This window comes from Saccoglossus kowalevskii, chromosome 15, assembly GCF_978046115.1.
Source record: "Saccoglossus kowalevskii chromosome 15, keSacKowa6.1, whole genome shotgun sequence".
In the NCBI taxonomy this organism is placed as follows: Eukaryota; Metazoa; Hemichordata; class Enteropneusta; family Harrimaniidae; genus Saccoglossus; species Saccoglossus kowalevskii.
In genome coordinates, this window is record NC_140655.1 from 32,968,501 (window position 1) to 33,040,589 (window position 72,089).

The 72,089-nt window shown below is 35.0% G+C and overlaps 1 long non-coding RNA gene across 1 annotated transcript; it reads right to left on the reverse strand.

Annotated features, from left to right (window-relative positions):
- Window positions 1-8,225: 8,225 nt before the first annotated feature.
- On the reverse strand, window positions 8,226-59,279 carry LOC144364076 (uncharacterized). The gene is made up of 3 exons (XR_013422824.2): window positions 59,088-59,279; window positions 49,955-50,063; window positions 8,226-8,571 (listed from the first exon to the last, which is right to left on the reverse strand). It is a non-coding gene; the product is annotated as an uncharacterized LOC144364076 (long non-coding RNA).
- Window positions 59,280-72,089: the final 12,810 nt, after the last annotated feature.

Sequence of the window (72,089 nt, forward strand, 5' to 3'; positions counted from 1 at the left end):
TTTGTAATTTCCGTTTAAGATATGACGTATATTGTTATGTGCAATACTATCTGTAGAATGGTCTGGTGTTTGTCATTTCCGTTTAAGATATGACGTATATTGTTATGTGCAATACTATCTGTAGAATAGTCTGGTGTTTGTCATTTCCGTTTAAGATATGACGTATATTGTTATGTGCAATACTATCTGTAGAATAGTCTGGTGTTTGTCATTTCCGTGTACGATATGACGTATATTGTTATGTGCAATACTATCTGTAGAATAGTCTGGTATTTGTCATTTCCGTGTACGATATGACGTATATTGTTATGTGCAATACTATCTGTAGAATAGTCTGGTGTTTGTCATTTCCGTTTAAGATATGACGTATATTGTTATGTGCAATACTATCTGTAGAATAGTCTGGTGTTTGTCATTTCCGTTTAAGATATGACGTATATTGTTATGTGCAATACTATCTGTAGAATAGTCTGGTGTTTGTCATTTCCGTGTACGATATGACGTATATTGTTATGTGCAATACTATCTGTAGAATAGTCTGGTGTTTGTAATTTCCGTTTAAGATATGACGTATATTGTTATGTGTAATACTATATGTAGAATAGTCTGGTGTTTGTCATTTCCGTGTACAATATGACGTATATTGTTATGTGCAATAATATCTGTAGAATAGTCTGGTGTTTGTCATTTCCGTTTAAGATATGACGTATATTGTTATGTGTAATACTATATGTAGAATAGTCTGGTGTTTGTCATTTCCGTGTACGATATGACGTATATTGTTATGAGCAATAATATCTGTAGAATAGTCTGGTGTTTGTCATTTCCGTATACGATATGACGTATATTGTTATGTGCAATACTATCTGTAGAATAGTCTGGTGTTTGTCATTTCCGTGTAAGATATGACGTATATTGTCATGTGCAATACTATCTGTAGAATAGTCTGGTGTTTGTAATTTCCGTTTAAGATATAACGTATATTGTTATGTGCAATACTATATGTAGAATAGTCTGGTGTTTGTCATTTCCGTGTACGATATGACGTATAATGTTATGTGCAATACTATCTGTAGAATGGTCTGGTGTTTGTCATTTCCGTGTAAGATATGACGTATATTGTCATGTGCAATACTATCTGTAGAATAGTCTGGTGTTTGTAATTTCCGTTTAAGATATAACGTATATTGTTATGTGCAATACTATATGTAGAATAGTCTGGTGTTTGTCATTTCCGTGTACGATATGACGTATAATGTTATGTGCAATACTATCTGTAGAATGGTCTGGTGTTTGTAATTTCCGTGTACGATATGACGTATATTGTTATGTGCAATACTATCTGTAGAATAGTCTGGTGTTTGTCATTTCCGTGTACGATATGACGTATATTGTTATGTGCAATACTATATGTAGAATAGTCTGGTGTTTGTCATTTCCGTGTAAGATATGACGTATATTGTTATGTGCAATACTATCTGTAGAATAGTCTGGTGTTTGTCATTTTCGTGTAAGATATGACGTATATTGTTATGTGCAATACTATCTGTAGAATGGTCTGGTGTTTGTCATTTCCGTGTAAGATATGACGTATATTGTCATGTGCAATACTATCTGTAGAATAGTCTGGTGTTTGTAATTTCCGTGTACGATATGACGTATATTGTTATGTGCAATACTATCTGTAGAATGGTCTGGTGTTTGTCATTTCCGTGTAAGATATGACGTATATTGTCATGTGCAATACTATCTGTAGAATAGTCTGGTGTTTGTAATTTCCGTTTAAGATATAACGTATATTGTTATGTGCAATACTATCTGTAGAATAGTCTGGTGTTTGTAATTTCCGTGTACGATATGACGTATATTGTTATGTGCAATACTATCTGTAGAATAGTCTGGTGTTTGTCATTTCCGTGTACGATATGACGTATATTGTCATGTGCAATACTATATGTAGAATAGTCTGGTGTTTGTCATTTCCGTTTAAGATATGACGTATATTGTTATGTGCAATACTATCTGTAGAATAGTCTAGTGTTTGTCATTTCCGTTTAAGATATGACGTATATTGTTATGTGCAATACTATCTGTAGAATAGTCTGGTGTTTGTCATTTCCGTGTAAGATCTTACGTATATTGTTATGTGCAATACTATCTGTAGAATAGTCTGGTGTTTGTCATTTCCGTGTAGGATATGACGTATATTGTTATGTGTAATACTATCTGTAGAATAGTCTGGTGTTTGTCATTTCAGTGTACGATATGACGTATATTGTTATGTTCAATACTATCTGTAGAATAGTCTGGTGTTTGTCATTTCCGTGTAAGATATGACGTATATTGTTGTGGGCAATACTATCTGTAGAATAGTCTGGTGTTTGTCATTTCCGTTTAAGATATGACGTATATTGTTATGTGCAATACTATCTGTAGAATGGTCTGGTGTTTGTCATTTCCGTTTAAGATATGACGTATATTGTTATGTGCAATACTATCTGTAGAATAGTCTGGTGTTTGTCATTTCCGTTTAAGATATGACGTATATTGTTATGTGCAATACGATCTGTAGAATAGTCTGGTGTTTGTCATTTCCGTTTAATATATAACGTATATTTGTTGGATTTCTTCCTAACAGGAAGTTCTCGTTCGATGGTTTTGAAACTTAGCATTTTCACCCGTATACCAAACTACTTAAAACAGATCAAAAAGAATTAGAATCAATTACCTGCTTGACACAATATGGCAAAATATTGTTCTTTTTTTTCTTCTCAAGACTGTTTTAACGGATCAACATGATAGCATCTTGTATGTGTGGATCTAAACTTTCGTGAACAATGAAATAATAACGATATAAACAATTGTGGTAATTTTTACCTAAAATCCATGATGTAGACCAAACTCCCTTACTGATCACAATTATTTTACTTTTCTTGTAAGAAGCTATGATAATATATGCTATATGTAAAATATCAAGTTGATCATACTCATACATAGATGCTAAACACAAAATATAGATTAATGTGTTCAGTGGATTTGAGGAAGAAGATTTTTAAATGATTTCAGACACTTTTCGGCATGATTCGTAACCCTTGTATCGTTTTCAGCATTATTTACCCAGTCAGTCGAATGCGTTGTAATATATCACGGAAGTTCAGTAAGACTGAACTAATAAAGTATGTGTACTGTGATATCGTGGCAGTTCTCTTGAAGCGGAAGTATTTGATACACACCTGTCCTGAACCAGTGATATGGACAATGATTAATGTTTCGGAAATACTAGATGCATAATACATATTCATTCATTCGAGTGTATAAGGAAATTATTCAGCAATACGCTAAGACTATTGGACGCTTAGATATCACGTGTCACCCCAGCTGTTGTCACATCAAATATTTATTTTATATTACATCTGACATTCATATTGCTTCTCGTAAATATTGGTTTTTACAATATAGTGATCTTTCTTGTCTGTCTGGTATTTATTTCTATAGATGTTTCTGCATTTTATAATACTAGACTCATATAGCTATGTAAATACGTCATTGCTTGACCCCGTTTACCTGTTTTTATTATCTCTCTGTTGAGTATTGAGAAACTTGAGATGGCTGAACATACACACTTGCAGATACAATTGAACACAAGTCTATTGTATAAAGAAATCCATTTAGTGGCACGTTTGCCTTACAGCATCACACACCAAGCCATTAAGAGTCATCATGATGCACCTGCCCAAGTGTTCAATTTGAGCGCTTTGTGTTCATTTCTATGACCGTACTCTCAAAATTGACAAATTTTCATTATATTATTTTCTCGTAATTGAATTTAACTTACTCGACAGTTAATTGTATAATTATATTATCGAATGAAGAGGACAGTTATTAAATAGTAAAAAAAAACCTGTTGGTGATAGAAACACCGTTTTAGGTACCTAGTACACGTAATGCCACGGCATACTGGAGGTGTAATAAAATGCAGGCCTCACTAGTGGTGACAGGTGATGGGATTACAGGTAACTAGTTAACGTAATGCCACGGCATACTACATGTAGTATCAAGCCAAATACAGGCATCAATGGTAGTGAGTGGCGATGGTACAGGTAACTAATATACGTAATATCATGTACGGCAAAGTCTCGCAACATTCACGATTCATATTGTCGGCCCCCCATTGTGACTACCATGTTTAACAAGAATTTAATATTTGTTTCAATCAAGATAGCTTTTGTTGTGAATTACTGGATCAATTATTTATTCACATAAAAGACTTGTCATTACAGCTTTATTATTTTAATAATCAATACAATATATGACTAGAAGACACTCCGAGAGTGCAAACCTACGGCATAGATCCAAATTATATATCCCAACTAATATATTTACCATATTGTATTAATGTGCACTGTAATAACAACAGCTTTTAAATTAGGTCTTATACATACATCAGGCAATCCCCTAGATATGGACCTTTTCCAATATCGTGTCGCTTAGTTTAAGTTTGAAGGACATCCCATAATCAATTAGTCTTCATGCTTTTTGGCTTTTAGTAATAATGAAAAAAAAATTCCCGACGTTGTTGTAAGGCAACCGAGTTAACATCTCTGCCAACATTCAATGGATTGGTTCCTGCACCAGAAGTAACTCCCCCTATAAATTTTAGGAATCTAAAATCTAAAACAACCAAACCACTAAACATATAAAAGGCGAAACCATAATCTCCAATGAACCTCTATTTTTATGCCATCAAGATTCAGGTAGCAACCAATCTCACACAATTGAAAATGTGAATCCATCTTTACTATTATTAATGACAATTCACTATCAAAGTTCCTGCTTCCATGGCAACCATTACCACACTTCTACCGTAATGTTATGATTGGTCATCGCATCAAGGAAACCTATTCTGAGTTGAATAATTTCTGAAATTGTTATTTCCATGGCAATCATATTCGAATCTTTATCGAAATATAATCAATTTGTCCAAATCAGGTGCAACCCCTCCTGAAATTTCATGAAAACCAGAAAATAATTGTTTGAGTTATAAATGAAAAATAATTCTCCAAATTACTGTTTCCATGGCAACCGGGACCATATCTCTACAACCTTTAATGGGTTCGTCTTTGTGTCACGGACAAATATCCTAAAAATGTTATGACCAACGATTTGTGACTTTTTTTTAGTTATCCCAAACAAACATAGAAACAGCAATCGTACTACATACACCAAATTTAAATGATGCTTGGAAACATGGTCATTGGTTAGAATGCTGCAAAACATGGTCTTTGGTTATGTTGCATTGAAAAATGGTCTTTGGTTATTTGCATGAAAACATGGTTATTGGTTAGAATGCTTGGAAACATGGTCATTGGTTAGAATGCATGAAAACATGGTCATTGGTTAGAATGCTTGGAAACATGGTCATTGGTTAGAATGCTTTGAAACATGGTCATTGTTAGAATGCTTGGAAACATGGTCATTGGTTATGTTGCATAGATACATGGTCATTGGTTATGCGACATTCAAACATGGTCATTGGTTAGAATGCTTGGAAACATGGTCTTTGGTTATGTTGCATGGAAACGTGGTCATTGGTTATGTTGCATAGAAACATGGTCATTGGTTATGTGACATTGAAAAATTGTCAATGATTATTTGCATGAAAACATGGTCATTGATTAGAATGCTTGGAAACATGGTCATTGGTTATATTGCATGAAAACATGGTCATTGGTTAGAATGCTTGGAAACATGGTCTTTGGTTATGTTGCATGGAAACGTGGTATTTGGTTATGTTGCATAAAAACATGGTCATTGCTTATGTTGCATGAAAACATGGTCATTGGTTAGAATGCTTCGAAACATGGTCATTGGTTAGAATGCTTGGAAACATGGTCATTGGTTAGAATGCTTGGAAACATGGTCTTTGGCTATGTTTCATGGAAACGTGGTCTTTGATTATATTGCATGAAAACATGGTCATTGGTTACGTAGCATGAAAACATGGTCATTGGGTAGAATGCTTGGAAACATGGTCATTGGTTAGAATGCTTGGAAACATGGTCATTAGTTAGAATGCTTGGAAACATGGTCATTGGTTAGAATGCTTTGAAACATGGTCATTGATTAGAATGCTTGGAAGCATGGTCATTGGTTAGAATGCTTGGAACATGGTCATTGGTTAGAATGCTTGGAATCATGGTCTTTATTTATGTTTCATGGAAACATGGTCATTGGTTAGAATGCTTTGAAACATGGTCATTGGTTAGAATGCTTGGAAACATGGTCATTGGTTAGAATGTTTGGAAACATGGTCATTGGTTAGAATGCTTGGAAACATGGGCATTGGTTAGAATGCTTGGAAACATGGTCATTGGTTGGAATGCTTTGAAACATGGTCATTGGTTAGAATGCTTCGAAACATGGTGTTTCATGGAAACATGGTCTTTGGTTAGAATGCTTCGAAACATGGTCATTGGTTAGAATGCTTGGAAACATGGTCTTTGGTTAGAATGCTTGGAAACATGGTCTTTGGTTAGAATGCTTGGAAACATGGTCTTTGGTTATGTTTCATAGAAACATGGTCTTTGGTTATGTTGCATGGAAACATGGTCATTGGTCATGTGGCATGGAAACATGGTCATTGTTTACACTGCGTTGAAATATGGTCTACGGTTATGTTGCACTCTCACCCATTGATTTCTGAAATAAGGTCCAGGATTATAGTGCATAGAAACCTGGTCCAGAGTTATGTAGGATAGAAACATTTTTCGGGGTTATGTTGCATTATTTTACATTGAGAATGTAGGACCGTGTTATGTTCCATTGCAACATGGTCCTTGGTTATACTGCATTATTTTTCATTTACACTTTCATATTACAAACAGACATTCTTCTCCAGAACCACTGAATACATTTATGTAACATTTGTTGTTTAGAATGTATGTATAATTAAAGTTTGTGAAGCTCATTGTGATTGATCGAATGGGTTTTCTGCCATTTTTAATTTCTTCCAAATAGGATTTTTTTTATTACAGTACCACATTGGTTTGATTATTTTGAGATTTGCTAAGCTGTGTCTTTATACTGAACTCTTATACTGATTGTGTCTCCAAACATGATATTTCAGTTCGCACATTGGTTTCAACCGATAACTGGATATTTGGCATGTAGCATGTCATACTATAGCTTATTAAGAGAAGAATGGAATTATTTTCATCAGTCCCATGGTTTGGCAAAAATGTCGAACAAATGGGGCATTTGTGTCTCATGAATGCTTAAACAGATCAACGTGCTATTTTGCATGTATCCTGTATGACCAAAACATCTTCGGGGAAAATAGCATATACATCATTGGCTACACAAGAAGACACATGCAGCCATCAAACTGACTACCTGACTAAGCTGCTCTGCATCTTAATTTTTATATGAAATATGGGTTTAGCGTAATTTCCTGCGAAAATTATTCAATAATGCAATGTTTTTTTTTATTTTGATAATACTTACCGTGAACAATCTAAATCAAAGTTTGTAAAACTGATTAAACAAAGAAAATTGTGATAAACTCTTTTGTCTTATTTATTAGGTTGATTGTTCACGACAATGTGGGGTATTTAAATAGCATAAAATAGTCTATTGAAAACACAATCATTTTGTATGCTTTTCATATTCATATCTTTTTCCATATACTCTAATAGAATGTACAGTTTAGGAGATGATCAACCTTCTAGAAAATGTTTTTTATTTCACTGGAAGGATAGTATTGAAACGTGTCAGTAATAAATCCACTTATCCCATAAAACATATATGTTCAGTGTGAATATTTTCTATCTATGCATCATAAATATTCTGATAATTTTTAATTTACTATATCATAGTAATATATTAGGAATTATATGCATTATATATATGTTATTTTCGGTAGTTTCAAATGTCAGTTCAAACGCGTATATAAAACCTCCAATTCTCTCAATCTCAACTTCTCCGGAAACAGATTTGTTCAATGATTATAAATGAACGGTTTGACTGAAAATAGTACCCAAAATAGCAGCATTAGCTTAAGAAATTCAAAACATTTTAGTTTTTACGTGTGCACGACAGTACACGTCACAAGACCGTGCACACATATCTTGATAAATTTAATACACAAGACGACGCACACATGTCTGGATACTTTTGAATAATCATAATGAATATTGTTGGTAAAAACGAAGTTACAACACTGCACATTTTCGTGATATGCTTCTTATTTTAATCTCAACATCAAAGTAAGCAATACACATGTCCTACAAACTCCTACAAAGTGGAATTTGTATTGAAAGAATTCGAGTGAGATTTCAATAAAAATATTTGCAGAAAGATCTTCGAATATGAAGTATTATCAGAAGCATAAATGATTGGATATAAAGTATACATGTTTAAACCAATGTTAATGAAAACAGACTACGTCTTATGTGATTGATATCATATAAAATGTAATTCTGTAACCGCGTATGTGTTCTTTTAAGGGGTACAGATGACGTCATTACCAGCATATGTTCTTCCAGAATAGACGACATGCGTCAGGCGAAGGACCTGGAATGAAAATATACATTGTAGTGAGTTGGGTAGATAGAATAGTGAGCACTTATTGACTGATATGGGGACAGTAGCATACCTATATAGTCATTATTTGTAGTGACCATAGTGCAAATACTTTGGGTTATATTATGGTAAGATATAGTCAACTGCATACATTATACAGGTATGTATTATCTCGTGGTATGAATCTTTTATTAGTCCAATATGTCCTGTATGACCCGACTTAAGCGAACTCGGATAATTATATTGCAAGTTCTATTGTTACATTGAAATACAGGCACTTAAACAAAATCATTATTACTAGCTTGGCTATTGATAAATAAATAAAAATAGTGCAGCAAAACATGCGCGCAGACACAAAGTCAATATTCAATAATTATGTGTATATATTCACAGACGAAAGACGTATAATCGTCCTATTTGGAGACAAGTGAGCCTCGAACTCCAATCAAATACATTGACTGTACAGTTTTATCTAATTGTAAGAACTAGGCATTGATGCCTATAATGCATTAATTAACTCTTTTAGTTTTAGTAAGCAGTTTAAATTTATACTAATCTTTTTACGAAATTAAAAGTAAATATGTTATTGTTCGTTGCATTTGTAGATCTGTGCAATATTATACCAACTGTTTTATAACTAACTAAGTGAAATAAAAAAAAATGTCGCAGTGCATGATGTAATATTTTAACCTAATATATCAGCTGCGTAATATGTTGCAAATTTTAAGTGAAAATAGAAAAAAATAATACCGCGCATATTTTGATGTTTGATATCATAATACACGCACAGTATAGTTTTAACCGTAATGACAATGTGCTCAGAATTTACACATGTTGTAACACCGCATTAGGGTCAACACTTCTATTTAAATGCGAAAAACAAATTATTAAATATACATTATACGTAATTTGAACAAATTATTATTATGTTTGATTTTATTTTATTTTGTTAACACCATACAACTTGAAAGTTGTTATATGACATAGTGTTACACCGTTTTACACCGCCCCCCCCTCCACGTGAGAGACCTTCGTGATACATACAAAGCATTATATTGTACGCTGTCAATTGTAGTCCGCGCCAGATGTTCTTTGTATGCTGTTTAGTCTCAAAAAGATGTGCCCAACAATATAAAACCATCTTCTCAATGTTGTACGCTGCAGATATGGTCGTTGGCATCCAATCATCTCTTAGTGTTAATCTACCAGCTGTCACACTCGTCGCCAATTCGAACGATGAAATACAATTTAGAGATCTTAGTCAAGCTTCCTCTGCTTTCACTAAATTTTACTTTTTTTAATCTAGTGTCATTAGTTTATGTTTGCGTACATATCTGAGATGATCTAATGGTTAGACACTCAATTTACATTTCAGACATGTGATATTTAAGGTTATACGTAACATAATACAACGACGTCACCGTCATCGTGGATATTTTATTTACTAATCTAAATACCACGCTCATGTAACGAAATGGTGATTTGAAACAACAATTATGACATATTGGATTTCGACTAATATCATAATACACGCATATCTTTTGAATAATTATTTAAACACGGAATTCGAAATAACTACAGTCTTTATAAATTACACAACCGGTTTTTCCGTTCAATGATTTACTTCAATTTTGATTTTCAAATTAATATAACTCTTGAATCAATCGCATGATTCCTTTGACATTTTAAAAGGTCGACGGAACGTTTGCGGTAATAACAGTTGATGACGTTGAAATATTTATATTACATGATAAATGCTTTGCCATTTCGTAGTCTAAGTGACGATTTGGTTGAATGATCCGTGATATCAACATTTTATACACTGGCTTTGTTCTCGTCAACATGAGTGCATTTACGTGAAACATATTCTTCCGCATATATATCTACATACAGCACACCTAGTGCGATTGAAACCGCAATTTTCTGTTTTCATTTCGAAAGATCATTCATCTTTACTAATGTTGTCGCTAGCCTAAATGGCGATATCTGGTTCGGAATAACCTTAATAAAGTTTCTCGATAATAACAGTTGAAAGTAACGCGCTATACCAGAGGATTCACGGGCGAATTTGAATACTAGTAAGACTCAATATGAGCATCGACATTGGTGTCGTGCACAGCACGGTGTGCTCAATATTCGATTCGTTTCAATCAAATACGAGAAGTAATATTACATTAATATTTGTGTAACGTTCATGTTTAGATTGTTATATTTTGCAGATGTTATAAGCACTCAATAACCGGATGCGTATGATAATATTGGAAAGGAGGATAATAAGTTACATGCTTTCAGGAAGTAATGTTTTCTGTGAAAAATGTCCACCTGACTACTTCCTGTCACCTGCAGCGTCCTCCCACGCGATGCACAATACATTGCATTGTGGGATACATTATTCCAAACAACGTTTCAATCTCGACTATCAGCATATAGTTTAAAACCATGTTGATAGATCATGTTGATAGCAACGCATTTGTTACTATCTTTTTACTTTTACATTTATTCTCATTCGTCAATCATAGTTATCAAAACAAATTTCAAACAGTTCAACGTAAAACTCGTTGATGAATACTCGCTGTTGCGTTCCGGACTCATGGTGTGAAGATTACTCTTACAACAGTTATTACTACGTCGTCTCAGTGTCAGCTCTCATCATCTCATTTAATATATGGTTGTGATTTTGGGAGTATCAAATGTATAAAACTGTCTTATAACTTGCATGCTTTGAACAATTTCATTTGTATGAAATAAACAAATAGTAAATCTATAAATATGTTCTGTTTAATTAAAGTAATTAATAATGTCACACCCTGTAGTTGGTTATACAACAGGGTGTAATATTATATTTTTCGCTTGTTATTAATACAGGTGAATTTCATAAATACATGAATTTCAAGTTATTTATATCTGTTATTGGGTCACTTAGTCATTACCATGGTGATGTATATATCGGATTGTTCTGGTATTGAGTACACTGAATTCTACTCAAGAGTGTGTGTATTTTCAGTTATATCACCAGACTAGCGTTATAATCAAGTCGACCACGACGTTATTCAATACATAGGTTGTAGTGGTTAGCTCATCAAGCCGCCGTTATCGATTTGTATTACATTCTTAGATATGAATGCATGACATGTATCATGACCATTATTCACAATTTGGCGAAAAACATCGTATTAGAACAAAAAATACATTTTGTATTTAAGAGGTCAACTTGCACGTATCCGCCGCCTGCAATTATATTTATTTACGTTCTGTTTCGTTGTGAGCATGTCATGATGACGTTAGTCTTGTTTTGCAGTGGTTCTATGCTGAATGACGTACGGTAGGCAGTCCCTGTATATTGTCTTCCTTTTTCCTCAGCGTCAATATTAAGGAGGGCGTGTGTTTCAAAATGTGATTAAGTTATCACATACGAACAGCCTTCTCGAAAAATGTCTCGACCCAAATCAATGCAAAATTAATTAAAGATTGCTTTTGAAACTGAACACCGTTTTTTAGTATCTCGCTGAGGATCTGTCGAAATGAAGTAATTAATTGAATTTGAATTTGTTTTGACTTCAATTCGTATATATATATATGTCCTGGCAGTTGGATATGTCAGTATTTTGTGTAACAGTAGTAAGTGACTTGTTTCTATTTGGTTTCCAAATAATGGAGGTGATTGTTATGTAGCCTTTACGGTGTGTCAAACTACTCATGCCCGCAGTGCGGCGCGCGTTCAAATTTCGTGCAAACAAACTGTGTATTTTACGAACTATTCATGAATATGCCGTGATTTTCAATTATATTCGATTTCGTGTTATCTACAGATTGATGGAACTGAAGACCCACGTAACAGTCGACAACTTGAAATGATAGCGTGAACGTTGAAGGGATCCTGCCGACATCAGGATCTGCCTACATACCATCGAGTTTCTCAGTATTCGTCATCTCGCTTATAATTATGCTTGGCAGTAGTCTTATTAATTTTCAGTTCGTACGATTAGCGGTACACTTGACCGTGAATTGTCGGCCCATGGCTGTAGTGTGGTCCATTATAAACATTAATAGGTGCAAATGATCAAACTCCCATTCATTAAATTGCAGAGATGGATTTTTGAATTGGTGGAGTGAAAACTGAATGACGATCCGCTCAATTGCTTATAAGCCAGCTTATTGCCTAGTAATAGAAAAAGATTAATTGCACATGTGCCTCGTCTGTGCCTGCTGAAGATTGTGTACTACTAAAATGTATCATCAAATTCATGGCCCGACCACATCAACTGTTGATATCAGTAATACTGTAGATAGATAATTAAGAGCAAAACGGAGCAAAATGCGGCAATTTGGATGATAGAAAGGCAATTTGTTCATTTGACCATAACAATTACCGCTAATAAACCTTGATTCTCCCCACGGTTGTTATTTCGTAATTTCTTACATTGTATGGAAGTATGTAGACGGCTGCCGCCGATTGAACTTAAATTTGGCTGTGTAATCAAAAAATGTTCATGTTCCGTACTGAGTTCGATTGTAGAGTTCACGTGTGTCGGCGCTACATTACATATTCATAAAGCTGATGTACCTCATGAACTCCAAGTCAAATTGTAGGCAGCGAGTGGTCAACAAATATGACGCGTGATCGGTAAATCCCGAGTTTTAATTCTACTTAGAGTTGAATACAAGATATAATACCTGTTACTGGGTGATTGGGGAGAGGAAATGATATACCCCTAGTTGAGTGACTGGGGAGAGACAACGAGAAACCCCCAGTTGGGTGATTGGGGGAAGGCAATGAAATATCTCTAGTTGGGTGACCGGAGAGACAGTGAGAGATCCCTTGTTGGGTGATTGTGGAGATGCAATGTGAGACCGTTCTCTGGTTGGGTGATTGGGGGAGAGGCAATGAGAGGATCCTAGTTGGGTTATTCGGGGGAGGCAATGAGATACCTCTAATCCAATGATTGGGGAGGCAATGAGAGACCCCAAGTTGGGTGATTGGAGAAGAAGCAATGAGAAAATCCTAGTTGGGTTATTCGGGCGAAGCAATGAGAGGCCCCTAATCGCATGATTATGGGAGGCATGACATAACTCTAATTAGATGATTGGAGAGCGCGGCATTCACTGAGGTACTTTAACAACCAAATGTAATTTTTAAGGAACGTTGGTTTAGTGTGGTAGACCTGGTATGGAGGAAAGGAAGACGGCCAAGTCACACTGCCAAGTAGACACACATATAAGTTTCTCCCCAGAACAGCCACGAGGCCTGAATTACAAATGTGTTCTGAGTTATAATGAGATTTACTTGTTCGATGTACAACAACGCCAAATTAGCTAAATGTGGTAAGTTGAGATCTGACAGTTCATGGGCGCCGCCATTGTCAACGTTGGTAAAATGTGAGATTGAAATTATAGAGGGCGCTATCCGACAATGTTGAAACGTTGAAACAGATGTCTTCACACGATTTCCCTAAAGCCTTATGTAGAACAGCTACATCAAGAACGCGAGATATATAAAATAACTTAAATAGGAAATTTAAGTACGCGATTCGACGTAATTATACATTTCCATTGTTCTGCCACAGTCCCTATAGTTCTACCACAGTCCCTGCATTTCAACCACAGTCTCTATATTTCTAGCACAGTCTCTATATTTCTATCACGTGCATAGTCTCTATATTTCAAGCACAGTCTCTATATTTCTAGCACAGTCTATATATTTCAAGCACAGTCCCTATATTTCTAGCAGTCTCTCTATTTCTAGCAGTCTCTATATTTCAAGCACAGTCGCTATATTTCTAGCACTGTCTCTATATTTCAACTTAAGCACAGTCCCTATATATATTTCTAGCACAGTCCCTATATTTCAAGCACAGTCCCTATATTTCTAACACATTCTCTATATTTCAAACACAGTCTCTATATTTCAAGCACAGTCTCTATATTTCAAACAAAGTCTCTATATTTCAAGCACAGTCCCTATATATATTTCTAGCACAGTCTCTATATTTCAAACACAGTCTCTATATTTCAAGCACAGTCCCTATAATTCAAACAAAGTCTCTATATTTCAAGCACAGTCCCTATATATATTTCTAGAACAGTCTCTATATTTCAAGCACAGTCTGTATTTCAAGCACAGTCCCTATATTTCTTACACAGTCTCTATATTTCAAGCACAGTCCCTATATTTCTAGCACAGTCTCTATATTTCAAGCACAGTCACTATATTTCTAGCACAGTCTCTATATTTCAAACACAGTCCCTATATTTCAAACACAGTCCCTATATTTCTAGCACAGTCTCAACATGTCAAGCACAGTCACTATATTTATAGCACAGTCTCTATATTTCAAACACAGTCCCTATATTTCAAACACAGTCCCTATATTTCTAGCACAGTCTCTATATTTCTAGCACAGTCCCTATATTTCAAGCACAGTCCCTATATTTCAAACACAGTCCCTATATTTCTAGCACAGTCCCTATATTTCAAGCACAGTCACTATATTTCAAGCACAGACTCTATATTTCAAGCACAGTCACTATATTTCAAGCACAGTCCCTATATTTCAAGCACAGTCCCTATATTTCTAGCACATTCTCTATATTTCAAGCACAGTCACTATATTTCAAGCACAGTCCCTATATTTCTAGCACATTCTCTATATTTCAAGCACAGTCACTATATTTATAGCACAGTCTCTATATTTCAAACACAGTCCCTATATTTCAAACACAGTCCCTATATTTCTAGCACAGTCTCTATATTTCAAGCAGTCCCTATATTTCAAGCACAGTCCCTATATTTCTAGCACAGTCTCTATATTTCAAGCACAGTCCCTATATTTCAAACACAGTCCCTATATTTCTAGCACAGTACCTATATTTCAAACACAGTCCCCATATTTCAAACACAGTCTCTATATTTCAAGCACAGTCTCTATATTTCAAGCACAGTCCCTATATTTCAAGCACAGTCCCTATATTTCTAGCAGTCTCTATATTTCAAGCACAGTCCATATATTTCAAGCACAGTCCCTATATTTCTTACACAGTCTCTATATTTCAAGCACAGTCACTATATTTCAAGCACAGTCCCTATATTTCTAGCACAGTCTCTATATTTCAAGCACAGTCACTATATTTCAAACACAGTCTCTATATTTCAAACACAGTCACTATATTTCAAGCACAGTCCCTATATTTCTAGCACAGTCTCTTTATTTCAAGCACAGTCACTATATTTCAAGCACAGTCCCTATATTTCTAGCACAGTCACTATATTTCAAGCACAGTCCCTATATTTCTAGCACAGTCTCTATATTTCAAGCACAGTCCCTATATTTCAAGCACAGTCCCTATATTTCTAGCACAGTCTCTATATTTCAAGCACAGTCACTATATTTCAAGCACAGACTCTATATTTCTAGCACAGTCTCTATATTTCAAGCACAGTCCATATATTTCTAGCACAGTCTCTATATTTCAAGCACAGTCACTATATTTCAAGCACAGTCCCTATTTTTCTTGCACAGTCTCTATATTTCAAGCAGTCCCTATATTTCAAGCACAGTCCCTATATTTCTAGCACAGTCTCTATATTTCAAGCACAGTCCCTATATTTCAAACACAGTCCCTATATTTCTAGCACAGTACCTATATTTCAAACACAGTCCCCATATTTCAAACACAGTCTCTATATTTCTAGCACAGTCTCTATATTTCAAGCACAGTCCCTATATTTCAAGCACAGTCCCTATATTTCTAGCAGTCTCTATATTTCAAGCACAGTCCATATATTTCAAGCACAGTCCCTATATTTCTTACACAGTCTCTATATTTCAAGCCCAGTCACTATATTTCAAGCACAGTCCCTATATTTCTAGCACAGTCTCTATATTTCAAGCACAGTCACTATATTTCAAACACAGTCTCTATATTTCAAACACAGTCACTATATTTCAAGCACAGTTCCTATATTTCTAGCACAGTCTCTTTATTTCAAGCACAGTCACTATATTTCAAGCACAGTCCCTATATTTCTAGCACAATCTCTATATTTCAAGCACAGTCTCTATATTTCAAGCACAGTCCCTATATTTCTAGCACAGTCCCTATATTTCTAGCACAGTCTCTATATTTCAAGCACAGTCCCTATATTTCTAGCACAGTCCCTATATTTCTAGCACAGTCTCTATATTTCAAGCACAGTCCCTATATTTCAAGCACAGTCCCTATATTTCTAGCACAGTCACTATATTTCAAGCACAGTCCCTATATTTCTAGCACAATCTCTATATTTCAAGCACAGTCTCTATATTTCAAGCACAGTCCCTATATTTCTAGCACAGTCCCTATATTTCTAGCACAGTCTCTATATTTCAAGCACAGTCCCTATATTTCAAGCACAGTCCCTATATTTCTAGCACAGTCTCTATATTTCAAGCACAGTCACTATATTTCAAGCACAGACTCTATATTTCTAGCACAGTCTCTATATTTCAAGCACAGTCACAATATTTCTAGCACAGTCTCTATATTTCAAGCACAGTCCCTATATTTCAAGCACAGTCCCTATATTTCTAGCACAGTCTCTATATTTCAAGCACAGTCACTATATTTCAAGCACAGTCCCTATTTTTCTTGCACAGTCTCTATATTTCAAGCAGTCCCTATATTTCAAGCACAGTCCCTATATTTCTAGCACAGTCTCTATATTTCAAGCACAGTCCCTATATTTCAAACACAGTCCCTATATTTCTAGCACAGTACCTATATTTCAAACACAGTCCCCATATTTCAAACACAGTCTCTATATTTCTAGCACAGTCTCTATATTTCAAGCACAGTCCCTATATTTCAAGCACAGTCCCTATATTTCTAGCAGTCTCTATATTTCAAGCACAGTCCATATATTTCAAGCACAGTCCCTATATTTCTTACACAGTCTCTATATTTCAAGCACAGTCACTATATTTCAAGCACAGTCCCTATATTTCTAGCACAGTCTCTATATTTCAAGCACAGTCACTATATTTCAAACACAGTCTCTATATTTCAAACACAGTCACTATATTTCAAGCACAGTCCCTATATTTCTAGCACAGTCTCTTTATTTCAAGCACAGTCACTATATTTCAAGCACAGTCACTATATTTCAAGCACAGTCCCTATTTTTCTTGCACAGTCTCTATATTTCAAGCAGTCCCTATATTTCAAGCACAGTCCCTATATTTCTAGCACAGTCTCTATATTTCAAGCACAGTCCCTATATTTCAAACACAGTCCCTATATTTCTAGCACAGTACCTATATTTCAAACACAGTCCCCATATTTCAAACACAGTCTCTATATTTCTAGCACAGTCTCTATATTTCAAGCACAGTCCCTATATTTCAAGCACAGTCCCTATATTTCTAGCAGTCTCTATATTTCAAGCACAGTCCATATATTTCAAGCACAGTCCCTATATTTCTTACACAGTCTCTATATTTCAAGCACAGTCACTATATTTCAAGCACAGTCCCTATATTTCTAGCACAGTCTCTATATTTCAAGCACAGTCACTATATTTCAAACACAGTCTCTATATTTCAAACACAGTCACTATATTTCAAGCACAGTCCCTATATTTCTAGCACAGTCTCTTTATTTCAAGCACAGTCACTATATTTCAAGCACAGTCCCTATATTTCTAGCACAATCTCTATATTTCAAGCACAGTCTCTATATTTCAAGCACAGTCCCTATATTTCTAGCACAGTCCCTATATTTCTAGCACAGTCTCTATATTTCAAGCACAGTCCCTATATTTCTAGCACAGTCCCTATATTTCTAGCACAGTCTCTATATTTCAAGCACAGTCCCTATATTTCAAGCACAGTCCCTATATTTCTAGCACAGTCACTATATTTCAAGCACAGTCCCTATATTTCTAGCACAATCTCTATATTTCAAGCACAGTCTCTATATTTCAAGCACAGTCCCTATATTTCTAGCACAGTCCCTATATTTCTAGCACAGTCTCTATATTTCAAGCACAGTCCCTATATTTCAAGCACAGTCCCTATATTTCTAGCACAGTCTCTATATTTCAAGCACAGTCACTATATTTCAAGCACAGACTCTATATTTCTAGCACAGTCTCTATATTTCAAGCACAGTCACAATATTTCTAGCACAGTCTCTATATTTCAAGCACAGTCCCTATATTTCAAGCACAGTCCCTATATTTCTAGCACAGTCTCTATATTTCAAGCACAGTCACTATATTTTAAGCACAGTCCCTATTTTTCTTGCACAGTCTCTATATTTCAAGCAGTCCCTATATTTCAAGCACAGTCCCTATATTTCTAGCACAGTCTCTATATTTCAAGCACAGTCCCTATATTTCAAACACAGTCCCTATATTTCTAGCACAGTACCTATATTTCAAACACAGTCCCCATATTTCAAACACAGTCTCTATATTTCTAGCACAGTCTCTATATTTCAAGCACAGTCCCTATATTTCAAGCACAGTCCCTATATTTCTAGCAGTCTCTATATTTCAAGCACAGTCCATATATTTCAAGCACAGTCCCTATATTTCTTACACAGTCTCTATATTTCAAGCACAGTCTCTATATTTCAAGCACAGTCCCTATATTTCAAGCACAGTCCCTATATTTCTAGCACAGTCTCTATATTTCAAGCACAGTCACTATATTTCAAGCACAGACTCTATATTTCTAGCACAGTCTCTATATTTCAAGCACAGTCACAATATTTCTAGCACAGTCTCTATATTTCAAGCACAGTCCCTATATTTCAAGCACAGTCCCTATATTTCTAGCAGTCTCTATATTTCAAGCACAGTCACTATATTTCAAGCACAGTCCCTATATTTCTAGCACATTCTCTATATTTCAAGCACAGTCACTATATTTATAGCACAGTCTCTATATTTCAAACACAGTCCCTATATTTCAAACACAGTCCCTATATTTCTAGCACAGTCTCTATATTTCAAGCAGTCCCTATATTTCAAGCACAGTCCCTATATTTCTAGCACAGTCTCTATATTTCAAGCACAGTCCCTATATTTCAAACACAGTCCCTATATTTCTAGCACAGTACCTATATTTCAAACACAGTCCCCATATTTCAAACACAGTCCCTATATTTCTAGCACAGTCTCTATATTTCAAGCAGTCCCTATATTTCAAGCACAGTCCCTATATTTCTAGCACAGTCTCTATATTTCAAGCACAGTCCCTATATTTCAAACACAGTCCCTATATTTCTAGCACAGTACCTATATTTCAAACACAGTCCCCATATTTCAAACACAGTCTCTATATTTCAAGCACAGTCTCTATATTTCAAGCACAGTCCCTATATTTCAAACACAGTCCCTATATTTCTAGCACAGTACCTATATTTCAAACACAGTCCCCATATTTCAAACACAGTCTCTATATTTCAAGCACAGTCTCTATATTTCAAGCACAGTCCCTATATTTCAAGCACAGTCCCTATATTTCTAGCAGTCTCTATATTTCAAGCACAGTCCATATATTTCAAGCACAGTCCCTATATTTCTTACACAGTCTCTATATTTCAAGCACAGTCACTATATTTCAAGCACAGTCCCTATATTTCTAGCACAGTCTCTATATTTCAAGCACAGTCACTATATTTCAAACACAGTCTCTATATTTCAAACACAGTCACTATATTTCAAGCACAGTCCCTATATTTCTAGCACAGTCTCTTTATTTCAAGCACAGTCACTATATTTCAAGCACAGTCCCTATATTTCTAGCACAGTCACTATATTTCAAGCACAGTCCCTATATTTCTAGCACAGTCTCTATATTTCAAGCACAGTCCCTATATTTCAAGCACAGTCCCTATATTTCTAGCACAGTCTCTATATTTCAAGCACAGTCACTATATTTCAAGCACAGACTCTATATTTCTAGCACAGTCTCTATATTTCAAGCACAGTCCATATATTTCTAGCACAGTCTCTATATTTCAAGCACAGTCACTATATTTCAAGCACAGTCCCTATTTTTCTTGCACAGTCTCTATATTTCAAGCAGTCCCTATATTTCAAGCACAGTCCCTATATTTCTAGCACAGTCTCTATATTTCAAGCACAGTCCCTATATTTCAAACACAGTCCCTATATTTCTAGCACAGTACCTATATTTCAAACACAGTCCCCATATTTCAAACACAGTCTCTATATTTCTAGCACAGTCTCTATATTTCAAGCACAGTCCCTATATTTCAAGCACAGTCCCTATATTTCTAGCAGTCTCTATATTTCAAGCACAGTCCATATATTTCAAGCACAGTCCCTATATTTCTTACACAGTCTCTATATTTCAAGCCCAGTCACTATATTTCAAGCACAGTCCCTATATTTCTAGCACAGTCTCTATATTTCAAGCACAGTCACTATATTTCAAACACAGTCTCTATATTTCAAACACAGTCACTATATTTCAAGCACAGTTCCTATATTTCTAGCACAGTCTCTTTATTTCAAGCACAGTCACTATATTTCAAGCACAGTCCCTATATTTCTAGCACAATCTCTATATTTCAAGCACAGTCTCTATATTTCAAGCACAGTCCCTATATTTCTAGCACAGTCCCTATATTTCTAGCACAGTCTCTATATTTCAAGCACAGTCCCTATATTTCTAGCACAGTCCCTATATTTCTAGCACAGTCTCTATATTTCAAGCACAGTCCCTATATTTCAAGCACAGTCCCTATATTTCTAGCACAGTCACTATATTTCAAGCACAGTCCCTATATTTCTAGCACAATCTCTATATTTCAAGCACAGTCTCTATATTTCAAGCACAGTCCCTATATTTCTAGCACAGTCCCTATATTTCTAGCACAGTCTCTATATTTCAAGCACAGTCCCTATATTTCAAGCACAGTCCCTATATTTCTAGCACAGTCTCTATATTTCAAGCACAGTCACTATATTTCAAGCACAGACTCTATATTTCTAGCACAGTCTCTATATTTCAAGCACAGTCACAATATTTCTAGCACAGTCTCTATATTTCAAGCACAGTCCCTATATTTCAAGCACAGTCCCTATATTTCTAGCACAGTCTCTATATTTCAAGCACAGTCACTATATTTCAAGCACAGTCCCTATTTTTCTTGCACAGTCTCTATATTTCAAGCAGTCCCTATATTTCAAGCACAGTCCCTATATTTCTAGCACAGTCTCTATATTTCAAGCACAGTCCCTATATTTCAAACACAGTCCCTATATTTCTAGCACAGTACCTATATTTCAAACACAGTCCCCATATTTCAAACACAGTCTCTATATTTCTAGCACAGTCTCTATATTTCAAGCACAGTCCCTATATTTCAAGCACAGTCCCTATATTTCTAGCAGTCTCTATATTTCAAGCACAGTCCATATATTTCAAGCACAGTCCCTATATTTCTTACACAGTCTCTATATTTCAAGCACAGTCACTATATTTCAAGCACAGTCCCTATATTTCTAGCACAGTCTCTATATTTCAAGCACAGTCACTATATTTCAAACACAGTCTCTATATTTCAAACACAGTCACTATATTTCAAGCACAGTCCCTATATTTCTAGCACAGTCTCTTTATTTCAAGCACAGTCACTATATTTCAAGCACAGTCACTATATTTCAAGCACAGTCCCTATTTTTCTTGCACAGTCTCTATATTTCAAGCAGTCCCTATATTTCAAGCACAGTCCCTATATTTCTAGCACAGTCTCTATATTTCAAGCACAGTCCCTATATTTCAAACACAGTCCCTATATTTCTAGCACAGTACCTATATTTCAAACACAGTCCCCATATTTCAAACACAGTCTCTATATTTCTAGCACAGTCTCTATATTTCAAGCACAGTCCCTATATTTCAAGCACAGTCCCTATATTTCTAGCAGTCTCTATATTTCAAGCACAGTCCATATATTTCAAGCACAGTCCCTATATTTCTTACACAGTCTCTATATTTCAAGCACAGTCTCTATATTTCAAGCACAGTCCCTATATTTCAAGCACAGTCCCTATATTTCTAGCACAGTCTCTATATTTCAAGCACAGTCACTATATTTCAAGCACAGACTCTATATTTCTAGCACAGTCTCTATATTTCAAGCACAGTCACAATATTTCTAGCACAGTCTCTATATTTCAAGCACAGTCCCTATATTTCAAGCACAGTCCCTATATTTCTAGCAGTCTCTATATTTCAAGCACAGTCACTATATTTCAAGCACAGTCCCTATATTTCTAGCACATTCTCTATATTTCAAGCACAGTCACTATATTTATAGCACAGTCTCTATATTTCAAACACAGTCCCTATATTTCAAACACAGTCCCTATATTTCTAGCACAGTCTCTATATTTCAAGCAGTCCCTATATTTCAAGCACAGTCCCTATATTTCTAGCACAGTCTCTATATTTCAAGCACAGTCCCTATATTTCAAACACAGTCCCTATATTTCTAGCACAGTACCTATATTTCAAACACAGTCCCCATATTTCAAACACAGTCCCTATATTTCTAGCACAGTCTCTATATTTCAAGCAGTCCCTATATTTCAAGCACAGTCCCTATATTTCTAGCACAGTCTCTATATTTCAAGCACAGTCCCTATATTTCAAACACAGTCCCTATATTTCTAGCACAGTACCTATATTTCAAACACAGTCCCCATATTTCAAACACAGTCTCTATATTTCAAGCACAGTCTCTATATTTCAAGCACAGTCCCTATATTTCAAACACAGTCCCTATATTTCTAGCACAGTACCTATATTTCAAACACAGTCCCCATATTTCAAACACAGTCTCTATATTTCAAGCACAGTCTCTATATTTCAAGCACAGTCCCTATATTTCAAGCACAGTCCCTATATTTCTAGCAGTCTCTATATTTCAAGCACAGTCCATATATTTCAAGCACAGTCCCTATATTTCTTACACAGTCTCTATATTTCAAGCACAGTCACTATATTTCAAGCACAGTCCCTATATTTCTAGCACAGTCTCTATATTTCAAGCACAGTCACTATATTTCAAACACAGTCTCTATATTTCAAACACAGTCACTATATTTCAAGCACAGTCCCTATATTTCTAGCACAGTCTCTTTATTTCAAGCACAGTCACTATATTTCAAGCACAGTCCCTATATTTCTAGCACAGTCACTATATTTCAAGCACAGTCCCTATATTTCTAGCACAGTCTCTATATTTCAAGCACAGTCCCTATATTTCAAGCACAGTCCCTATATTTCTAGCACAGTCTCTATATTTCAAGCACAGTCACTATATTTCAAGCACAGACTCTATATTTCTAGCACAGTCTCTATATTTCAAGCACAGTCCATATATTTCTAGCACAGTCTCTATATTTCAAGCACAGTCACTATATTTCAAGCACAGTCCCTATTTTTCTTGCACAGTCTCTATATTTCAAGCAGTCCCTATATTTCAAGCACAGTCCCTATATTTCTAGCACAGTCTCTATATTTCAAGCACAGTCCCTATATTTCAAACACAGTCCCTATATTTCTAGCACAGTACCTATATTTCAAACACAGTCCCCATATTTCAAACACAGTCTCTATATTTCTAGCACAGTCTCTATATTTCAAGCACAGTCCCTATATTTCAAGCACAGTCCCTATATTTCTAGCAGTCTCTATATTTCAAGCACAGTCCATATATTTCAAGCACAGTCCCTATATTTCTTACACAGTCTCTATATTTCAAGCCCAGTCACTATATTTCAAGCACAGTCCCTATATTTCTAGCACAGTCTCTATATTTCAAGCACAGTCACTATATTTCAAACACAGTCTCTATATTTCAAACACAGTCACTATATTTCAAGCACAGTTCCTATATTTCTAGCACAGTCTCTTTATTTCAAGCACAGTCACTATATTTCAAGCACAGTCCCTATATTTCTAGCACAATCTCTATATTTCAAGCACAGTCTCTATATTTCAAGCACAGTCCCTATATTTCTAGCACAGTCCCTATATTTCTAGCACAGTCTCTATATTTCAAGCACAGTCCCTATATTTCTAGCACAGTCCCTATATTTCTAGCACAGTCTCTATATTTCAAGCACAGTCCCTATATTTCAAGCACAGTCCCTATATTTCTAGCACAGTCACTATATTTCAAGCACAGTCCCTATATTTCTAGCACAATCTCTATATTTCAAGCACAGTCTCTATATTTCAAGCACAGTCCCTATATTTCTAGCACAGTCCCTATATTTCTAGCACAGTCTCTATATTTCAAGCACAGTCCCTATATTTCAAGCACAGTCCCTATATTTCTAGCACAGTCTCTATATTTCAAGCACAGTCACTATATTTCAAGCACAGACTCTATATTTCTAGCACAGTCTCTATATTTCAAGCACAGTCACAATATTTCTAGCACAGTCTCTATATTTCAAGCACAGTCCCTATATTTCAAGCACAGTCCCTATATTTCTAGCACAGTCTCTATATTTCAAGCACAGTCACTATATTTCAAGCACAGTCCCTATTTTTCTTGCACAGTCTCTATATTTCAAGCAGTCCCTATATTTCAAGCACAGTCCCTATATTTCTAGCACAGTCTCTATATTTCAAGCACAGTCCCTATATTTCAAACACAGTCCCTATATTTCTAGCACAGTACCTATATTTCAAACACAGTCCCCATATTTCAAACACAGTCTCTATATTTCTAGCACAGTCTCTATATTTCAAGCACAGTCCCTATATTTCAAGCACAGTCCCTATATTTCTAGCAGTCTCTATATTTCAAGCACAGTCCATATATTTCAAGCACAGTCCCTATATTTCTTACACAGTCTCTATATTTCAAGCACAGTCACTATATTTCAAGCACAGTCCCTATATTTCTAGCACAGTCTCTATATTTCAAGCACAGTCACTATATTTCAAACACAGTCTCTATATTTCAAACACAGTCACTATATTTCAAGCACAGTCCCTATATTTCTAGCACAGTCTCTTTATTTCAAGCACAGTCACTATATTTCAAGCACAGTCACTATATTTCAAGCACAGTCCCTATTTTTCTTGCACAGTCTCTATATTTCAAGCAGTCCCTATATTTCAAGCACAGTCCCTATATTTCTAGCACAGTCTCTATATTTCAAGCACAGTCCCTATATTTCAAACACAGTCCCTATATTTCTAGCACAGTACCTATATTTCAAACACAGTCCCCATATTTCAAACACAGTCTCTATATTTCTAGCACAGTCTCTATATTTCAAGCACAGTCCCTATATTTCAAGCACAGTCCCTATATTTCTAGCAGTCTCTATATTTCAAGCACAGTCCATATATTTCAAGCACAGTCCCTATATTTCTTACACAGTCTCTATATTTCAAGCACAGTCACTATATTTCAAGCACAGTCCCTATATTTCTAGCACAGTCTCTATATTTCAAGCACAGTCACTATATTTCAAACACAGTCTCTATATTTCAAACACAGTCACTATATTTCAAGCACAGTCCCTATATTTCTAGCACAGTCTCTTTATTTCAAGCACAGTCACTATATTTCAAGCACAGTCCCTATATTTCTAGCACAATCTCTATATTTCAAGCACAGTCTCTATATTTCAAGCACAGTCCCTATATTTCTAGCACAGTCCCTATATTTCTAGCACAGTCTCTATATTTCAAGCACAGTCCCTATATTTCTAGCACAGTCCCTATATTTCTAGCACAGTCTCTATATTTCAAGCACAGTCCCTATATTTCAAGCACAGTCCCTATATTTCTAGCACAGTCACTATATTTCAAGCACAGTCCCTATATTTCTAGCACAATCTCTATATTTCAAGCACAGTCTCTATATTTCAAGCACAGTCCCTATATTTCTAGCACAGTCCCTATATTTCTAGCACAGTCTCTATATTTCAAGCACAGTCCCTATATTTCAAGCACAGTCCCTATATTTCTAGCACAGTCTCTATATTTCAAGCACAGTCACTATATTTCAAGCACAGACTCTATATTTCTAGCACAGTCTCTATATTTCAAGCACAGTCACAATATTTCTAGCACAGTCTCTATATTTCAAGCACAGTCCCTATATTTCAAGCACAGTCCCTATATTTCTAGCACAGTCTCTATATTTCAAGCACAGTCACTATATTTCAAGCACAGTCCCTATTTTTCTTGCACAGTCTCTATATTTCAAGCAGTCCCTATATTTCAAGCACAGTCCCTATATTTCTAGCACAGTCTCTATATTTCAAGCACAGTCCCTATATTTCAAACACAGTCCCTATATTTCTAGCACAGTACCTATATTTCAAACACAGTCCCCATATTTCAAACACAGTCTCTATATTTCTAGCACAGTCTCTATATTTCAAGCACAGTCCCTATATTTCAAGCACAGTCCCTATATTTCTAGCAGTCTCTATATTTCAAGCACAGTCCATATATTTCAAGCACAGTCCCTATATTTCTTACACAGTCTCTATATTTCAAGCACAGTCTCTATATTTCAAGCACAGTCCCTATATTTCAAGCACAGTCCCTATATTTCTAGCACAGTCTCTATATTTCAAGCACAGTCACTATATTTCAAGCACAGACTCTATATTTCTAGCACAGTCTCTATATTTCAAGCACAGTCACAATATTTCTAGCACAGTCTCTATATTTCAAGCACAGTCCCTATATTTCAAGCACAGTCCCTATATTTCTAGCACAGTCTCTATATTTCAAGCACAGTCACTATATTTCAAGCACAGTCCCTATTTTTCTTGCACAGTCTCTATATTTCAAGCAGTCCCTATATTTCAAGCACAGTCCCTATATTTCTAGCACAGTCTCTATATTTCAAGCACAGTCCCTATATTTCAAACACAGTCCCTATATTTCTAGCACAGTACCTATATTTCAAACACAGTCCCCATATTTCAAACACAGTCTCTATATTTCTAGCACAGTCTCTATATTTCAAGCACAGTCCCTATATTTCAAGCACAGTCCCTATATTTCTAGCAGTCTCTATATTTCAAGCACAGTCCATATATTTCAAGCACAGTCCCTATATTTCTTACACAGTCTCTATATTTCAAGCACAGTCACTATATTTCAAGCACAGTCCCTATATTTCTAGCACAGTCTCTATATTTCAAGCACAGTCACTATATTTCAAACACAGTCTCTATATTTCAAACACAGTCACTATATTTCAAGCACAGTCCCTATATTTCTAGCACAGTCTCTTTATTTCAAGCACAGTCACTATATTTCAAGCACAGTCACTATATTTCAAGCACAGTCCCTATTTTTCTTGCACAGTCTCTATATTTCAAGCAGTCCCTATATTTCAAGCACAGTCCCTATATTTCTAGCACAGTCTCTATATTTCAAGCACAGTCCCTATATTTCAAACACAGTCCCTATATTTCTAGCACAGTACCTATATTTCAAACACAGTCCCCATATTTCAAACACAGTCTCTATATTTCTAGCACAGTCTCTATATTTCAAGCACAGTCCCTATATTTCAAGCACAGTCCCTATATTTCTAGCAGTCTCTATATTTCAAGCACAGTCCATATATTTCAAGCACAGTCCCTATATTTCTTACACAGTCTCTATATTTCAAGCACAGTCACTATATTTCAAGCACAGTCCCTATATTTCTAGCACAGTCTCTATATTTCAAGCACAGTCACTATATTTCAAACACAGTCTCTATATTTCAAACACAGTCACTATATTTCAAGCACAGTCCCTATATTTCTAGCACAGTCTCTTTATTTCAAGCACAGTCACTATATTTCAAGCACAGTCCCTATATTTCTAGCACAATCTCTATATTTCAAGCACAGTCTCTATATTTCAAGCACAGTCCCTATATTTCTAGCACAGTCCCTATATTTCTAGCACAGTCTCTATATTTCAAGCACAGTCCCTATATTTCTAGCACAGTCCCTATATTTCTAGCACAGTCTCTATATTTCAAGCACAGTCCCTATATTTCAAGCACAGTCCCTATATTTCTAGCACAGTCACTATATTTCAAGCACAGTCCCTATATTTCTAGCACAATCTCTATATTTCAAGCACAGTCTCTATATTTCAAGCACAGTCCCTATATTTCTAGCACAGTCCCTATATTTCTAGCACAGTCTCTATATTTCAAGCACAGTCCCTATATTTCAAGCACAGTCCCTATATTTCTAGCACAGTCTCTATATTTCAAGCACAGTCACTATATTTCAAGCACAGACTCTATATTTCTAGCACAGTCTCTATATTTCAAGCACAGTCACAATATTTCTAGCACAGTCTCTATATTTCAAGCACAGTCCCTATATTTCAAGCACAGTCCCTATATTTCTAGCACAGTCTCTATATTTCAAGCACAGTCACTATATTTCAAGCACAGTCCCTATTTTTCTTGCACAGTCTCTATATTTCAAGCAGTCCCTATATTTCAAGCACAGTCCCTATATTTCTAGCACAGTCTCTATATTTCAAGCACAGTCCCTATATTTCAAACACAGTCCCTATATTTCTAGCACAGTACCTATATTTCAAACACAGTCCCCATATTTCAAACACAGTCTCTATATTTCTAGCACAGTCTCTATATTTCAAGCACAGTCCCTATATTTCAAGCACAGTCCCTATATTTCTAGCAGTCTCTATATTTCAAGCACAGTCCATATATTTCAAGCACAGTCCCTATATTTCTTACACAGTCTCTATATTTCAAGCACAGTCACTATATTTCAAGCACAGTCCCTATATTTCTAGCACAGTCTCTATATTTCAAGCACAGTCACTATATTTCAAACACAGTCTCTATATTTCAAACACAGTCACTATATTTCAAGCACAGTCCCTATATTTCTAGCACAGTCTCTTTATTTCAAGCACAGTCACTATATTTCAAGCACAGTCCCTATATTTCTAGCACAATCTCTATATTTCAAGCACAGTCTCTATATTTCAAGCACAGTCCCTATATTTCTAGCACAGTCACTATATTTCAAGCACAGTCCCTATATTTCTAGCACAGTCTCTATATTTCAAGCACAGTCCCTATATTTCAAGCACAGTCCCTATATTTCTAGCACAGTCTCTATATTTCAAGCACAGTCACTATATTTCAAGCACAGACTCTATATTTCTAGCACAGTCTCGATATTTCAAGCACAGTCCCTATATTTCTAGCACAGTCTCTATATTTCAAACACAGTCTCTGTATTTCAAACACAGTCACTATATTTCAAGCACAGTCCCTATATTTCTAGCACAGTCTCTATATTTCAAGCACAGTCACTATATTTCAAGCACAGTCCCTATATTTCTAGCACAGTCTCTATATTTCAAGCACAGTCACTATATTTCAAGCACAGTCCCTATATTGCTAGCACAATCTCTATATTTCAAACACAGTCACTATATTTCAAGCACAGTCTCTATTTCAAGCACAGTCACTATATTTCAAGCACAGTCCCTATATTTCTAGCACAGTCTCTATATTTCAAGCACAGTCCCTATATTTCTAGCACAGTCTCTATATTTCAAGCACAGTCACTATATTTCAAACACAGTCTCTATATTTCAAACACAGTCTCTATATTTCAAACACAGTCACTATATTTCAAGCACAGTCCCTATATTTCTAGCACAGTCTCTATATTTCAAGCACAGTCACTATATTTCAAGCACAGTCACTATAGTTCTAGCACAGTCTCTATATTTCAAGCACAGTCCCTATATTTCTAGCACAGTCTCTATATTTCAAGCACAGTCACTATATTTCAAACACAGTCTCTATATTTCAAACACAGTCTCTATATTTCTAACACAGTCACTATATTTCAAGCACAGTCCCTATATTTCTAGCACAGTCTCTATATTTCAAGCACAGTCACTATATTTCAAGCACAGTCACTATATTTCTAGCACAGTCTCTATATTTCAAGCACAGTCCCTATATTTCAAGCACAGTCTCTATATTTCAAGAACAGTCCCTATATTTCAAGCACAGTCCCTATATTTCTAGCATAGTCTCTATATTTCAAGCACAGTCTCTATATTTCAAACACAGTCTCCATATTTCAAACACAGTCCCTATATTTCTAGCAGTCTCTATATTTCAAGCACAGTCCATATATTTCAAGCACAGTCCCTATATTTCTTACACAGTCTCTATATTTCTAGCACAGTCTCTATATTTCAAGCACAGTCACTATATTTCAAACACAGTCTCAATTTTTCAAACACAGTCACTATATTTCAAGCACAGTCCCTATATTTCTAGCACAGTCTCTTTATTTCAAGCACAGTCACTATATTTCAAGCACAGTCCCTATATTTTTAGCACAATCTCTATATTTCAAGCACAGTCTCTATATTTCAAGCACAGTCCCTATATTTCTAGCACAGTCACTATATTTCAAGCACAGTCCCTATATTTCTAGCACAGTCTCTATATTTCAAGCACAGTCCCTATATTTCAAGCACAGTCCCTATATTTCTAGCAGTCTCTATATTTCAAGCACAGTCACTATATTTCAAGCACAGTCCCTATATTTCAAGCACAGTCACTATATTTCAAGCACAGACTCTATATTTCTAGCACAGTCTCTACATTTCAAGCACAGTCCCTATATTTCTAGCACAGTCCCTATATTTCTAGCACAGTCTCTATATTTCAAGCACAGTCCCTATATTTCTAGCACAGTCACTATATTTCAAACACAGTCACTATATTTCAAGCACAGACTCTATATTTCTAGCACAGTCTCTACATTTCAAACACAGCCACTATATTTCAAGCACAGTCCCTACATTTCAAACACAGTCACTATATTTCAAGCACAGTCCCTATATTTCAAACACAGTCTCTATATTTCAAGCACAGTCACTATATTTCAAGCACAGTCCCTATATTTCTAGCACAGTCTCTATATTTCAAGCACAGTCCCTATATTTCTAGCACAGTCTCTATATTTGAAGCACAGTCACTATATTTCAAGCACAGTCCCTATATTTCTAGCACAGTCTCTATATTTCAAGCACAGTCACTATATTCCAAACACAGTCTCTATATTTCAAACACAGTCTCTATATTTGAAACACAGTCACTATATTTCAAGCACAGTCCCTATATTTCTAGCACAGTCTCTATATTTCAAGCACAGTCACTATATTTCAAGCACAGTCCCTATATTTCTAGCACAGTCTCTATATTTCAAGCACAGTCCCTATATTTCAAGCACAGTCTCTATATTTCAAGCACAGTCCCTATATTTCAAGCACAGTTTCTATATTTCTAGCACAGTCTCTATATTTCAAGCACAGTCTCAATATTTCAAGCACAGTCACTATATTTCAAGCACAGTCCCTATATTTCTAGCACAGTCTCTATATTTCAAGCGCAGTCACTATATGTCAAGCACAGTCACTATATTTCAAGCACAGTCCCTATATTTCAAGCACAGTCACTATATTTCAAGCACAGACTATATTTCTAGCACAGTCTCTACATTTCAAGCACAGTCTCTATATTTCTAGCACAGTCTCTATATTTCAAGCACAGTCCCTATATTTCTAGCACAGTCTCTATATTTCAAGCACAGTCCCTATATTTCAAGCACAGTCCCTATATTTCTAGCACAGTCTCTATATTTCAAGCACAGTCTCTATATTTCAAGCACAGTCCCTATATTTCTAGCACAGTCTCTATATTTCTAGCACAGTCTCTATATTTCAAACACAGTCTCTATATTTCAAACACAGTCACTATATTTCAATCACAGTCCCTATATTTCTAGCACAGGCTCTATATTTCTAGCACAGTCTCTATATTTCAAGAACAGTCACTATATTTCAAGCACAATCCCTATATTTCTAGCACAGTCTCTATATTTCAAGCATAGTCACTATATTTCAAACACAGTCTCTATATTTCAAACACAGTCTCTATATTTCAAACACAGTCACTATATTTCAAGCACAGTCCCTATATTTCTAGCACAGTCTCTATATTTCAAGCACAGTCACTATATTTCAAGCACAGTCACTATATTTCTAGCACAGTCTCTATATTTCAAGCACAGTCCCTATATTTCAAGCACAGTCTCTATATTTCAAGAACAGTCCCTATATTTCAAGCACAGTCCCTATATTTCTAGCATAGTCTCTATATTTCAAGCACAGTCTCTATATTTCAAGCACAGTAAGCACAGTCCCTATATTTCTTACACAGTCTCTATATTTCAAGCACAGTCTCTATATTTCAAACACAGTCTCCATATTTCAAACACAGTCCCTATATTTCTAGCAGTCTCTATATTTCAAGCACAGTCCATATATTTCAAGCACAGTCCCTATATTTCTTACACAGTCTCTATATTTCTAGCACAGTCTCTATATTTCAAGCACAGTCACTATATTTCAAACACAGTCTCAATTTTTCAAACACAGTCACTATATTTCAAGCACAGTCCCTATATTTCTAGCACAGTCTCTTTATTTCAAGCACAGTCCCTATATTTCAAGCACAGTCACTATATTTCAAACACAGTCTCTATATTTCAAACACAGTCTCTATATTTCAAACACAGTCACTATATTTCAAGCACAGTCCCTATATTTCTAGCACAGTCTCTACATTTCAAACACAGTCACTATATTTCAAGCACAGTCCCTATATTTCAAACACAGTCTCTATATTTCAAGCACAGTCACTATATTTCAAGCACAGTCCCTATATTTCTAGCACAGTCTCTATATTTCAAGCACAGTCCCTATATTTCTAGCACAGTCTCTATATTTGAAGCACAGTCACTATATTTCAAGCACAGTCCCTATATTTCTAGCACAGTCTCTATATTTCAAGCACAGTCACTATATTCCAAACACAGTCTCTATATTTCAAACACAGTCTCTATATTTGAAACACAGTCACTATATTTCAAGCACAGTCCCTATATTTCTAGCACAGTCTCTATATTTCAAGCACAGTCACTATATTTCAAGCACAGTCCCTATATTTCTAGCACAGTCTCTATATTTCAAGCACAGTCCCTATATTTCAAGCACAGTCTCTATATTTCAAGCACAGTCCCTATATTTCAAGCACAGTTTCTATATTTCTAGCACAGTCTCTATATTTCAAGCACAGTCTCAATATTTCAAGCACAGTCACTATATTTCAAGCACAGTCCCTATATTTCTAGCACAGTCTCTATATTTCAAGCGCAGTCACTATATTTCAAGCACAGACACTATATTTCAAGCACAGTCCCTATATTTCAAGCACAGTCACTATATTTCAAGCACAGACTATATTTCTAGCACAGTCTCTACATTTCAAGCACAGTCTCTATATTTCTAGCACAGTCTCTATATTTCAAGCACAGTCCCTATATTTCTAGCACAGTCTCTATATTTCAAGCACAGTCCCTATATTTCAAGCACAGTCCCTATATTTCTAGCACAGTCTCTATATTTCAAGCACAGTCTCTATATTTCAAGCACAGTCCCTATATTTCTAGCACAGTCTCTATATTTCTAGCACAGTCTCTATATTTCAAACACAGTCTCTATATTTCAAACACAGTCACTATATTTCAATCACAGTCCCTATATTTCTAGCACAGGCTCTATATTTCTAGCACAGTCTCTATATTTCAAGAACAGTCACTATATTTCAAGCACAATCCCTATATTTCTAGCACAGTCTCTATATTTCAAGCATAGTCACTATATTTCAAACACAGTCTCTATATTTCAAACACAGTCTCTATATTTCAAACACAGTCACTATATTTCAAGCACAGTCCCTATATTTCTAGCACAGTCTCTATATTTCAAGCACAGTCACTATATTTCAAGCACAGTCACTATATTTCTAGCACAGTCTCTATATTTCAAGCACAGTCCCTATATTTCAAGCACAGTCTCTATATTTCAAGAACAGTCCCTATATTTCAAGCACAGTCCCTATATTTCTAGCATAGTCTCTATATTTCAAGCACAGTCTCTATATTTCAAGCACAGTAAGCACAGTCCCTATATTTCTTACACAGTCTCTATATTTCAAGCACAGTCTCTATATTTCAAACACAGTCTCCATATTTCAAACACAGTCCCTATATTTCTAGCAGTCTCTATATTTCAAGCACAGTCCATATATTTCAAGCACAGTCCCTATATTTCTTACACAGTCTCTATATTTCTAGCACAGTCTCTATATTTCAAGCACAGTCACTATATTTCAAACACAGTCTCAATTTTTCAAACACAGTCACTATATTTCAAGCACAGTCCCTATATTTCTAGCACAGTCTCTTTATTTCAAGCACAGTCACTATATTTCAAGCACAGTCCCTATATTTCAAGCACAGTCACTATATTTCAAGCACAGACTATATTTCTAGCACAGTCTCTACATTTCAAGCACAGTCTCTATATTTCTAGCACAGTCTCTATATTTCAAGCACAGTCCCTATATTTCTAGCACAGTCTCTATATTTCAAGCACAGTCCCTATATTTCAAGCACAGTCCCTATATTTCTAGCACAGTCTCTATATTTCAAGCACAGTCTCTATATTTCAAGCACAGTCCCTATATTTCTAGCACAGTCTCTATATTTCTAGCACAGTCTCTATATTTCAAACACAGTCTCTATATTTCAAACACAGTCACTATATTTCAATCACAGTCCCTATATTTCTAGCACAGGCTCTATATTTCTAGCACAGTCTCTATATTTCAAGAACAGTCACTATATTTCAAGCACAATCCCTATATTTCTAGCACAGTCTCTATATTTCAAGCATAGTCACTATATTTCAAACACAGTCTCTATATTTCAAACACAGTCTCTATATTTCAAACACAGTCACTATATTTCAAGCACAGTCCCTATATTTCTAGCACAGTCTCTATATTTCAAGCACAGTCACTATATTTCAAGCACAGTCACTATATTTCTAGCACAGTCTCTATATTTCAAGCACAGTCCCTATATTTCAAGCACAGTCTCTATATTTCAAGAACAGTCCCTATATTTCAAGCACAGTCCCTATATTTCTAGCATAGTCTCTATATTTCAAGCACAGTCTCTATATTTCAAGCACAGTAAGCACAGTCCCTATATTTCTTACACAGTCTCTATATTTCAAGCACAGTCTCTATATTTCAAACACAGTCTCCATATTTCAAACACAGTCCCTATATTTCTAGCAGTCTCTATATTTCAAGCACAGTCCATATATTTCAAGCACAGTCCCTATATTTCTTACACAGTCTCTATATTTCTAGCACAGTCTCTATATTTCAAGCACAGTCACTATATTTCAAACACAGTCTCAATTTTTCAAACACAGTCACTATATTTCAAGCACAGTCCCTATATTTCTAGCACAGTCTCTTTATTTCAAGCACAGTCCCTATATTTCAAGCACAGTCCCTATATTTCTAGCACAGTCTCTTTATTTCAAGCACAGTCACTATATTTCAAGCACAGTCCCTATATTTTTAGCACAATCTCTATATTTCAAGCACAGTCTCTATATTTCAAGCACAGTCCCTATATTTCTAGCACAGTCACTATATTTCAAGCACAGTCCCTATATTTCTAGCACAGTCTCTATATTTCAAGCACAGTCCCTATATTTCAAGCACAGTCTCTATATTTCAAGCACAGTCCCTATATTTCAAGCACAGTCTCTATATTTCTAGCACAGTCTCTATATTTCAAACACAGTCACTATATTTCAAGCACAGTCCCTATATTTCAAGCACAGTCTCCATATTTCAAGCACAGACTCTATATTTCTAGCACAGTCTCTACATTTCAAGCACAGTCACTATATTTCAAGCACAGTCCCTATATTTCAAGCACAGTCTCTATATTTCAAGCACAGTCCCTATATTTCAAGCACAGTCCCTATATTTCAAGCACAGTCTCTATATTTCAAGCACAGTCTCTATATTTCAAGCACAGTCCCTATATTTCTAGCAGTCTCTATATTTCAAGCACAGTCCATATATTTCAAGCACAGTCCCTATATTTCTTACACAGTCTCTATATTTCTAGCACAGTCTCTATATTTCAAGCACAGTCACTATATTTCAAACACAGTCTCAATTTTTCAAACACAGTCACTATATTTCAAGCACAGTCCCTATATTTCTAGCACAGTCTCTTTATTTCAAGCACAGTCACTATATTTCAAGCACAGTCCCTATATTTTTAGCACAATCTCTATATTTCAAGCACAGTCTCTATATTTCAAGCACAGTCCCTATATTTCTAGCACAGTCACTATATTTCAAGCACAGTCCCTATATTTCTAGCACAGTCTCTATATTTCAAGCACAGTCCCTATATTTCAAGCACAGTCCCTATATTTCTAGCAGTCTCTATATTTCAAGCACAGTCACTATATTTCAAGCACAGTCCCTATATTTCAAGCACAGTCACTATATTTCAAGCACAGACTCTATATTTCTAGCACAGTCTCTACATTTCAAGCACAGTCCCTATATTTCTAGCACAGTCCCTATATTTCTAGCACAGTCTCTATATTTCAAGCACAGTCCCTATATTTCTAGCACAGTCACTATATTTCAAACACAGTCACTATATTTCAAGCACAGACTCTATATTTCTAGCACAGTCTCTACATTTCAAACACAGTCACTATATTTCAAGCACAGTCCCTACATTTCAAACACAGTCACTATATTTCAAGCACAGTCCCTATATTTCAAACACAGTCTCTATATTTCAAGCACAGTCACTATATTTCAAGCACAGTCCCTATATTTCTAGCACAGTCTCTATATTTCAAGCACAGTCCCTATATTTCTAGCACAGTCTCTATATTTCAAGCACAGTCACTATATTTCAAGCACAGTCCCTATATTTCTAGCACAGTCTCTATATTTCAAGCACAGTCACTATATTCCAAACACAGTCTCTATATTTCAAACACAGTCTCTATATTTGAAACACAGTCACTATATTTCAAGCACAGTCCCTATATTTCTAGCACAGTCTCTATATTTCAAGCACAGTCACTATATTTCAAGCACAGTCCCTATATTTCTAGCACAGTCTCTATATTTCAAGCACAGTCCCTATATTTCAAGCACAGTCTCTATATTTCAAGCACAGTCCCTATATTTCAAGCACAGTTTCTATATTTCTAGCACAGTCTCTATATTTCAAGCACAGTCTCAATATTTCAAGCACAGTCACTATATTTCAAGCACAGTCCCTATATTTCTAGCACAGTCTCTATATTTCAAGCGCAGTCACTATATTTCAAGCACAGTCACTATATTTCAAGCACAGTCCCTATATTTCAAGCACAGTCACTATATTTCAAGCACAGACTCTATATTTCTAGCACAGTCTCTACATTTCAAGCACAGTCTCTATATTTCTAGCACAGTCTCTATATTTCAAGCACAGTCCCTATATTTCTAGCACAGTCTCTATATTTCAAGCACAGTCCCTATATTTCAAGCACAGTCCCTATATTTCTAGCACAGTCTCTATATTTCAAGCACAGTCTCTATATTTCAAGCACAGTCCCTATATTTCTAGCACAGTCTCTATATTTCTAGCACAGTCTCTATATTTCAAACACAGTCTCTATATTTCAAACACAGTCACTATATTTCAATCACAGTCCCTATATTTCTAGCACAGGCTCTATATTTCTAGCACAGTCTCTATATTTCAAGAACAGTCACTATATTTCAAGCACAATCCCTATATTTCTAGCACAGTCTCTATATTTCAAGCATAGTCACTATATTTCAAACACAGTCTCTATATTTCAAACACAGTCTCTATATTTCAAACACAGTCACTATATTTCAAGCACAGTCCCTATATTTCTAGCACAGTCTCTATATTTCAAGCACAGTCACTATATTTCAAGCACAGTCACTATATTTCTAGCACAGTCTCTATATTTCAAGCACAGTCCCTATATTTCAAGCACAGTCTCTATATTTCAAGAACAGTCCCTATATTTCAAGCACAGTCCCTATATTTCTAGCATAGTCTCTATATTTCAAGCACAGTCTCTATATTTCAAGCACAGTAAGCACAGTCCCTATATTTCTTACACAGTCTCTATATTTCAAGCAGTCTCTATATTTCAAACACAGTCTCCATATTTCAAACACAGTCCCTATATTTCTAGCAGTCTCTATATTTCAAGCACAGTCCATATATTTCAAGCACAGTCCCTATATTTCTTACACAGTCTCTATATTTCTAGCACAGTCTCTATATTTCAAGCACAGTCACTATATTTCAAACACAGTCTCAATTTTTCAAACACAGTCACTATATTTCAAGCACAGTCCCTATATTTCTAGCACAGTCTCTTTATTTCAAGCACAGTCCCTATATTTCAAGCACAGTCCCTATATTTCTAGCACAGTCTCTTTATTTCAAGCACAGTCACTATATTTCAAGCACAGTCCCTATATTTTTAGCACAATCTCTATATTCCAAACACAGTCTCTATATTTCAAACACAGTCTCTATATTTGAAACACAGTCACTATATTTCAAGCACAGTCCCTATATTTCTAGCACAGTCTCTATATTTCAAGCACAGTCACTATATTTCAAGCACAGTCCCTATATTTCTAGCACAGTCTCTATATTTCAAGCACAGTCCCTATAGTTCAAGCACAGTCTCTATATTTCAAGCACAGTCCCTATATTTCAAGCACAGTTTCTATATTTCTAGCACAGTCTCTATATTTCAAGCACAGTCTCAATATTTCAAGCACAGTCACTATATTTCAAGCACAGTCCCTATATTTCAAGCACAGTCCCTATATTTCAAGCACAGTCCCTATATTTGTAGCACAGTCTCTATATTTCAAGCACAGTCTCTATATTTCAAGCACAGTCCCTATATTTCAAGCACAGTCCCTATATTTCAAGCACAGTCACTATATTTCTAGCACAGTCTCTATATTTCTAGCACAGTCCCTATATTTCTAGCACAGTCTCTATATTCCAAGCACAGTCTCTATATGTCAAGCGCAGTCCCTATATTTCAAGCACAGTCCCTATATTTCAAGCACAGTCACTATATTTCGAGCACAGTCTCTATATTTCTAGCACAGTCTCTATATTTCAAGCACAGTCCCTATATTTCAAGCACAGTCCCTATATTTCAAGCACAGTCCCTATAGTTCAAGCACAGTCCATATATTTCAAGCACAGTCCCTATATTTCTTACACAGTCTCTATATTTCTAGCACAGTCTCTATATTTCAAGCACAGTCACTATATTTCAAACACAGTCTCAATATTTCAAACACAGTCACTATATTTCAAGCACAGTCCCTATATTTCTAGCACAGTCTCTTTATTTCAAGCACAGTCACTATATTTCAAGCACAGTGCCTATATTTTTAGCACAATCTCTATATTTCAAGCACAGTCTCTATATTTCAAGCACAGTCCCTATATTTCTAGCACAGTCACTATATTTCAAGCACAGTCCCTATATTTCTAGCACAGTCTCTATATGTCAAGCACAGTCCCTATATTTCAAGCACAGTCCCTATATTTCTAGCACAGTCTCTATATTTCAAGCACAGTCACTATATTTCAAGCACAGTCTCTATATTTCAAGCACAGTCCCTATATTTCAAGCACAGTCCCTATATTTCAAGCACAGACTCTATATTTCAAGCACAGTCCCTATATTTTTAGCACAATCTCTATATTTCAAGCACAGTCTCTATATTTCAAGCACAGTCCCTATATTTCTAGCACAGTCACTATATTTCAAGCACAGTCCCTATATTTCTAGCACAGTCTCTATATGTCAAGCACAGTCCCTATATTTCAAGCACAGTCCCTATATTTCTAGCACAGTCACTATATGTCTCGCACAGTCTCTATATTTCAAGCACAGTCTCTATATTTCAAGCACAGTCCCTATATTTCAAGCACAGACTCTATATTTCTAGCACAGTCTCTATATTTCAAGCACAGTCCCTATATTTCAAGCACAGTCCCTATATTTCTAGCACAGTCTCTATATTTCAAGCACAGTCACTATATTTCAAGCACAGACTCTATATTTCTAGCACAGTCTCTATATTTCAAGCACAGTCCCTATATTTCTAGCAGTCTCTATATTTCAAGCGCAGTCCCTATATTTCAAGCACAGTCACTATATTTCAAGCGCAGTCCCTATATTTCAAGCACAGTCCCTATATTTCAAGCACAGTCACTATATTTCGAGCACAGTCTCTATATTTCTAGCACAGTCTCTATATTTCAAGCACAGTCCCTATATTTCAAGCACAGTCCCTATATTTCAAGCACAGTCCCTATAGTTCAAGCACAGTCCATATATTTCAAGCACAGTCCCTATATTTCTTACACAGTCTCTATATTTCTAGCACAGTCTCTATATTTCAAGCACAGTCACTATATTTCAAACACAGTCTCAATATTTCAAACACAGTCACTATATTTCAAGCACAGTCCCTATATTTCTAGCACAGTCTCTTTATTTCAAGCACAGTCACTATATTTCAAGCACAGTGCCTATATTTTTAGCACAATCTCTATATTTCAAGCACAGTCTCTATATTTCAAGCACAGTCCCTATATTTCTAGCACAGTCACTATATTTCAAGCACAGTCCCTATATTTCTAGCACAGTCTCTATATGTCAAGCACAGTCCCTATATTTCAAGCACAGTCCCTATATTTCTAGCACAGTCTCTATATTTCAAGCACAGTCACTATATTTCAAGCACAGTCTCTATATTTCAAGCACAGTCCCTATATTTCAAGCACAGTCCCTATATTTCAAGCACAGACTCTATATTTCAAGCACAGTCCCTATATTTTTAGCACAATCTCTATATTTCAAGCACAGTCTCTATATTTCAAGCACAGTCCCTATATTTCTAGCACAGTCACTATATTTCAAGCACAGTCCCTATATTTCTAGCACAGTCTCTATATGTCAAGCACAGTCCCTATATTTCAAGCACAGTCCCTATATTTCTAGCACAGTCACTATATTTCAAGCACAGTCACTATATTTCAAGCACAGTCTCTATATTTCAAGCACAGTCCCTATATTTCAAGCACAGACTCTATATTTCTAGCACAGTCTCTACATTTCAAGCACAGTCCCTATATTTCTAGCACAGTCACTATATTTCAAGAACAGTCACTATATTTCAAGCACAATCCCTATATTTCTAGCACAGTCTCTATATTTCAAGCATAGTCACTATATTTCAAACACAGTCTCTATATTTCAAACACAGTCTCTATATTTCAAACACAGTCACTATATTTCAATCACAGTCCCTATATTTCTAGCACAGGCTCTATATTTCTAGCACAGTCTCTATATTTCAAGAACAGTCACTATATTTCAAGCACAATCCCTATATTTCTAGCACAGGCTCTATATTTCTAGCACAGTCTCTATATTTCAAGCACAGTCTCTATATGTCAAGCACAGTCCCTATATGTCTAGCACAGTCTCTATATTTCAAGCACAGTCCCTATATTTCTAGCACAGTCACTATATTTCAAGCACAGTCCCTATATTTCTAGCACAGTCTCTATATTTCAAGCACAGTCCCTATATTTCAAGCACAGTCCCTATATTTCTAGCACAGTCTCTATATTTCAAGCACAGTCACTATATTTCAAGCACAGACTCTATATTTCTAGCACAGTCTCTATATTTCAAGCACAGTCCCTATATTTCTAGCAGTCTCTATATTTCAAGCGCAGTCCCTATATTTCAAGCACAGTCACTATATTTCAAGCACAGTCTCTATATTTCAAGCACAGTCTCTATATTTCAAGCACAGTCCCTATATTTCAAGCACAGTCCCTATATTTCAAGCACAGTCCCTATATTTCAAGCACAGTCCATATATTTCAAGCACAGTCCCTATATTTCTTACACAGTCTCTATATTTCTAGCACAGTCTCTATATTTCAAGCACAGTCACTATATTTCAAACACAGTCTCAATATTTCAAACACAGTCACTATATTTCAAACACAGTCCCTATATTTCTAGCACAGTCTCTATATTTCAAGCACAGTCACTATATTTCAAGCACAGTCCCTATATTTCAAGCACAGTCCCTATATTTCAAGCACAGTCCATATATTTCAAGCACAGTCCCTATATTTCTTACACAGTCTCTATATTTCTAGCACAGTCTCTATATTTCAAGCACAGTCACTATATTTCAAACACAGTCTCAATATTTCAAACACAGTCACTATATTTCAAACACAGTCTCAATATTTCAAGCACAGTCACTATATTTCAAACACAGTCTCAATATTTCAAACACAGTCACTATATTTCAAACACAGTCTCAATATTTCAAACACAGTCTCAATATTTCAAACACAGTCACTATATTTCAAACACAGTCACTATATTTCTAGCACAGTCTCTATATTTCAAGCACAGTCACTATATTTCAAGCACAGACTCTATATTTCTAGCACAGTCTCTACATTTCAAGCACAGTCCCTATATTTCAAGCACAGTCACTATATTTCAAACACAGACTCTATATTTCTAGCACAGTCTCTACATTTCAAACACAGTCACTATATTTCAAGCACAGTCCCTATATTTCAAGCACAGTCCCTATATTTCAAGCACAGTCACTATATTTCAAACACAGACTCTATATTTCTAGCACAGTCTCTACATTTCAAACACAGTCACTATATTTCAAGCACAGTCCCTATATTTCAAGCACAGTCCCTATATTTCAAGCACAGTCACTATATTTCAAGCACAGTCCCTATATTTCAAGCACAGTCTCTATATGTCTAGCACAGTCTCTATATTTCAAGCACAGTCACTATATTTCAAGCACAGTCCCTATATTTCTAGCACAGTCTCTATATTTCAAGCATAGTCACTATATTTCAAACACAGTCTCTATATTTCAAACACAGTCTCTATATTTCAAACACAGTCACTATATTTCAAGCACAGTCCCTATATTTCTAGCACAGTCTCTATATTTCAAGCACAGTCACTATATTTCAAGCACAGTCCCTATATTGCTAGCACAGTCTCTATATTTCAAACACAGTCACTATATTTCTAGCACAGGCTCTATATTTCTAGCACAGTCTCTATATTTCAAGCACAGTCTCTATATTTCAAGCACAGTCCCTATATGTCTAGCACAGTCTCTATATTTCAAGCACAGTCCCTATATTTCTAGCACAGTCACTATATTTCAAGCACAGTCCCTATATTTCTAGCACAGTCTCTATATTTCAAGCACAGTCCCTATATTTCAAGCACATTCCCTATATTTCAAGCACAGACACTATATTTCAAGCACAGTCCCTATATTTCTAGCACAGTCTCTATATTTCTAGCACAGTCTCTATATTTCAAGCACAGTCACTATATTTCAAGCACAGTCCCTATATTTCTAGCACAGTCTCTATATTTCAAGCATAGTCACTATATTTCAAACACAGTCTCTATATTTCAAACACAGTCTCTATATTTCAAACACAGTCACTATATTTCAAGCACAGTCCCTATATTTCTAGCACAGTCTCTATATTTCAAGCATAGTCACTATATTTCAAACACAGTCTCTATATTTCAAACACAGTCTCTATATTTCAAACACAGTCACTATATTTCAAGCACAGTCTCTATATTTCAAGCACAGTCACTATATTTCAAGCACAGTCCCTATATTTCTAGCACAGTCTCTATATTTCAAGCATAGTCACTATATTTCAAACACAGTCTCTATATTTCAAACACAGTCTCTATTTTTCAAACACAGTCACTATATTTCAAGCACAGACTCTATATTTCTAGCACAGTCTCTACATTTCAAGCACAGTCCCTATATTTCTAGCACAGTCTCTATATTTCAAGCACAGACTCTATATTTCTAGCACAGTCCCTATATTTCTAGCACAGTCTCTATATTTCAAACATAGTCACTATATTTCAAACACAGTCTCTATATTTCAAACACAGTCTCTATTTTTCAAACACAGTCACTATATTTCAAGCACAGTCTCTATATTTCTAGCACAGTCACTATATTTCAAGCACAGTCCCTATATTTCTAGCACAGTCTCTATATTTCAAGCATAGTCACTATATTTCAAACACATTCTCTATATTTCAAACACAGTCTCTATATTTCAAACACAGTCACTATATTTCAAGCACAGTCCCTATATTTCTAGCACAGTCTCTATATTTCAAGCACAGTCACTATATTTCAAGCACAGTCCCTATATTGCTAGCACAGTCTCTATATTTCAAGCACAGTCTCTATATTTCAAGCACAGTCACAATATTTCAAGCACAGTCACTATATTTCAAGCACAGTCCCTATATTTCTAGCACAGTCTCTATATTTCAAGCACAGTCACTATATTCCAAACACAGTCTCTATATTTCAAACACAGTCTCTATATTTGAAACACAGTCACTATATTTCAAGCACAGTCCCTATATTTCTAGCACAGTCTCTATATTTCAAGCACAGACACTATATTTCAAGCACAGTCCCTATATTTCTAGCACAGTCTCTATATTTCAAGCACAGTCCCTATATTTCAAGCACAGTCTCTATATTTCAAGCACAGTCCCTATATTTCAAGCACAGTCTCTATATTTCTAGCACAGTCTCTATATTTCAAGCATAGTCACTATATTTCAAACACAGTCTCTATATTTCAAACACAGTCTCTATATTTCAAACACAGTCACTATATTTCAAGCACAGTCCCTATATTTCTAGCACAGTCTCTATATTTCAAGCATAGTCACTATATTTCAAACACAGTCTCTATATTTCAAACACAGTCTCTATATTTCAAACACAGTCACTATATTTCAAGCACAGTCTCTATATTTCAAGCACAGTCACTATATTTCAAGCACAGTCCCTATATTTCTAGCACAGTCTCTATATTTCAAGCATAGTCACTATATTTCAAACACAGTCTCTATATTTCAAACACAGTCTCTATTTTTCAAACACAGTCACTATATTTCAAGCACAGACTCTATATTTCTAGCACAGTCTCTACATTTCAAGCACAGTCCCTATATTTCTAGCACAGTCTCTATATTTCAAGCACAGACTCTATATTTCTAGCACAGTCCCTATATTTCTAGCACAGTCTCTATATTTCAAACATAGTCACTATATTTCAAACACAGTCTCTATATTTCAAACACAGTCTCTATTTTTCAAACACAGTCACTATATTTCAAGCACAGTCTCTATATTTCTAGCACAGTCACTATATTTCAAGCACAGTCCCTATATTTCTAGCACAGTCTCTATATTTCAAGCATAGTCACTATATTTCAAACACAGTCTCTATATTTCAAACACAGTCTCTATATTTCAAACACAGTCACTATATTTCAAGCACAGTCCCTATATTTCTAGCACAGTCTCTATATTTCAAGCACAGTCACTATATTTCAAGCACAGTCCCTATATTGCTAGCACAGTCTCTATATTTCAAGCACAGTCTCTATATTTCAAGCACAGTCACAATATTTCAAGCACAGTCACTATATTTCAAGCACAGTCCCTATATTTCTAGCACAGTCTCTATATTTCAAGCACAGTCACTATATTCCAAACACAGTCTCTATATTTCAAACACAGTCTCTATATTTGAAACACAGTCACTATATTTCAAGCACAGTCCCTATATTTCTAGCACAGTCTCTATATTTCAAGCACAGACACTATATTTCAAGCACAGTCCCTATATTTCTAGCACAGTCTCTATATTTCAAGCACAGTCCCTATATTTCAAGCACAGTCTCTATATTTCAAGCACAGTCCCTATATTTCAAGCACAGTCTCTATATTTCTAGCACAGTCTCTATATTTCAAGCACAGTCTCAATATTTCAAGCACAGTCACTATATTTCAAGCACAGTCCCTATATTTCAAGCACAGTCCCTATATTTCAAGCACAGTCCCTATATTTCTAGCACAGTCTCTATATTTCAAGCACAGTCTTTATATTTCTAGCACAGTCCCTATATTTCAAGCACAGTCCCTATATTTCTAGCACAGTCTCTATATTTCAAGCACAGTCTCTATATTTCAAGCACAGTCCCTATATTTCAAGCACAGTCCCTATATTTCAAGCACAGTCCCTATATTTCTAGCACAGTCTCTATATTTCAAGCACAGTCTCTATATTTCAAGCACAGTCACTATATTTCAAGCACAGTCCCTATATTTCAAGCACAGTCCCTATATTTCAAGCACAGTCCCTATATTTCTAGCACAGTCCCTATATTTCAAGCACAGTCCCTATATTTCAAGCACAGTCCCTATATTTCAAGCACAGTCCCTATATTTCAAGCTTAGTCCCTATATTTCTAGCACAGTCTCTATATTTCAAGCACAGTCTCTATATTTCAAGCACAGTCCCTATATTTCAAGCACAGTCCCTATATTTCAAGCACAGTCCCTATATTTCAAGCACAGTCCCTATATTTCAAGCACAGTCACTATATTTCTAGCACTGTCTCTATATTTCTAGCACAGTCCCTATATTTCTAGCACAGTCTCTATATTTCAAGCACAGTCTCTATATGTCAAGCACAGTCCCTATATGTCAAGCACAGTCCCTATATTTCAAGCACAGTCTCTATATTTCTAGCACAGTCTCTATATTTCTAGCACAGTCTCTATATTTCAAGCACAGTCTCTATATTTCAAGCACAGTCACTATATTTCAAGCACAGTCCCTATATTTCAAGCACAGTCCCTATATTTCAAGCACAGTCCCTATATTTCTAGCACAGTCTCTATATTTCAAGCACAGTCTCTATATTTCAAGCACAGTCCCTATATTTCAAGCACAGTCCCTATATTTCAAGCACAGTCACTATATTTCAAGCACAGTCCCTATATTTCTTACACAGTCCCTATATTTCTAGCACAGTCTCTATATTTCTAGCACAGTCTCTATATTTCTAGCACAGGCTCTATATTTCTAGCACAGTCTCTATATTTCTAGCACAGTCACTATATTTCAAGCACAGTCTCTATATTTCTAGCACAGTCTCTATATTTCTAGCACAGTCTCTATATTTCTAGCACAGTCTCTATATTTCTAGCACAGTCTCTATATTTCTAGCACAGTCTCTATATTTCTAGCACAGTCACTATATTTCAAGCACAGTCTCTATATTTCTAGCACAGTCTCTATATTCTAGCACAGTCTCTATATTTCTAGCACAGTCTCTATATTTCTAGCACAGTCTCTATATTTCTAGCACAGTCACTATATTTCAAGCACAGTCTCTATATTTCTAGCACAGTCCCTATATTTCTAGCACAGTCTCTATATTTCTAGCACAGTCTCTATATTTCAAGCACAGTCTCTATATTTCTAGCACAGTCTCTATATTTCAAGCACAGTCCCTATATGTCTAGCACAGTCTCTATATTTCTAGCACAGTCTCTATATTTCTAGCACAGTCTCTATATTTCAAGCACAGTCCCTATATGTCTAGCACAGTCTCTATATTTCAAGCACAGTCACAATATTTCAAGCACAGTCCCTATATTTCTAGCACAGTCTCTATATTTCAAGCACAGTCACTATATTTCAAGCACAGTCCCTATATTTCTAGCACAGTCTCTATATTTCTAGCACAGTCTCTATATTTCAAGCACAGTCCCTGTATTTCTAGCACAGTCTCTATATTTCTAGCACAGTCTCTCTATTTCTACACAGTCTATATTTCAAGCACAGTCCCTATATTTCTAGCACAGTCTCTATATTTCTAGCACAGTCTCTATATTTCTAGCACAGTCTCTATATTTCAAGCACAGTCTCTATATTTCAAGCACAGTCCCTATATTTCTAGCACAGTCTCTATATTTCAAGCACAGTCACTATATTTCAAGCACAGTCCCTATATTTGTAGCACAGTCTCTATATTTCTAGCACAGTCTCTATATTTCAAGCACAGTTATATATTTCTAGCTCAGTCTCTATATTTCTAGCACAGTCTCTATATTTCTAGCACAGTCTCTATATTTCAAGCACAGTCTCTATATTTCAAGCACAGTCCCTATATTTCTAGCACAGTCTCTATATTTCAAGCACAGTCACTATATTTCAAGCACAGTCCCTATATTTCTAGCACAGTCCCTATATATATTTCTAGCACAGTCGCTATATTTCTAGCACAGTCCCTATATTTCTAGCACAGTCCCTATATTTCAAACACAGTCCCTATATTTCAAACACAGTCCCTATATTTCAAGCACAGTCTCTATATTTCAAGCACAGTCTCTATATTTCTAGCACAGTCTCTATATTTCAAGCACAGTCCCTATATTTCAAACACAGTCCCTATATTTCAAGCACCATTTCTATATTTCAAGCGCAGTCCCTATATGTCAAACACAGTCCCTATATTTCAAGAACAATTTCTATATTTCAAGCACAGTTTCTATATTTCAAGCACAGTCCCTATATTTCTAGCACAGTCGCTATATTTCAACCACAGTCGCTATATTTCAACCACAGTCCTCGTGTTCTTCCAGAGTTCCTATATTTTAAGAACAGTCCTTGTATTTCAGATCCGTTTTTTAAGCCGACAAAAGTGCTTCATAACCAGTATCCCAGTATCAAGCCATCGAATCAGGTAAAAACACTGAAGTCAATGACACCTTCACTGTGATTCCACAAAAATTACGCGAGTTGAGTCAAAAATTTGATCGGGCTAAAATTGTATAACTGGAATGAGAGTGTGGCCTATAACTCGAAGTCCAAACTCAAAATAGAACTCGGATATTACGAGTTAACAACTTTCATATCTACCAACGTGTTTGTTTGCTATTGTCAGTCTGCACGATAATAATGTTATTATTAGTTAGGATGAGGTCATGAGTTGGGATAATTAATAAGGTATAAGTACGACAAACAGTTCATTATAGCTGTGAAGTTACAAAAATTTTGGAAATTATTTTTTTCATAAATAAATCTAACTATATCTTTTGCTTCGTCTTTATGACATGTGAGTATTTTATCTCTGTGTTGTTAAACACAAATTATAATTCAACTTGTAACCGTCAGTGCATTACAGATATTTCCACGCTAGTGGTTGCTATGTCTATCTCTGGGGTTTAGACCATATGTGTATGTTTAGTTGAATGTTGCTTCCTGAACAGTTTTTAGACACAAATTGAGGAGTAAAAAAACACACAATACCTCTTTTTGAGACGTATGGTTTTCTCATTGCTGTTGCATCTGACATTGGTCTAAACACTTTTGCTGACGGTTTGCTGAAGAGAAAATTCCTGACGATTTCTCGGACAACCTGAAAAATAAATAAAAAACTCGTTAGTTGAGGGCGTGCTGCCATATAGTTCTCGTCACAAAAACGTAATGTCAGTCTACTTCTATATGCGTTGGAACCCGAGTGAGGGCGTTGGTGTATTTAACAATCTGCTGTATTTTACAATCTGCAGGTTAGTGAACGTTAAAGCGGGAGTCACAACCGACGATAACAACATACGCTAAAACGCAAAGGCTCATGAGTAGACGCTTGTTTGTAAACAATGACACGCTTTGGCCATCTGACGCATGCACAGTTGACGACTCCCCCGCTTTAACGAATATGTCGGAGCAATGTGCACACCTAATTGCGTCCAATACTATATTGACTATTTCATTGAACTGTTGTATGCACATCGTCTAGCTCCACAGTAATCGGCACTATATTGACACATATGCATTTGTCAGTTTCATCAGTGCAGCTATCATGGATATTAATCAGTTTTCCAATTACGAGCGCCTGTCAATAACGGATATGACGCCAATCCTTTCACGATGACTGTCCTGATTGGACAGTTTAATTTTAAACCTTTATGTTTAATTTTATTCGCATGTTGTAGTTGCACAGCAGAACACGTGACATGAATCTGTATTTATGTATAACTGACCCCGACGGTGCGACCATAGGCTGGAGTCGTAACGATGGGTGCATGGTACTCAACTAATGTCAAATGTATGTCGCCGATACCTACATTCCTTTTTTGGACACCCACAATCCGAAAATGCTGCGACTGTTTCTTTTTTGATATTAAAGGCCAGTGGTCGCCGCAGCCTTTGTTCGAATTTCATGTAAATAAACAATGTATTTTAAACGTTGCTATGAGTCCCATATCGAACAGGGCGCGGAGCGATGACTAACGCCCATTAATTATGTATGATATAAAATATTTACCTCACTGAAAAAGCGATTTCTTAAAAGCGAGCAAAGGATTAATTACAGCCAAATTGAAATTGTAGACAACCTGGCTCAACAATGAATCACTTGGTGGAACAGGCACGTTCACTTAACATGGCTACATGTAACATGGCGACCAACACTATAATGCATACACGTACGTATATTATCAGACAGGGGAATTTCGATTTTATAAATGAAGTATGGACAGATATTAAAAACTAGACGATGCCGAATCTTATTTGAATAATTCAAGCAATAACACTGTGAGACATATCAACACACACCACACGAACTTGACATACTACTTCGTATATTCGAGGTGACAAAGTAATTACTATTTGTAAACGTCGGACAGAAGCGTCTACCTGGTCACATTTGGTGTGTCTGAGGAAACATATTTCTCTCCTTTGCAGTTAATATTTCTTTATAACGCACTGGGATTGAGGGAAATTTCGACACCGTTTCGAATTTCCAATTTCCGTAAACTAAGTAAAACGCGTTAAACTCTGAGACCGACAGCTGCGTCACGGAATGAATTTTGTGTTCTATCATAACCGAGCCGAATCATATGAGTGTACACTATGTATATACATAAATAAATACAAAATAGTTCATGACTTGTGCCGTGACTGGAACAGGTTGGTAGTTGGGAGTTATGAGGGTTTTATATTCTATTAAATTCGCGTTTCCATGGTCCTACAAGAAACATATTAAAAAGTATTCCTAACCGCTGTTATTATATTGTATAATGGGTCAATACTTTTTTCTTATTGCGAACAGGAACATCATCAGCAATCAAAAGTTCAAAACTACTCTAACTTATGATATTCCAGGACAATGTTACAAATGATATTATATGCTGATTATACAGCCCTTTTATGTAACGATATCGACGAACTTTCAGAAAAAAGTCAAAATGTATGATGCAAATTTCACACTCAATCAACAAAACGGAAACCATTGCTTTCAGTGTATGGTTGGTTGTCTAAGATGTAGATGAGGAATATAGCACTAAACCATCATTTATTGGCAGTGTACCCGTTAAAATCTGAGCCAGTTAAAGTATCTAGGACGCATGGCATGTTTCCTAAATTTCCGCATTTCGTTTGCTTCCCAATGGAATGAGCTTAAGCATGTATTAGCTGATAACAAAATACCCACCGAACAAGAATCGTTAAAGCATATGTACGTAGTCTATACTTATACAGTGTTCACGCCGTGGAGATCACAATGAGCGAACAATAAAGAACAATTGGATCGATCTGTCATAATTTTCTCAGGAGAATGAAAAAAAAAAAGGGTTTAAACGAACACAAATTCACTCCAACGCTCTAAAAAAATACAAAAAAAGAAGCCGAGACATACACAGAAAAACTTGGATTGGTCCTATATGTTTAGCAATGTACGTATGAGAATGATAACAAAGACCTTGCTAATTTCTGTAAAACATCTACAATATATTGCGCATATAACAAGGCTAGAAAATGAGAATATTCTGCTTAGGTTTATCATTTACAATGAAAACAATGCAATGCAGTTATTCGTTAAAATATGCCGTGGCCGATGGCTGACATTTGAAAAGAAATCAGAACATCACTAAATCCAACAGATAATGCAAAACAAAACTGAGTTTATTTCTGTAATAGAGAACCATGATGATGATGACAATTGTTGTAAATTAGATTACACTGATAATTAGATTACCGTGCCCATATTTCTGCATGACCCTGCTATTAGAATATACAAATTACATGGCGACTATACCGTATTTCTGCATGACCCTGCTATTAGAATATACAAATTACATGGCGACTATACCGTATTTCTGCATGACCTTGCTATTAAAATATACAGATTACATGGCGACTATACCATATTTCTGCATGACCTTGCTATTAAAATATACAGATTACAGGGTGATTGTGCAATGTTCGTGCATGGGTGATGAAATGTTGTGAATACTTAATCTTTAGTTTTTTGTAGGTAATGGAATGGTCATTTTGTTGCATATTTGGTTGCATTCCCCTTTTTAGAATATTTTTTTACATTGCTGAACACAATTCAAGTTCGAATTTGATACCGTTGTCGAGCTAATGTCACATAGATTTTGAATTGTTCTAAAATAAAATACAGGATAAAAAGCGAACTTTGACAGAAGATTCACACATTGTTTCTACATTTACAAATATATTATTATACATTTTATTGCCAAGTATCGTAACGCTATGAAAACCCAGATGAGCCAGCCGTGCAATAACTTTTCATATTATAAATACCTAAAAAATACCTACTGAAAATAGAATTTGCAAACAATGTTCACAGAATGAAATAGAAGACGAACTGCACTTTGTTATGAAATGTCCACAATATAAAGTAATACGCCAACAAATCATACAAGACATTATATTTCCACAAGAAACCCAGGATGATCTCCAGAAATTTAATTTCTTGATGACTTCAAAAGATGATGTAATAATAAAAAAAGATTGGCAACTATATTCATAATGCATTTCAATCAAGAAATAAAAATGCCATTTGATATGTAACACTTGCTTTATCTTTTTTTTTTAACAACTAACTTTCTTTTTGTAGTAGTAGTTATCACAACTAATCATTATTGCTATTAACTGATAGAAACATTGTATTTCTAAGGATGCAATAAAGTTATTATTATTATTATTATTACGCCGGCCATGTTTGTCGATATTTGAACAAACGTATTTCCGTTACAGATTTAAGGCGGCACACACTCCATGACCCGTGACCAATTGTAACCATCACATAAGGATCTGGAATAATTGAGATCAAATATCGCACAACGCACCCTTTCCTTCGTTGGGCGATTTGAGCATCAGTTAAACAAATATCAATACGCGCCCGTTTACTTCTTCTGTAAATGTCTCTTATAATATTGAAAACTATCAGCTTTTATCCGTCCTACGAACATGAAGTTCATCGTCTATAAATGATGTACACTAAGGTGGGTTTATAGATGGTCAATCATGGCCATGTTTTATTTGTCAAAATAATCGATATTACATATAGCACAGCATTCCATGCAGCTCCCGCATAGCCCATAGAAATACATATACAGTGGTGCGCGTCCGAACAACATATAATCTTCTGTGACGTAACTCCGTCCCCAAGAATTCTAGTTCAAAAGAGTAGGTAAAAATAAGGTTAGCTCGAAACAATTGCATTTATTTTTATTAGACCCTATGAAGTCTATAATATTTGAGTTGTGTGAACGTCAATGTCACCCTAACCCGCTGCAGTTTTCGGTCATTTGGCACTAAAATCTTGCTTTGACATGGCCTCATTGATGTCCACGTTTGATAATTCAATCTCATTCGTAATTATGAATAGTAAGATTAGAGGATCTAAATTGTGTTTTCTCCAACAAAACTTATTTGTAAGAATTATTCACATGATTCCTTTCCAACCAATGGCACATTAGAGGATGACGCCATCAGTACATTCAATAGACCATGAATCATTTTTACGAGAATTAATCTAATCAACAAAACTGCTTTCAATTAATAAGTAATAAATTGGCCAGTTCTACGTTGCGAAATAAATAGTAGAGTCCAATTATATCATCTATGTCTAAAATAATGTTATCGCCCGCCACCCATAAAATGATATCTATGCCGAAATAAGTGGATAATTCATGTTATCGAATCAATCATCTATATTTTTTAAAACAGGTGGGATTTCATCTAATATAAGACAAACATTTACTAATGCATTATATTTTGCCCCAATTTAGATTAAAAACAACAAAACAGCACCCACTCTGGCCTCTGAAGACAGCGATTTTTTTGTTTAAGTATTTTATTTAAAGTTTTAAGTGATTTTATAGTATTGGAACCTACATAGATGTTCAATCAATACTGCATACATTACATTATGTTACAGACATTGTGGCGTTCAAAACAAATCTTTCTTATTGCGGCTGGGTTTTTTTTTGTCAATATAAAAATATAATGTTTACCATACGTATAGTTGTTTTAGACTGTGTGTGATTGGTCATCTCTAATTGTAAAAATGAATGTCGATTGATCAAAAAGAAATATAACAAAATACCGTCGAATAACGGTTTTGACAAAGTTTTAACCAAGAACACTTTTTGGTATGAATATTTTTTTTATTTTTGCTATGTTTAGGAATATATAAAATCTTACAAATATAATTACAAATATTCTGTTGTAAATTGGAAAGGATGTTAAAAGAAATACTGATACAAAACATTTTAAATGTTATCAATGTGACATTTGATTAACAACATATTATTTGTATTGCTTGTATGACATGATACTGATATTTCAATGGGAATATGTAAATATATCAATCTTGTCCGGTAATCAACAATTTTAAATTCAGTGAAAGAGTCAGATAGCATCGTGTTCGATGTGGGTTCTACGCGACGTAGATAGATACCCCGTAACCCCGTATGCAACGTTTTATTTACACGAAATTCGAACACACACTACACGACGTCAGTTTTAGAAAAAAAAATATTCTACCGAACTATAAAATCGTGTTTTGCAGTTTTTTTCAGAACATCTTGCCTTATAACCTATAAGTAATAATTTAAACGACTGACAAATATACAGTATGTTGCCCTCAAGTCGGAAAATAGAAAAATTGGGTCGGTCGGATTTTTTTGTAAACCCGTGAAAACCAAAGCTATCGTAAATAGCCGAGGTATATGGACTTCATAGTTTTTGGAACATGTCAGCGAAATACAGATCAACCCGAGGTTCAAAGTCATCACTTACCCCCCTCCCCCGGGACCCTGGGAATCAAACAACGGTCCGGGATTGTTAATTTTAGAGGAAACACATTTTTACTGCTTAAAATGGTGAGTTTTTAATATTTGGGCCTATTAAAAAAGCAAAAAAACGCGACCCGATATTTCATATTTTCGGCCAGTCGCTGAGGGCAATAAAACTATTTTTTTTTATCCAATACATGGGCAACTCAGTGAGCGAAAGATGAGCCTAATAGTAGTAATTGTTTCCGGCACCAAAACAAACAATTGTGTAGATTTTGTAATTTCCGATTTGTTCGTTGGTAAAATGGCAGCATACATTAGAAGATCAAATGAGAGTAGTGTTATATAAATAGCGTTTTTGATGCAAAATGATCTAAAACTTGTCTCTAGATATAAAGTATGACTCATATTGAAATATGACGGATGTGGATGTGCTTACTAGCCACGGTTTCTAACTGTATCTTGCTCGCGTTGGTTTAATTCATGCATAGTAGTATGATCGTCATTTTTGTTTCTCGTTTTTGTTTTGTTTTTCGACTTACATTTTTCGAAATTCGAATTGAATGTAAATAAATAAATAAATAAATAAATAAATAAATAAATAAATAAATAAATAAATAAATAAATAAATAAATAAATAAATAAATAAATAAATAAATAAATAAATAAATAAATAAATAAATAAATAAATAAATGATTATGTATTCTCCCAAATCATGTGGGCGAGTGTATTTTATTATGCCTGTAGTAGCGGCATTAATGTTTGACGTCACATTATTCAAATATATCTCCAAAATTCTGAAGATGAACTGAGTTGTGTCATAAACGTCAAGTTTTTGGTAAAATTCCATGCAACTGGTGGATCATTACGTCCACTGCTACAAATGTTTTATTTTATAAACTTGTTTACTTGCCTCGATTTAGAAACAATACATTTTATCTTCAGTTATTGCCTTACTTATATAGTTTTTTTTTTTTCGTTTAATTTAACAACTCTGCGGGATGAAACGCTGAGAAACAAAAAATGTTCATATGAAATATATATATATATATATATATATATATATATATATATATATATATATATATATAGTCAAAGAAACATTTCGGAGCGAAACACGATTTCAGCAACGTGATCATGAAAAAATAGCTCAAAGGGAAGTAATAATGTGCACAGTAGTGATTAATGAACAGTGCCTTACAATTATGCATAGGCATGTCTATTTAGCGAGTTGTTGAAAGAAACGTAAGTTCGATGTTACCACAAAACGCCTCCACACTGTAATTATCTGCTAACAGTTGTTATTGCCCGCAAATTCACATATTTTTATCAAAATATAATATGTTAATTTTTGGATATGTCAGTTTTCAATTTCAGTTTCAAAACTCAAACCGTATTCTCCATATGTTTAAACAGGTTCTTTTATGATGTTTTAATAATATACTAAATATGGGATGTAGTTAGTAAATTTTTAACGCGTGTTTGCTGATAAGCATCGGCTTTCCACTGAAATATTTAAAGAGAAAACGGGGATAACTTTTAGAATTGTCTGAGCATGTTTCAATTAATTGTGGTTGGTATTGAATCATTATAGGAACAATTAAATATAATTTATCGTGAATTTAAGATTTAAGGTTGTTTTGACAGTTTGCGACCCTAATGCGCACGCGTGCTAGATATACCTATACGTAAGGTAATTAAAAATATTCATCCAACAAATAGTGGTGTGTTTTCAGCCAGCACAATATTGTTATTTTGCAATAAATTTTACCATAATACGCATTAATGTTTAAAACTACTGAAAATGTAAAGTTTAGATGAAATATACATCGTACAAAAACAATGATATAATAGTTATTATTATGCCATCATATCTAACCGTCCCTGTTAGAAATTAAAGTAAAATACTGATGAAGAAGAACGTTTTATGCACATGAAATCACTGCATAATACCTCAATAGTTACAACGCTATACGTGTTATATATAGTATGACGGATTTGAAATGATACATATATAGTCATAATATAGGATAAACAAGCCTGCTTTGGGTAAACAAATATTTTTTGTTGATTTTGTTGTTTGTCGGAACAAGAATACTAATAGTATATGTTACAATATTGAGACTTCTTTGTTCGGCAGTCATTAAATTAGTGTTCTCAATTCACTTAGAGCTACATCGTGTGATACATATCTTCCAGAAGGTTACATCGTGGTGGAAATGATCGTTACTCCGAGTGGCTTCTTGGCACGGTAAGCCATTTAGACGACGGTTTGGGTAAGATTACGACTGGTACGATATCTTGTCTTATTCTGACAAGGAATATAAATTATAAGAATTTCTAAACGACGATAAGATCTCGATGCTTCTGGTGTGTTTACAATCAATGCAATCAATGCCATTATACCGCCTAACCTTGTAGCGATATGATTAAACCATTTAACTGAACTAAAGGAGACGAAGTATACCACATTATCAGATGAGGTTGATGATCGGCCAAATTGAATGTTAGAGTCCGGAATGAAGTGACAATATTTGATATTGTATTTCTTCTGCAGAGAACATATTATTAATATTTCAACTTTACAGTCATTATTTATGTACTTTGGCTACTTCAGGCAATTTCCATTTGACATAATTATTAATTAATCGTAGTGTATCAGAATCCTCAAAAAAAAAAGAAATTCAAGGAATAATTAAACGCATATCCCATAGCTTAGCGTCTAGCGTTATGGGTTACGCATACTCATTTGAAAATAATGAAAAAAATTGGACCTCAAATGTCAATGTCATGTCAATATTATTCGTATGCATATGCATTTGGAAGGCCTTAGTTGCCGTTGTTGACATTCTCAATTAGGTTCTTCCGTCAAGATATGCTGATTTGTGTTGGGTAATATCAATAATAATACTTGCAGAAATATTATGGGTAGAGATTTAAGTATTACCTGTATATGCAAAATCTGCTAAACTTGATGTAACACGCAGAGAGAGAGAGAACTACAACATTTCTGCATATGTGAAACATATGCGCTTTTTTAGTTAGATTGCCACAATTTATTTAGAAAGGTGTACGTTATCATTCATAAGCAACCGATCGTCAGTTTTGAGAACAAAACGACAGACAATTATGATGTCAAAAACGAATGCATACATAACTACTCATGTGCACAAAGAGTTCTAAGTAGATGACAAGCGAAAGCCTATACAGCAAATTTGTTTGTGACTTTACAAACGTACCTGCCACTTAAAATTGGAAAGCTGATCACAATATTCAAAGTATTGTACTTGCACCTCAATAAACAGATTAAATAATTAAAGTACCAACAAACCTGCTCTTCCACTTCTTCTAATGACTGTTCATCTGGAATTTCTGCCGTCTGTCCAAGGGAGTAATTGTCGCCGTAGCCTAGTACAATACATGCTGCTAAAAAGATACTGAGCGTAAAAACGTACGTTGAATTCATTGTAATATACTTAAAACTATTGCTTCACCCAGTCGTTTCTTCAAAGTTTAAGTTATCTCTGTCATGCCCTGCGAATTGCACCATCATTTATAGCCCTGCACAGTAGTGTCGCCATGGTAACACCGATTGGTCATTGATGCTATGATTGTAATCTATTATGGATGAGTTTGTTTCTTTGAAGCCTTTGGGGAAAGTGAATACAGGAAGTACGTTAACGTCAGCCTGGTGTAAAACGACACATCAATGCGTGTCAGATTGTTCCTTGTTGTTATGTTAATGAGGTATGACAAATACAAAATATATTCATTATAATATTGATTGATTCCAAAACGACAACAAAATCAAAGTTAAATATTTTACGACAAGTACGACAACTTACTGTTATTTAAAGTTACGATGTTATAGATTCCAGTTTTGTTGTTGCTATCCAGTCGTTTAACATTCTTCATTGGTTTCTGCAAGATAATGTCTTTTTGATTTACATAATTTTATCACAATAGCATCGATACATATATATGAAATATTTATGAGCCATGTGATGACGTCATATACCAAGTTTATATATATATATATATGCATGCAGAAGCCCCACCCCCATCCTAACAGTATGCACATTTACACATATAATAAGGCAACTTTTTTATTTTATTTTTTAATTTATTACATATTATGCTAGAATTTTTCTAATAACTGGAGTAAGTTTTGTGTTTTTTTTTGTTCTAACAAAGCTAACACAATAACTACGGCATGTATGCAGCTGAATCCGTTTAAGTAATGTTGATGTTGTCAACTAAAATATGTGAACTCGTACAATGCAACGGTTGCTAAATGTTAAATTAGTTCAAGTTTAAATTTTACATATCTTGTATACCCATTAGTATTATGTAAACTGTAATATCCAATATGATGTCTATTTATTCATAAAATTACAATTCCACGAACTTCTTTTTGTTTTCAAATAAAGACAAATGAATAGTAGAGTAAAACCACTGAACGGTAACTATGTACAATAAAACACATAATATTTCCTTCATCCATTACAATTCCTGCACGTATTATTTAAATTAGCACTAATGTGTTCAATGTCCTGACATACGCAAATGTTATAAAATATTCAGATAGTCCAAGAAATGAAAGAACACTAATTAAGATAAAATCCATTTAATATTAATGAGATTGACATATGTCGTCATGTATGTGTGATGACGTACAGACACAGTGATAAAGTATTCGCATAGACCAATAGGATGTACTCCAATAGAAACATTGTTCAATAGTCATAAAATTAGGTATAACGCATTAGCATTGACACGCTGACATGCTCCCAGCTGTACGTTTGATTAAATTAAAACATAAATTCGGTCAAGAAACATTCACCTTATGTTTCTAAGCATGTCACATAGTTTTTAAACCTACTATATATCTGTTTTAAACCTTTCGCGCATTTGTTTCTTTACCTGTCACATAACAGTCACTAAACCTGCTAAATGAGTTTTCAACCTGTCGCATAACAGTTTCTACACTTTTTACATGTCAGTTTTAGACCTGTCACATGACATTGTCTAAATATAATTATCTAAATGTATATTATTACATATTAGTAGGAATATATTACTTTATCAATCAGTTCAAAAATAATGAATGAACAAGCTACCTCATAATAGACAATTTGGTTCTATCGTAAATGGCATCAATATTAACTAAGTGTAGATTTTGCGTAAACTTTTATAGGGATTTCAAAACATATAAATAAATCCTAACCAAATTAAATTTATTCTATTAGAGAGGCTCATAACTATTCCCTAAGAAGTATATCAAATTGTTCATTCAGAGAAGTGACAGTTGTATTTGCAATTCGTTATCTATCTAGGACATACGATCATAACTTAATAATACAGCTGTACAGGAAACTGTCAGTGCACATACTGAGAGCATTTGACAAACAATTTCGAGATTCAATAATGTGATGGAAGTGCAACACTTCCTTCTCTGTTTCCTAAAAGAGATTATCTGTTCAGATGTTTGTTACCTATCTGTACAATCTAATTGATGATATATTATATATTACTGGTATTTTATTCCTCCCTCATGAATAGTCTCCTTTTTAGTGTATGTGCTTGACAAAGTGTTTTCTGTCCACGTGGAGACTTCCATAGTAAATTCTATTGTTATACAACAAAGATATCATCTATCCCAATTACACACGCTTGTGACATTAATCACACGACGAACAAAATATACAGTGAGAATAACGCTCTTTCAAATACACAACTTGTCTGGTTCTCGTGGTTACGTTTCGACTGCGTCATTTCATTTAGGCTCGTTCGCACACGCATGGTCAAGTGTTCAGGATTTCGTGACGTTTAATTGTCATACAGTGCTGCAATAGAAAGATTATATTGATCATATCATGAAAAAAATGACTATCTACGAATGAGGCTGATTATCATGCCTACTCGGGCAAAAAAAAACGTTAAAAAGTGCAGATGCAAAGATACAAGGTCGTGATCAGTTTTCACATTCTAACGCACACAAGTACAATAATCGTACAACATCAATAATTGTAATAATACGCAAAATATTGACTGAAATTGTAAATAAATAATATTCATTCATTTATAAAATAACTTGTGTCTGGGGTCACGTGACAAGTGACAATCGGTTTTTATTACTGAAAAATAGAGGACAAATAAATGATGAATTGTAGTCGACGAAAAAGCCCATTTTAAAGATCGGAAGGGCTGTTAATTACGAGCCATTGAAATTTGAAGAGGTTTCGGGCAATGCCATTGGCACTCACAAAATCATGCTTTTTGTACAGAATAAAAATCAGCTTCTTTTCATATTCACTGTAGTTCCTGCAATTGTATTCAAACGTGTGATTGCTTTCATTGAGTGGAAACGCTCCCACATTCAGTAAATTGATATTACTGGTTTGGGTTGGATATCCCCGGAAATTCATCGGTCCGTAGATAATAAATACGGTAATGCTGATCAAAGGTTGACAGGATTCAGCTGCGGGTGTCACATGGCAGACATTTCGATTAAAAAAGCAACGTACTGAACTTCCTAAAACCTAAAAACAGGTGTTTTCTTTGTAAGTGATAGTATTCTTTCTTGTAATTTCTCTAGGTCAGTAAGTGCAGGCACTATTAGGCGTTTACTTTTAGTATAAGTGGAAGATATATGTCGTTTCACAGTGTCATTGATAATTTGATAACATCGAGCTTACACGCTATAGCAACGACAGCACTGACCTTACATAAAACCAACAGTATTAGTTTTCATCTTGTGGCTGATTGATGGATTATAAGGACTTCACTTTATCCGAGTTGTATAATGAATAACGAACTTTTAATTTTTTGTTTATGCTACATTATTTTTTGTTTTTGCTACATTATTTTTTGTTTTTGCTACATAATTTTTTGTTTATGCTACATTATTTTTTGTTTTTGCTACATAATTTTTTGTTTATGCTACATTATTTTTTGTTTATTATTATGAGTTATGTTTCGAATCATCATACCCGATGCACTAAACTTAAAGGTGATAATCTGGAAAGGAAGGAGTGAGGACTAGTTGAGAAGTGCACGTTAACGAACTATTTTTATATATTCTATTCATGCTATAACGCGCATGCGTGTGTGTGTGCATGATGTGTATTGACGCATTTTCATGCATAATATACGTTCTCTTCAAATATAGTATTTATTTATTACGCAGAATAACGGGCAAGGAGCCCAATTACAGGTCTTGAATGAGTTGCAGGCATCCTGCGGTAAACCTCTATTCGTTGCTACAATAGTTCATCGAAGACAGGAATGGTAGACTTCTTCATGTCCCCTCTAAATGAACACCGTATATCTAGCCCTAGCAAGTCACTAATATCAACTAGGCATTTTTTACTACAGAGTTTCCAGCCCACCACGGGAGTCGAAGCTGCAATATCTCTGGTGATTGGCAGTCACGCAAAACATTAAGTCACACACCATGATTATATCACTTAATATGCCATTATTAGCACCACAGTTAACAAGTATTGTAAACCTGAAATATGCAAATAGTAACGGTGGAATTTTGTGCGTGACTTTATATATCATTCACCCAACCATTTATTTCATTTGTTATATAAAAAGTGTAGGGACAAACCAATCACAATACTTTCCTATATGTCGCGCCTTCTAAGATCAGAATAACACATTACAATTCGTGTTCGAGTTTTACCCACACACTTTCTCTCTACGAGTTAAAAGACTGCAGTTTTACTTAGTGGATCAGTATATTTATTTTATAGGAGATAAAACATAGTTATTGCATCAAGAGTATCGCTTTTCATAACATTCGTTTAATGATTTTCTCAGTTTCAATGATTGTTTCATTCGTCATTATCCATTTGGGAAATACGTCAAATTGTTATCATCTGTGGACATGTCAAAAGCACATTGAACAAAATTACGTTCAATATTAACAAATAATAAATGTAATTTACCATTGCATAATGTTATCATCTCAACAATTCTGATTACGGACATTAATTAACATATTTTAGCTGCCCAACTGTGTTTTATATTGCCATTTACAAAACTCTGAATAATTTTAAATTGTGTTTTATTGTATGAGCTACTAACAAACGGATATACAATATAAATAGCAGACAATGTTTGAATACAACAAGTTGATTTACATTATAAGGCAAAACGTCAAATCAGTAGAAAATACAACAACAGGCAACTAATTTGAGACGAGTTAAACTAATGCTTTATGTGTGGCCACTTCATGACAGTCCAATAGTCATGAGCTTTGTGGTGTCAAATGATGACGGCTTTCATTTAACTTTACACTACTTTCATAATTTAAGTCAAGTTTGTGTAGGTTAGGGTTAATAAAAGCTTTGCATACATTAATTTAACTTGAATTGAAACGCAATTCTATGTTGAATTGCATTCTAATTGAGTTTAATTAAACACATACCTATATAGAGTCGCGTTTTAATCCGAACATGTCGCAACTATATTAAAAGATAACTCAACTCTATTAAAAGTCAATTCAATGTGTGTCGTCACAAAGTGTTTGTGTGGTATTTTTCGATTTAATGCACATTGCTTACATTTAAAGTCAGTTAGCCATTAATTACGTCATACTTCATAGTTTATGGTGATGATTGCGTTATCAAAGATAGTTAGTATAGACAAGGAATCAATATAACTGCCCTAAATCACGTGACAAACTACACTTATGGGAGATATAGTGACGTAATAGACTCTATCGTATGATCAAATACGCAATACAAGACCCTGTAGTTATTGTCTGATTTATTGAAATCACTGTACTCCGTCGATCGTAATCTTCATAAAAGAAACTTTAACTTTATTACCAAACTAATCTGGACTGTGGAAGAGTTTTATTAAATCTGAGACATTAAGCGTGAGTGATATTAAAAGTGCTCATTTGTACTCCTAACAAAACCCTCAAATGCAAATCGTTTCAGTGCAGTGTACGCATGATGCAATCAAGATGAGGGTATTTTAATATCGCGATCCATGGACTGGAACGGGTAACTGGTAGCTGACACAATCGTTCAACAACTTAACACATAATATCATGATTTTAGTTGGGATTCAGTGGTCTATGTGATTCGAGTGGTAGTAGTCTAGTTGTACTTTGAGTTGTAGCACACTATGCGATAGTTAAAACGAGTATAGTCTATGTGACAGTTTGAGTTGTAGCACACTATTTGATAGTTCAAGTGATAGTAGTCTATTTGTCAGTTTGAGTTGTAGCATACTATATGATAGTTCATGTGATAGTAGTCTATTTGTCAGTTTGAGTTGTAGCACACTATGTGATAGTTCAAGTGATAGTAGTCTATTTGTCAGATTGAGTTGTAGCATACTATGTGATAGTTCAAGGGATAGTAGTCTATTTGACTGTTTGAGTTGTAGCACACTATGTGATAGTTCAAGTTATAGTAGTCTATGTGACAGTTTGAGATGTAGCACACTATTTGCTAGTTCAAGTGATAGTAGTCTATTTGTCAGTTTGAGTTGTAGCATACTATATGATAGTTCATGTGATAGTAGTCTATTTGTCAGTTTGAGTTGTAGCACACTATGTGATAGTTCAAGTGATAGTAGTCTATTTGTCAGTTTGAGTTGTAGCATACTATGTGATAGTTCAAATGATAGTAGTCTATTTGACTGTTTGAGTTGTAGCACACTATGTGATAGTTCAAGTGATAGTAGTCAATTTGTCAGTTTGAGTTGAAGCACACTATGTGATAGTTCAAGTGATAGTAGTCTATTTGTCAGTTTGAGTTGTAGCATACTATGTGATAGTTCAAGTGATATTAGTTTATGTGACAGTTTGAGTTGTAGCGCACTATGTGATAGTTCAAGTGATAGTAGTCTATTTGACAGTTTGAGTTGTAGCACACTATGTGATAGTTCAAGTTATAGTAGTCTATTTGACAGTTTGAGTTGTAGCACACTATGTGATAGTTCAAGTTATAGTAGTCTATTTGACAGTTTGAGTTGTAGCACACTATGTGATAGTTCAAGTTATAGTAGTCTATTTGACAGTTTGAGTTGTAGCACACTATGTGATAGTCCAAGTGATATTAGTTTATGTGACAGTTTGAGTTGTAGCACACTATGTGATAGTTCAAGTGATAGTAGTCTATGTGACAGTTTGAGTTGTAGCATAATATATGATAGTTCAAGTGATAGTAGTTTATGTGAAAGATTGAATTGTAGCACACTATGTGATAGTTCAAGTGATAGTAGTCTATTTGTCAGATTGAGTTGTAGCACACTATGTGATAGTTCAAGTTATAGTAGTTTATGTGACAGTTTGAGTTGTAGCACACTATGTGATAGTTCAAGTGATAGTAGTTTATGTGACAGTTTGAGTAGTAGCACACTATGTGATAGTTCAAGTGATAGTAGTTTATGTGACAGTTTGTGTTGTAGCATACTATGTGATAGTTCAAGTGATAGTAGTCTATGTGACAGTTTGAGTTGTAGCACACTATGTGATAGTTCAAGTTATAGTAGTCTATGTGACAGTTTGAGTTGTAGCACACTATGTGATAGTTCAAGTTATAGTAGTCTATTTATCAGTTTGAGTTGTAGCATACTATGTGATAGTTCAAGTGATAGTAGTCTATTTGTCACTTTGAGTTGTAGCATACTATGTGATAGTTCAAGTGATAGTAGTGTATTTGTCAGTTTGAGTTGTAGCATACTATGTGATAGTTCAAGTGATAGTAGTCTATTTGTCAGTTTGAGTTGTAGCACACTATGTGATAGTTCAAGTGATAATAGTTTATGTGACAGTTTGAGTTGCAGCACACTATGTGATAGTTCAAGTGATAGTAGTTTATGTGACAGTTTGAGTTATAGCACACTATGTGATAGTTCAAGTGATAGTAGTTTATGTGACAGTTTGAGTTGTAGCACACTATGTGATAGTTCAAGTGATAGTAGTCTATTTGTCAGTTTGAGTTGTAGCATACTATGTGATAGTTCATGTGATAGTAGTCTATTTGTCAGTTTGAGTTGTAGCACACTATGTGATAGATAGTTCAAGTGATAGTAGTTTATGTGACAGTTTGAGTTGTAGCACACTATGTGATAGTTCAAGTGATAGTAGTCTATTTGTCAGTTTGAGTTGTAGCACACTATGTGATAGTTCAAGTGATAGTAGTTTATGTGACAGTTTGTGTTGTAGCACACAATGTGATAGTTCAAGTTATAGTAGTCTATGTGACAGTTTGTGTTGTAGCACACTATGTGATAGTTCAAGTGATAGTAGTCTATTTGGCAGTTTGAGTTGTAGCATACTATGTGATAGTTCAAGTGATAGTAGTCTATTTGTCAGTTTGAGTTGTAGCACACTATGTGATAGTTCAAGTGATAGTAGTTTATGTGACAGTTTGAGTTGTAGCACACTATGTGATAGTTCAAGTGATAGTAGTTTATGTGACAGTTTGAGTTATAGCACACTATGTGATAGTTCAAGAGATAGTAGTTTATGTGACAGTTTGAGTTGTAGCACACTATGTGATAGTTCAAGTGATAGTAGTCTATTTGTCAGTTTGAGTTGTAGCATACTATGTGATAGTTCATGTGATAGTAGTCTATTTGTCAGTTTGAGTTGTAGCACACTATGTGATAGATAGTTCAAGTGATAGTAGTTTATGTGACAGTTTGAGTTGTAGCACACTATGTGATAGTTCAAGTGATAGTAGTCTATTTGTCAGTTTGAGTTGTAGCATACTATGTGATAGTTCAAGTGATAGTAGTCTATTTGACTGTTTGAGTTGTAGCACACTATGTGATAGTTCAAGTTATAGTAGTATATGTGACAGTTTGAGTTGTAGCACACTATTTGATAGTTCAAGTGATAGTAGTCTATTTGTCAGTTTGAGTTGTAGCATACTATATGATAGTTCATGTGATAGTAGTCTATTTGTCAGCTTGAGTTGTAGCACACTATGTGATAGTTCAAGTGATAGTAGTTTATGTGACAGTTTGAGTTGTAGCACACTATGTGATAGTTCAAGTGATAGTAGTCTATTTGTCAGTTTGAGTTGTAGCATACTAAGTGATAGTTCATGTGATAGTAGTCTATTTGTCAGTTTGAGTTGTAGCACACTATGTGATAGATAGTTCAAGTGATAGTAGTTTATGTGACAGTTTGAGTTGTAGCACACAATGTGATAGTTCAAGTGATAGTAGTCTATTTGTCAGTTTGAGTTGTAGCATACTATGTGATAGTTCAAGTGATATTAGTTTATATGACAGTTTGAGTTGTAGCGCACTATGTGATAGTTCAAGTGATAGTAGTCTATTTGACAGTTTGAGTTGTAGCACACTATGTGATAGTTCAAGTTATAGTAGTCTATTTGACAGTTTGAGTTGTAGCACACTATGTGATAGTTCAAGTTATAGTAGTCTATTTGAGAGTTTGAGTTGTAGCACACTATGTGATAGTCCAAATGATATTAGTTTATGTGACAGTTTGAGTTGTAGCACACTATGTGATAGTTCAAGTGATAGTAGTCTATGTGACAGTTTGAGTTGTAGCATAATATATGATAGTTCAAGTGATAGTAGTTTATGTGAAAGATTGAGTTGTAGCACACTATGTGATAGTTCAAGTGATAGTAGTCTATTTGTCAGTTTGAGTTGTAGCACACTATGTGATAGTTCAAGTTATAGTAGTATATGTGACAGTTTGAGTTGTAGCACACTATGTGATAGTTCAAGTGATAGTAGTTTATGTGACAGTTTGAGTAGTAGCACACTATGTGATAGTTCAAGTGATAGTAGTTTATGTGACAGTTTGTGTTGTAGCATACTATGTGATAGTTCAAGTGATAGTAGTCTATGTGACAGTTTGAGTTGTAGCACACTATGTGATAGTTCAAATTATAGTAGTCTATGTGACAGTTTGAGTTGTAGCACACTATGTGATAGTTCAAGTTATAGTAGTCTATTTGTCAGTTTGAGTTGTAGCATACTATGTGATAGTTCAAGTGATAGTAGTCTATTTGTCAGTTTGAGTTGTAGCATACTATGTGATAGTTCAAGTGATAGTAGTCTATTTGTCAGTTTGAGTTGTAGCACACTATGTGATAGTTCAAGTGATAGTAGTTTATGTGACAGTTTGAGTTGTAGCACACTATGTGATAGTTCAAGTGATAGTAGTTTATGTGACAGTTTGAGTTATAGCACACTATGTGATAGTTCAAGTGATAGTAGTGTATGTGACAGTTTGAGTTGTAGCACACTATGTGATAGTTCAAGTGATAGTAGTCTATTTGTCAGTTTGAGTTGTAGCATACTATGTGATAGTTCATGCGATAGTAGTCTATTTGTCAGTTTGAGTTGTAGCACACTATGTGATAGATAGTTCAAGTGATAGTAGTTTATGTGACAGTTTGAGTTGTAGCACACTATGTGATAGTTCAAGTGATAGTAGTCTATTATTTGTCAGTTTGAGTTGTAGCATACTATGTGATAGTTCAAGTGATAGTAGTTTATTTGTCAGTTTGAGTTGTAGCACATTATGTGATAGTTAAAACGAGTATAGTCTATGTGACAGTTTGAGTTGTAGCACACTATTTGATAGTTCAAGTGATAGTAGTCTATTTGTCAGTTTGAGTTGTAGCACACTATGTGATAGTTCAAGTGATAGTAGTTTATTTGTCAGTTTGAGTTGTAGCACACTATGCGATAGTTAAAACGAGTATAGTCTATGTGACAGTTTGAGTTGTAGCACACTATTTGATAGTTCAAGTGATAGTAGTCTATTTGTCAGTTTGAGTTGTAGCACACTATGTGATAGTTCAAGTTATAGTAGTCTATTTGACAGTTTGAGTTGTAGCACACTATGTGATAGTTCAAGTGATAGTAGTCTATTTGTCAGTTTGAGTTGTAGCATACTATATGATAGTTCAAGTGATATTAGTTTATGTGACAGTTTGAGTTGTAGCACACTATGTGATAGTTCAAGTGATAGTAGTCTATGTGACAGTTTGAGTTGTAGCATAATATATGATAGTTCAAGTGATAGTAGTCTATGTGACAGTTTGAGTTGTAGCATAATATATGATAGTTCAAGTGATAGTAGTTTATGTGACAGATTGAGTTGTAGCACACTATGTGATAGTTCAAGTTATAGTAGTCTATTTGTCAGTTTGAGTTGTAGCACACTATGTGATAGTTCAAGTTATAGTAGTTTATGTGACAGTTTGAGTTGTAGCACACTATGTGATAGTTCAAGTGATAGTAGTTTATGTGACAGTTTGAGTTGTAGCACACTATGTGATAGTTCAAGTGATAGTAGTTTATGTGACAGTTTGTGTTGTAGCACACTATGTGATAGTTCAAAAGATAGTAGTCTATGTGACAGTTTGAGTTGTAGCATACTATGTGATAGTTCAAATGATAGTAGTTTATGTGACAGTTTGAGTTGTAGCACACTATGTGATAGTTCAAGTGATAGTATTCTATTTGTCAGTTTGAGTTGCAGCACACTATGTGATAATTCAAGTGATAGTAGTCTATGTGACAGTTTGAGTTGTAGCATAATATATGATAGTTCAAGTGATAGTAGTTTATGTGACAGATTGAGTTGGAGCACACTATGTGATCGTTCAAGTTATAGTAGTGTATTTGTCAGTTTGAGTTGTAGCACACTATGTGATAGTTCAAGTGATAGTAGTCTATTTGTCAGTTTGAGTTGTAGCATACTATATGATAGTTCAAGTGATATTAGTTTATGTGACAGTTTGAGTTGTAGCATAATATATGATAGTTCAAGTGATAGTAGTTTATGTGACAGTTTGAGTTGTAGCACACTTTGTGATAGTTCAAGTGATAGTAGTCTATGTGACAGTTTGAGTTGTAGCACATTATGTGATAGTTCAAGTGATAGTAGTCTATTTGTCAGTTTGAGTTGTAGCATACTATGTGATAGTTCAAGTGATAGTAGTTTATGTGACAGTTTGAGTTGTAGCACACTATGTGATAGTTCAAGTGATAGTAGTCTATTTGTCAGTTTGAGTTGCAGCACACTATGTGATAGTTCAAGTGATAGTAGTCTATGTGACAGTTTGAGTTGTAGCATAATATATGATAGTTCAAGTGATAGTAGTTTATGTGACAGATTGAGTTGTAGCACACTATGTGATAGTTCAAGTTATAGTAGTCTATTTGTCAGTTTGAGTTGTAGCACACTATGTGATAGTTCAAGTGATAGTAGTCTATTTGTCAGTTTGAGTTGTAGCATACTATATGATAGTTCAAGCGATATTAGTTTATGTGACAGTTTGAGTTGTAGCATAATATATGATAGTTCAAGTGATAGTAGTTTATGTGACAGTTTGAGTTGTAGCACACTATGTGATAGTTCAAGTGATAGTAGTCTATGTGACAGTTTGAGTTGTAGCACACTATGTGATAGTTCAAGTGATAGTAGTCTATCTGTCAGTTTGAGTTGTAGCATACTATGTGATAGTTCAAGTGATAGTAGTCTATTTGTCAATTTGAGTTGTAGCACACTATGTGATAGTTCAAGTGATAGTAGTTTATGTGACAGTTTGAGTTGTAGCACCCTATGTGATAGTTCAAGTGATAGTAGTTTATGTGACAGTTTGAGTTGTAGCACACTATGTGATAGTTCAAGTGATAGTAGTTTATGTGACAGTTTGTGTTGTAGCACACTATGTGATAGTTCAAGTGATAGTAGTCTATGTGACAGTTTGAGTTGTAGCACACTATGTGATAGTTCAAGTTATAGTAGTCTATGTGACAGTTTGAGTTGTAGCACACTATGTGATAGTTCAAGTTATAGTAGTATATTTGTCAGTTTGAGTTGCAGCATACTATGTGATAGTTCAAGTGATCGTAGTTTATGTGACAGTTTGAGTTGTAGCACACTATGTGATAGTTCAAGTGATAGTAGTTTATGTGACAGTTTGTGTTGTAGCACACTATGTGATAGTTCAAGTGATAGTAGTCTATGTGACAGTTTGAGTTGTAGCACACTATGTGATAGTTCAAGTTATAGTAGTATATTTGTCAGTTTGAGTTGTAGCATACTATGTGATAGTTCAAGTGATAGTAGTTTATGTGACAGTTTGAGTTGTAGCACACTATGTGATAGTTCAAGGGATAGTAGTCTATTTGTCAGTTTGAGTTGTAGCACACTATGTGATAGTTCAAGTGATCGTAGTTTATGTGACAGTTTGAGTTGTAGCACACTATGTGATAGTTCAAGTGATAGTAGTTTATGTGACAGTTTGTGTTGTAGCACACTATGTGATAGTTCAAGTGATAGTAGTCTATGTGACAGTTTGAG